The sequence below is a fragment of the Homalodisca vitripennis genome, chromosome 5 (genome assembly GCF_021130785.1).
Source record: "Homalodisca vitripennis isolate AUS2020 chromosome 5, UT_GWSS_2.1, whole genome shotgun sequence".
Lineage (NCBI taxonomy): Eukaryota > Metazoa > Arthropoda > Insecta > Hemiptera > Cicadellidae > Homalodisca > Homalodisca vitripennis.
Window position 1 is genome coordinate 181,140,991 of NC_060211.1, and position 72,089 is coordinate 181,213,079.

Genomic DNA, 72,089 nt, shown 5'->3' on the forward strand with positions numbered 1-72,089 from the left:
GTCTCAGCTTTACTCGCCGCCACTCCATGTCCGAGAGGCTGCATTACGTTCTTCTCTAACTAACGTTTATAATTTCAAACACTTTTTAAAATGCCACCATTGTGATCTTATAAACTACACAACTGACAGCAAACATTATATGGGAAAGCTTTCCTTGTTTCTGGGGAAATTAAAAAAGTATATATTTAAAATTATTAAAACTGCCACCATTCTCCAATATAGTGGTGGAGTTGGTTTTTTCTTGTGAAACACCGTGCATTTCATTATTATTTTATATAGGAAATGAAATGTTAACACTCTAAGTTTTATCACTTCCTTATGGGTGTTCCACATTGATCGCGAAGATCATAGTAGTGGGCCATTTGAAAAAGACACTCTGTATATCTTTTTAAGTATTAAAAAAATCACTCTTTTCATTAAAATACTAACTAATTTGTAAAATTTTAATCAATGTGGAAACTGCCGAGACCTAGGGCACCCTAGGGGGGACTCTGGAAGTCATCACTAACCCAACGACTGCCTGAATCCCACCTGATCACATCCTATTTAAATCCTCTCTCCAAACAAATATTCGAAGGAATATGTCTTCCTCACCTGCCCTACTGCACTAAAGCTCCTTGTGAGCTAGGAGTATCTGTTCTGCAGCCATTGGAATTATTTTCTTGAAACTGTCTAAAGAGTGGATTAACATACCCTTTGACCTGTCTGGAGTCTGGAGTAAATAAATAATTTGTAAAAAATAAACAAAAATAATTTGATCAGAATGAAGTGTATCAGGGAAAAGAATGTGAGGGAACGCCACTAGAGCAGCCCGCACGAAAACAGTCAAATTATTGGTGTTGTGTTTTAATCCTCCCTTCATCCTGCGCCCAACACTGTTGACAGTTTTACGTGCAAAATATAATTACTGACCCATCTCGAAATCTGTTGCAAGAAACAAACATACGTGCGTTTGATTTCATTAATCTGTTTTTCGTACCACATATAGATCAAACAGGAAGTAGTGACCATAGACACGTCATAGCGGGAACAATTAGTCGTCAGCAGCGATATGGCAACACCGCCTCTATTTTGGTGCAGGATACTGTAGTAGTTTACAAAATGGCACGGCCAATAAATAGCTCCATAACGTGGAAAAAGCCTAATTTTCCGAATAAAATATAATGTGGTAATATGATCACTTTTATTCGTGTAATTTAAAAAGTCTAAAATTGCATACTCCAAAACAGTAACTTGTTGCCATTTTGTATAAAAATTTGGATAGGATCACAAATTTCAAAGTTATGATGTTACAGTTTTGTCGGTAAGCGCCAAATACCAAACCTTTTTCGTTTTTACTGGCATAAAAACTTGAAGGGGGCCGGTATGGTAACTCACAACCACTTTGCAGAATAAAACGTTGTACTGTAAATTTAAATAAATTTAAGTCCAAATTATTTACTCGTGTTGATTTACTTTTCATCGCCCTATATGATATCGGGCTACTTTCCAATACAGCTGAGATCTAAGAAAGTCTTCGTAGCTGTCAGCTGATTTTCCCTTTCCCAAACACTACTTTCCTTATGTAAACAATTCTTACTCTACAGAAACATATCTTTCCGTGTAAAAATAATTCCCAGTGTTAAAAGTCCTATGATCAAACGGCTGATTTGAAAACCAAAATTAATCATAAAATAGTTATACGTGTCCTTACAGGAAGAAGAATTACTAGACTATAAAATTTTAGAAAATATTTTAAAAGACTCCGAGTGATTTTATGTATCGTGATGAAAATATCGGTCAATACTCGTCTCGAAATATATATTGCAGGGCTCGAGAACATTTTTCAATCTCGATACCCCACAACAGGCCACTTTTGGGACTACTAATTAAATTTAATATTGCTTTATCAGTTGAACACAACGTAGGAATTTAGTTAAGCAAATCTTACATTACTTAAACAAGGTGGTAATAATCTCGATTTATAACGTGAAAGTAATGTCTTAATATACCAGACTAAGAAGCCCTCTCTAACACTTAACCTGGGGATCAACGGCTTAAAGGTGACTTCCGAACCATCACCAATGGCCGGGTAGGCGGGCTGCTTGCAAGGACAGGATCGCCCAGCGATCCATCCAAGCAGCAGCCACGTTGCTTGATCTGGTTATCTTGCGATAACCGTCGTACCCGCTACACTGTGCCATTGGCAAAAATAATGTATCCCAAAAATGGACATAGTGTACTTTAAACTTTAATGCACTTTTTAATGTTTTTTAGTAAATAACAAAGACAAACAAACTAACAGTGGAGTAAGATTGGTAATTCAGATCCGGTACGAGTGTTATAGTGGAACCGACAGTGCAGTTTACAACAACGCGTTATTTTACAACAATTGATGACACGGCAGTTAGATGGACAAACAGATTGCGTACACCAGACAGGCATGAGGGAGGCATGATAAACTCTTGCGGAGGGGACGCGAATAGCTCTGGGGGTGTTAACACTAACACTAACAGCACTGAACTGTAGCAGCACTGCCCGCACTGAGTCAGTTCTGGCAGTTTTACGGCACCTACTGCAGCAGCACCGTGAAATATATTCCAGACCGTCTTCCACGCATTATTCCGACCATTGTTACTTTTTCTGGGCTCATGAATCATCCATCGTCTCGCTCCTGAACTTCAATCTTGTTTTCGAAGAAAGGACGGTTTGGGGAACGCAATTCCACGGTGCATTGTAAATCTAAGTGGGGAATATGCATTTGAGCTCTACAAAACGTATGGGACTCAAAAGGTCAAACTTTGATTTAGCTTTTTACAGATTAATGAGAATTTCGCACTTCGTTGGGAGTGTAAACAAATTAATCGCTTGTTGATAAAACTGCTTGTTGGCTGAGCGTAAGTGAAACCTGCAACTCGAGGGGCTGGAATAGTTTCTATTCTGTCTGCCTGTCTGTCCACAGTATCTCCAGAAGGAACTGATCAATAAACTGCATGAAGCATCTTTTCTATGTAACCAACATAGAGTTCGTTAACAGAGTATGTCACTCCATGTGATTTGGCTGAGTGTTAGTGAATACCTTACGGGTAACCATGATGGCAGTATAAATAAATTTTTAAGCAAACTGAGTACAGTCGTACGGCATTTTGACAGGTGGCATATTAATGAAATGAGCAATGGACTTGAAACTTTAGCGAAGCCTGTGAAGCTACTTGTTGTTGATATTTCAGAAACTTACTGGATGTTCGGTACACCTAAACTTACCAAGTGATCTGGGATAGCTTGAAATGCTAGAGGTCTGTTTTGTCATAGCATATTGTTAGGATTTATATAGGAATATTAAGAAGGTTGTATGTCTTCGGTAGTAAATTAAAATACATAATTTTGTATTTATGATTTTAAATATATTTGCAACATTTTAGAAATCTTTGTTTAAAATTTATTATGGACAAAGTTAAAGCATTTCAGACATTTGCCATCCATCATTATATGTTAGGTTTTTAAGCTCTTTAGTTATTAAAAAACAATAACCATTTCTTTTACTTTTGAAAGTTCATCACCATTACTGATTTGTGCTTGCTTAACGCTGTTAATATAGTTTTTGACACTTGAAAAAGACGATGGATTTATCGAAATGTAGTTTTTCTATTCTTGTAGTACATAACTATGGCAAGGGTCCGAAATCCTATTATCATATTCAAACTTGCGCACTTCTGTTAACGAATTTATAGACCGATGGATTATATAATGCTTCAATATACAAGACTATTAACAATATGCAAAATTTCAAAGCGTAAAAATCTAGTATCTCAGATTTTAAGAAAGTGAACGAAATGATTTTAAATAGCCTAATTACTACATTAGTAGGGTTTGACGTTAACAGTTTTATATCTCTTAGGACGGGTTTATTGACAATATCCAGTATACAAGGGTTAAAAATGAACAACATATTAGCTATATATATGGGTTGACTCGATATTTGGTCAACCCCAAACCAATCTTAAACAGAAAACTGCATTCATAAGCTCATGAAAATTCTCTAATAGCTTTTCTTCGCTTCTTGAATTAATCCGTTTTACTTACAATTTAAGATTTTAGGGTCATAACTACACTGGTCACATGCTTAACAATATCCATAAATTTTCGGGAACTCTACATGTCGTATTTAGAAAATGGTCTATTTTATGTATCTTCATACTTTTGAGATTACACTTACAAATTTAATACATTATATTTTACTTGCGGCTGCACCGGATGGGTGACAGCTCATCATGGTTTACAGTACTTTTCCCGTTCAAAAATAATTCACATTGTCATAAAAAAGGCAATGGCACAGTGTAGCGGGGGTACGGCGGTATCACAAGATAACCGAGTCAAGCAAAGTTGAGCGTGGCTGCTGCTTGGATGAGTGACCGCTGAGCGATCCTGTCCTTGCAAGCAGCCCGCCTGCCCGGCCATTAGTGGTGGTTCGGAAGTCACCTTTAAGACGTTGGTTCCCAGGTTGCGTTAGAGAGAGCTTTTTAGCCCAAAATTCGCGTGGTAAAATAAGACATTCCTTGATTTTCACTTTAAAATCATTAAAATAAATTCAAATTTTATATCTGAATCTATCGTTTTCGTCCGGTATAAAATAATAATATGTATGACTCAGCATGCAAAAGACTTGCCATGCCAACACATGGGAATGAACAAAACAAAGTGAAAGGAACAAAAACTGTACGTTAAGAAAGATTACTTTCTAAAGCGAATCCAGAATCGGAAAAAACAAAATAAAGATTACAATAAAATGCAGATGTATGGCAGAAAACATGATACGTGCACCGAATCGGCCAAGGAATGAATAGCTACTTTTTAAAAGGTCTGGACAGGATTTGACGCCTAAAGAAGAGGGTGGATATCAGTTTTCGAAACGCTGTAAAACTTTACACTCGTACACCCCTTTAAATTGCCCGTAGCCAATAGTACACTCAACAAACTCTCTCCACCCACCATTAAGGTCACCTTTGACATTACAAGCTCCAATGCTTCCTCCCAGTCTGAAGACCTGTCACGAACAATTAAAGCTCGTGCTGAGAAGCGTAAAAATATTTCCAAGCGCATTTATCAGTGAGATGGATCATAACGGCATCAAAGGGTTCATGAATGGAGTCCCGTTCCCCTCCAGTTCCAGCTCCTGGACAATCCTGGAGCCCGTGGGACAGGAAGACACGGGCTGGCAGGTGTTGCAGGATATGCCTGCAGGAGATGAATAGCCTCATTTACTCCTGGACCAGTGCCCGGACGCTGACGTGGATCCCGTGGCAGTCGGCCCACAACTCCACTCCCTGATACACTCGGTTGCTCCATTTTAATGACCTTGGCGTTGCCAACTCCATTCATCATTTTCGAAACAATTTATTCTTTTTACGTGTTTTCTAATGACTACATAAGACCTGTGATTGTGCAGCAGCTGTTTTCCTTATTTTTCACTTGTCATAACCTTCCATCTGGTCACAATGAAAAATTAACTCAGAAGAGTCCATTATTTTTCAGACAGACAGTTCAATAAAGTCACTATGTCTAAATTGAACTCAGTATAATATTCGCAAATTGGCTCAGAAAAATTATTGCTATTTATTTGAAACCTAGTATAACTTATAAAGCAAATATTACTACACTAGCTTTGGTGCAGTTATATGTTTTACTTTCGAAAATTAATTTTGAGTAGAACATACACGTATCTTTTTTCTTTTAACACATTTTGCTGTCTCTTAAAATCATCCTAAAGTTTTAATAACCGATATTAAGGTCAATTATTGTATAATATTTTTAATAAGTAAACACACAACAAAGATGCTTTCCAAATTCTAGAGTAACGTGTTCGATACTATGAAAAGCTTCCTGTTGTTTAAGGTTTTCCACATTAAAAATAAAAAAAGTTATTTCGATTCAGTTAAATAGGCCTAGCTATAGCCTATAACCAAAGTAATTTGGTGCTGTAATATAATTAATACAATTTATATTCAGATTTTCCACCTTCACTCAAATAATCATAAGAGTAGAATATTGAAGTTGATTCACCTTAGGAAGAAATGATGTACGGTCGAGTACGGCAAAATCTACTTATGCCAAGAATGTGTTGCTGTTCAAATATTGAGAAAATGTGTAAAAAATTATCAATTAGGGTAACGCTTTTGTGTTTATTCAAATCATCAGTAGACTGGAACAACGTAGTTAAATCATCATAAGAAGAAATTAAATGTATAGTATACCCAAGTCTAACTAGTAATAAGATGCCGCAGAATCGGTTGAACAATGTAAAGGTTTTACCAGTCTGAACTGAACGTCACAGGCAAACGTCTCTATCGTTGTCATTGATTTCCAATTCCATTCAACTGATAATAAGAATTGAATAACAAAGGAACAGCTTTATATAATCAAAAACATCTGGGTGGTATTCTCAATAAACTGACACTGATATTATCCTTTTACTGCTGCTTGGTTTACCAATATGGTTGTACGTTTTATTTATCAAACCATCATCGGAAAGTAATATCGAGTTCAGTATGACTTCACTGTTGCCTGTAGATCATCTAGATTAGGATCTTATTTTTAGTCAAGGATTAAGAGATATTTCTAATTCTAGGGATACAATTAATGAGAATCCAAGCGCTTTTTGGTATTTTCGATATTTACAGGTTTACAAAAACTCCAGTATTTTTTGTACTTCATAGTTTGAATATTCAAAAAGTGTACACTTTAAAAAAACCACCAACACAGGTTTAGATGCGTACTAATTATTTCTTTAAAATAAGATGCCACACATCTTCCATAATGCTGCGATTTCTTAGAAGGACCTAAAATCGATATATTTAAAAGTGCACGAAGTTTAACACTGTTTTTTTTGTGGGGGGGGGGAAGGAACTCAGTTTGTTCCACTTCAACCGGCACTTAAGTGAGGGATCGGTTATAATCCCGGAGAGGTCCAAGAAGGTTGCTAACGGGTTAGACCATTTCCCTTGAAACATTTACAATATCTGATTAAAATGTCACTAGCGTAGAAATAATCCTCTTGAAAAGCCGACTTAAGATGTCCGTAGTATTGTTACGCCATTGTCGCTTGAATGTAAAGGCTTTACGTACAGACTTGCCAATGGCGCAGTGTAGCGGGTACAACGGTTATCGCAAGATAACCAGATCAAGCAACACCGAGTGTGGCTGCTGCTTGGATGGGTGATTGACGAGTGATCATGTATGTCCTTGTAAGCAGCCCGCCTGCCCGGCCATTGGTGGTGGGTCGGGAGTCATCTTTAAGCCGTTGGTTCCTAGGTTCTGTTAGAGAGGGCTTCTTATTCCTAACTTCGCCTTGTAAAATAAGACATATTTACTTTTCTTTACTTTACTTACTTTAATTTACTTACTTTACTTACCTTACTTACTTAACTTGCTTTACTTATTTTACTTACTTTACTTACCTTACTTTACTTACTTTAATTTACTTACCTTACTTACTGCACTTCACTTACTTTATTTACATTACTTATTTTACTTACTTTACTTACCTTACTTTACTTACTTTAATTTACTTACTTTACTTACTTACCTTACTTACTTCACTTACTTTACTTATTTTACTTGCTTTACTTACCTTACTTACTTTAATTTACTTACTTTACTTATTTTACTTACCTGCCTTACTTATCTTACTTACTTTACTTACCTTAATTTACTTTACTTTACTTACCTTACTTACTTCACTTACTTATTTCACTTACTTCACTTACTTTACTTACTTTACCTTGCTTACTCCGTTACTATTGTTATCTCCACTCGAATTATCATCAGAGTAGAATAAAACAACTCCATGAAGCGTGTTTAAGAACAAACCCACCAGACTAGAGTAACACAAGGAAGTGGAGTGGCGGGTACAACAATACAATAGCAAGTCACAGATGAAAGCGCGATATGCCTATAATTCGACACGTGTACAGCAGACCCACAGTTCGAGGCCTGGCTTTGTCTGATGGCACTGGTTAGATCTGCCGAGGAGCAACAGAAGAGGGCGGTCCGGCCGTGGATTAATCACGGGACTCGGCTTTCTACAGATTTATTGGCCAGATTTATGGTACCAGAGGTGAAGTGCCGAGGCCGGTTCTTTCGGTTTCTGTCAGCAGAGCTGCGCTCTAGCGGGCTCTAAACTAACTATCACAGTAGGATCTGTAAAGAAGTAATTTGCATGAGTAGGCTAATTTATAGTTGACTGAATGTTCACAAAAATTATTTACTAGGAAATCCTTAGAGTCTAGAAAACGAAGTGGAAGCTGCAAGAGCTGTAATGACAGTGTATACTACACGTACTTCAACAGTACAGTATATACAATAGGGTATATTCTTGATCAGTTCATTACATCCAACATTTATATAAAATAAGTACTAAAAAATTGTAGTATTTTTATTGCACTCAAAATAACAACAAATCAAAGTCAAAAACGAAATTTCCAAAGTAAAGTTTTGAAAAAATATAATTGTATATATTTTATTTTGTTTTAAAAATATAAAATATGCGCGAAAAAAAGTTTTTATGCAAAGTAATAAATTCTACTTTTACGAAAACTGTTTTTATTTTAGAAAATAGTAAAATACTGTTCGTGACCAGAAGATAAATCAAAGTTTATATAGCAGCTTTATACTCAGCGTGTGTATTATGCATTACAATAATTCAGTGTACCATGATTCAAAATAAATTTCAAAACGTCCCAAATAATCTGATACATATGACCCATTTGAATTTCATGTTTGACAGCAAAAATTATATAAAGCAATTGACTGGAAATAATATGTTTACAGGCCATATAGTCGAGTTTTTGTCATGAATAATCATGTGAAATAGTTTATTGAATGAATACAAGCCAAGAGTAGTATAACTAATATTATGAAGTTATAAAGACGTTATTAAAAATATTAATTATGAAACACGCGTATTTTTTTCCCATTATTTATACATTACAAAATTTGTTAAGGGCTATAAACTAATCAGGGGTGTACTCAGGAGGGATAATTTTGGGGATTAAGGACGTATTTATGTTATTACGCGTACGATTGGGCGAATGTCTAGAATGTCTAGTGGTTTTAAGGATTAATTGTTACTTTCAATTTCGGGTGGTGAGGTGAAGGTGAGTTGATTTCCCCTATCTCACCCCTCTAGGTACGTCTTTGAAACTAAAATCCATAGTAGTAGCAAGATTTGTGCTTCAAGTGACACTGTCTCCAGCTACCTTTTTGATGATACACTCTACGCTCTTCCTTTGCTTGCATAACTCAAAGCAAACGTAATTAACAAAGTGGCTTGAGACAAAGTGTGTCTCCAGGCTCGAATTCTTTTGTACGACCGACCTTTGTAGTCTCCTAAGGAGAAATGTAATTTAGTTAGACTTTTTTGCTATTAAATCCATGACTAATTTGTTGTGCTCATAAAAATCGAACTTATAAATTCGAAGATTATTATATCTATCCCATTATTTATACATTACAAAATTTGTTAAGGGCTATAAACTAATCAGGGGTGTACTCAGGAGGGATAATTTTGGAGATTAAGGACGTATTTATGTTATTATGCGTACGATTGGGGGAATGTAAACATATTAAGAATATGTATATGTACGTGTGGTAACATCTGTTTTAGAATGTTAGTGGTTTTAAGGATTAATTGTTACTTTTAATTTCGGGTGGTGAGGTGAAGGTGAGTTGATTTCCCCTATCTCACCCCTCTTTTCGGACTTTTTCGGAGTTTTGGCACTTTTCAATCATAACAAATTCAACAACGCAACGTTTCAGGATATGCAATCTAATCTCTTCCTCATTGTTGATAATTAAGCTAGCTCATAACTACAATCCTGGTTTAAGTAAACAAATAATATCAGAACTTTCACAACAAACATATTACGTTTCAATTCCAAGAATACTATCTCTAAGATAAGTGTTCTGTTTGATAAGATGCTCACGCAGGTTAGTGGCCTGTGAACGTTCAGGAAACATTTAGATTGGCCCTCCTTAAAAATCTGCAAATACAGTATAAACATGGTAAAGGATAGGAGTTACAAGAGCTTGCAAGCAGTGACCAACCACAGACAACTTGGCAATAGTAAAATCATCACAGAAAGTGATATTCTTCCTCCCTAAAAGGTGCATTGGGAGTGTTGAAAAAACTGCATGTATTAGTTATCTGAATCTTCTGCACGAGATGTATATGTTTTGCATGTACTCAACGATTTCCTGAATAAATATTTTTGAACTTGAACAGTAGTCAAAATTACAAAATGGGGTGGACCTTTTTACGGGATCATTCTAGTGGTTTAATAACTTCTTAAAACTACACTGTGATTTCGCATTCCTTAATGAGAAATCTCTATTTTGGTTGATTCTTTACATTTCATCTTAGTTTTCTTTTCCTTATTGGTAGCAAAAGCGGTTTAATTTCTAGTGAAGTTGACTGAGGGGATGGTTCACTTAAATATTTGTGTTCAACAAAAAATGAAACATTGTTTTTGCTTCAACAAAGCTTATGTTCTTCGGAGATTTGAGGAAGATTCCAATTAATAGGTTATCTCTATAAAACTGGAAACGTACCACTCTTAAATTCCACGAAAGGACTAAAACTTCCAAGTGCAAATTCGAAATGACCCAAATATTACTCAGGCAATGGACATAACTTCTAAGACGCTGAGAAGTATGTTCTGTGTACATCACTTAAATCAGGTCTACGGTCACATTGATCATGACACCTTATCCGATGTGACGGCTACAATGTTCACATAGGTAATTGCTCATTAGCATAGCTTCCTAATTAGGTTACAGTCCGCTTGTATTATGTTAATTGCCGCCTTATCTCCATCTAGGCAGTGTACAGTCACGTGCCGCTATGTTGTCTTATCTTATAAGCTATTACCTACAACAAAGCCAGGAGCCTGGCATTCCTTATCGCACCCGAAAATTCCTAAATCACTTAACTCACACAGTTTGTTTTGTTTTTATTTAATTATCCTGCTCTTGTTTTTGTATTCAAAGATAATTACGCTGCCTCTCGGTGACCTTTAGATAAAAAGAACAGGAAGGTCGTATTTTACATAAGTTTTTTAGGTTGCAAATTAATCACAACTGTGCTCTTCTTCTTTTTGACCCACGATATCTGACTGACTCTGGAATGAGTTTTATTGGAAGAAAAATCATACTTTTCATCGGTTATCTGTATTTTACAATGCTTCTCTTCTCGAAAGAGAGTTCTTAGATACGTTTTCCTATAACAATTTGAAAGACCTTCATTAAATAGGTACAGAGTACCTGACTGCTTTGTACCTGTCTGGGCTAACAATTCTAGACATAGTAACAAAATATTCAATCAAGATATTTTCATGTTTATTTTTGTAGCTTTTAATATTAAGAAATCAAATTTTTTGAATCACCGTTTCTCGTCGGTCCGCAAATTTCGCGTCGCATAATGATTAGCGTATTAACCCTTTTCTTCTACTTCAAGGTACCATCAATCAGTTAATATTGCCTTAAATTGTAGGAATGTTAGTAACACATATAAGGTATATTAAGGAGATGTGCTGAGGTTAGTTATGAGGTCCGACGCTAGAGCTGCGCCACATAACTTTTTTACTATTCAAATATTTACTACTTCAGCCTTTCGCTCCACAGATGGCATTCCGAGCGCTTACTTTCTTCGTGCCTAAATTTACAGCATTAGATGAGTCATCTCTTGTGTAACTAACAAAAAAAAATGTATTCCTTCAAAATAGTAGCATATGCAATATATTTTTGGCGTTAAAGTAATGTTTGAACAGCTATTAAGCTAGCTTCTAAAAGTGTACATTTTTGACGTTCTAAAAATGTAATATTGAAATATATTGAATTTACATTTTAATCCCTAAAAAGTTTCTAGAAGGGCATAAAACATGCAAACCCTTCTCGTTCTCCCGCGTAAACCTTAGGCTTGAGAAATCCGAGGAAATTTAGAACCCTCTCTGTTTATTTTGAGAGATGCCTATAGCGCCGTGCTCAGAGCAGAGATGGAATATTTTATGCAAATTCGGCGCCGTGGGAAGCAGCACCTCGGACAGAACAAACACCTAGTAATTCTTCTTTGGCCGTAATTTATGTAAACTTTAATCGCAGGTTTGTGTACTCTTAACAAATTTCAGGATATGATTTAGTTCGTTAACGTCAAAAATGTAAAAAATATAATGTTTATATCATAATTAAATTTCCTTGGAGGTGTAAAAAGGAAATCTGATTAATTCGTCTCTCAGCTCAAAAGCCATGCATGAAGTAAATCTACACAGATTACTAGCTGTTACCCGCGGCTCTACAGACATTTTTGAGCAGTATTATATAAGGGCACTATATTAAACAACAATCCAAATTTTCCAAAGGGGTATTTATTTTATATTTCAGTAGTAATGAGAGGATTTGGGAGATTTGCCATACTCATTAGTCAAATGATACAAACATTTTAATGAACGTTTCGAGAACTGGAATCCGCCCTCCTCTTCAGTTGCCCAGGATAGAAGACAGATATTCTTGAGGCGTAATATTCTTTTTTTTTACTATATAACAATTGTAAATATCCAAACCTGCTATCCTTTTAAATATTCGTGACGAGCTCCAATGACGCTCAGCCTAATTCTATGGTTGAACATGAACCATCATTAAACTCATTGCTGTCTATGTGGTCTTAAGATTATCTTTATCAAGATATCTTGCCCCATGATGTATTTACATCTTTTCTACATTTAATTAGGTTTCATAGCAGTGTTAAGTAATCAAAGTTCTAATCAGGTAAGGAGAGTACTGCAATTGTACATTATCACTGTTTAAATTGTAGTATAACCCTTTATTTGTAAATATATGTACGTACCATGAGACAAAATATAGATAATGGATTCTGGATAATCTTATAAAAGAAGTACATCAAGTTACAAAATTGTTTCAAACTGGAATGCATGTCAAATAGGAAAAAATGCAAAACTAAGCATAGTTGTAGGATCTTTATTGTAAAAGGTCTTTATGGAACACAATACTATAAACTAAACAAAAGTATTTTTATTAAATAGGATCATTTCAACCATCTAGAACCATAAAAATGTCCATTTCATATTTCAGTACTTTTACTCAAATTCTCACTCAGGGGTGTTCTCGTTAAGGTGAGTCGGGTGTCCCTATCCTTACAATGTTAAATTGACTGTGTTTGATGAACCTTTTTGAAATAATTACAAATACCATAATTCTAATTTTTATTTTAAATGAAAGCCTACTCCTTTCTCTACATGGATGGTTTACTGTTTAAGTTAATATTGGTATTTTTATGATTTTTTTTTAAATTGACTTTTTAATCTTATGTAAATTAGTTTTTTAATTCTCTAAAAAATAAAATAAAATAGCTGCAAAAAAAGAAAAAGTATTCTCCATACAAATTAAAGAGGACAAAATAAAAAAAAATATTCAGATATCTCATGTGGTTCCTGAGAAAAGGTACATTAAAGCTGAAAAATTTTAATTTCCGAAAAACGCAAAAAACGCGTAGGGCTAGAAATACTAGGTTCACAATTAGGTATGCTGGGCCTACGACTAACTTCACAAGTAGAGTTGTTTATACTGTCCTCTACTTCTTCTAGTCTAACTACATGACATTTTGGTGTACAAATAAACACCCTTTTACGCTTCTTGAATACGTTACGGATTGTTGTAGGCGTTTTTGTTGAGCGAAACTTGTTGAGCAAGCGCAACTTCAAAAATGTATAACTAAAAAAGTAATGGTCATAAATGAATGAAGTTTTCAGTAAAATACACAGTAATAATTAAGGAATATTAAAAAAATCTGGAAATTAATTTTTTTTAATTTTTAGTCACCTGACACCTCTTAAAGCTGGGAGACCTTTGGTTATTTTACAATAGAATTTCGAAAAACAAAATACTTAAAAGAACGCTCAAACTGTTACAGGAAGAATGCGCGAACAAATAGCACCAACCAGTTTTAGTGCTGCGCTTATTTCCTTTAGCAATTTTGGTGATTTCACAATAGAATTTCGACCAAAAACAAAAATACTAAAGAGAACGCTCAAACTGTTACGGGAAGAATGCGCAAACAAGAGGCACCAACCAGTTTTAGCACTGTGCTTATTTTCCTGTAGCAATATTATTGTCAGCTTTGAGCTATCAAAGCTGTTCGTTGCTAAAGAACCAGATAAGAAGGATTATCCTTAAAGAGAGAAAAACAATGAAAAATTTCGACACGGGTCAGGTAAATTATTCCCCGGCGTAGCCTTGAACACCCCCGCAGAGCGCGGCCAGGTGGCTGGGGCCCGGCCTCGCATCTAATCAGCTGATTTATCAACAATGTGGCTCTCGTGCGTGTTCGTGTCAGAGAGGTCAACCGAAACGACGATCCTATCAACAGTGATTCCAAAATGAGCACTATTTTTCATTTAACCTCAAAACTTTCAATCTTATAAAGACGACTGTATACCCATCATTGAATTTAAAATCGTGTAATGAATAACTATGGCCTAACATGTTTTAGGACTGAAAGGATAAAAGGATTTTGGACGTTTACCATCGCATTACGTTACAAACTGCATAGAATAACGTTTCGTGGATAGAAATCTATCCTCTTCATCAAGTGGAATGATAATTAGTACAGTAAAATAGAAAGCAAATGTATGGCCCATTTTCTTTAGCCTTATTCTTTTTATCTTCTACCTTCCCACCTGATGAAGATGGTAAATTTCAACCCTCGAAACTTCGGGTTTTACATTTTGTAATATATAAGGATGGGAAACCAACCAACGCCAGTAACAAACATTAAAACAAGTTTTGGGACTGTTAAAAACAATATTTATAGCTTTCTAGTATTAAATAATAAACAATAAAAAAACAGTTACATAATAAAACCACTTTTAAAATTCTATTTGTATTTTAATCAACAAAAATCTGTGAGGAATGAAAAAACAAAACCAATAATTCTAAAAAAAAAAACGAAATCTTAATAATTTGTTACTAACCAGTTACAGATTTTAATAAAACAAGAAATATACCACGTATACATTTTAGCTGTGCAACTAAATAGAATAATAAAATACTAATGCTCTAAACAAAAAACAAAGAAATAAGGATTTGAGTTTCAAAGATTTTTTTGAATAAGTCTGTTTATAAGAACAGTTTATAAATACACTGATATTATGATATTTATAATTGAGATATATATTTAAATACATTCGTGAAAAAGAAGATATTATAAATCAGTTACGAAATTATTGAGTAAATTATTCAGGAAACGACTTTTTAATTGCTTATTTTTTTATTACTTGTCCTTTAATATATATTTCGGTTAATAATAATCTGGAAACGCTAACAAAAGTCTAATTAAAAGTTTAATAGTGATCAAAAATACTAAATAGGAATACGGGTTTATTTTTTATACACAAGTAATTTGAAAGTAGCACATATCGCTACAATTTTGATTTTCTTACTAAACATACAACAATACATTTATGCATTCTGTTTACAACATAGTGATGTTTTCAAAAAGTATGGACTATGTTTCTTTATTAATACTAAACTTTAAAGTTCGATACAACTGTAAGTATAAGTAAACTTACTTAAACGAGTTTGAAACTTCCCAATTTTTTATTCCATCCATACATAACACGATATAATTGTTCTCATTTACTGGAAATGTGGAAATGTTGATGGTAGTTCACCATTATAGAATGGTTTTTAGGAGTATAAAATGCTTTTTTAATTTTACTGAATCGATTTCCATCTTTATGAACAATTTAAAATTCTAATAAGTAATTTCATACAATTTGCTACCGTACAGTTTTGGTTAGTTACTTATTTTAATTCCGAGAAGGAAATATCATTATTATTTTGAGGTTAGCGCGGCCACTTTTTAAAACAGCAACCTCGTATACGTTCGGCCATCATCGGGTGCACTCGTGCGTGAGGTCAGCTGAGTTGCGGTCAGCTGATTATAACAATAAGAGGTCGGGCGAGTTCGGCCGCCTTCGGCTACGTTCGTTTCGCCGTACATCTGCCAAGGTGACCTACATCCAGCCGCAGCCACAACCGCCGGAGACTGGAGCTGGAGGCCGCAATTACGCCGCCCGGACAACCTCTCATTACAGACTCTGAGGCTGCTGGAAATTTCCAGCGACCGACCAATGACAGCGGCGGCTCCAGAGGTGTGTCTCACGTAGTGAGCAGCGTGTTACCATTCAAGATTGGTGTTATTAGCAAATCGTTTTATACTCGGCTATCATTTACCAGGCAACACGTATTACTCCTATCTCGGCTGACATGTCGAATTAGGCGAGGGCCTAAGTGTAATTTAACGATGCAGTAGTACAGATGCAGTATCAGCAATGTTTGAACACTTGGCAGTTAGCGATGAAATTATCCGCCTTAAGAGGAATTGTCAAAAATCGCTTTTTGGTGACTAGTATGGGGGACCCATCTGTCTGGACTTTAAGTCCACCTGTCTGTAAAACCAATACATGACATATTTTCTATGAGAAAACTGGTAAACGAGTTTACCAAAGAACAAGAAGTGACATACTCATGAGATCGAAGGTAAATCAGTCAATTTTCAAAAAAATCTTTTCTTACCCAAATACCCAAAAGTCCAACTTTTTAATATATTTTGCCTTTTTAAAATAAAAAATTGTAAAAATAGGAAACAATTTGAGAATAAATTGAAAAATTGGCTTTTAATTTTGTTAATATTGATAACTTTTTTCAAATTTAGTTTAGGAATTTGTACAGTTTTACATTAAAAGTTTTTAATTTGTAAATTTATAAATAAAAAAATGTTATGTTTAAAATAACTGTTAACTATGGGGTGTACACACTGCGGATTAACCGCATGATTTACTTGTTAAAATTCGTCTGAACACTATACGTACAACTTTCAGTTGAGCTAGCCACGCTTACTGGATAGCCTACTGTGGCTAGTAACTCCTACTAGTACTGATGCCAATGTGTGTTACTCTATATTTTGTGGAATAAAGTATATTCTATATTGTATATTAAAAGTTAAACAGAAGTCGAGGTGATATTAGGAAAGTCTTGATAAAATCAATACAAAATTAGGCACAAAACTGGATACCTCTCTTTCCATACGAATTTTTACAGCCTTAATTTATACCTCAGATTTGTAAAACAGCATTGTAAACATTTTACATTTTAAACTCATACAATACAAAAATAATTTGACATAAATTATAACTATTAATACACAGATATAAAACTGTCAAGTTTATATATATATATATATATAATATATATATATATATAATATTATATATATAAAAAATATATATATATATATAATATATATATACATATATTGCCATAATACCTATTTAAATTACTATACATAACCTTTTGTATTTTTAACTATTATATATATATATATATATCTGCAGTTAACACCTTCACTGAGACACGGGTCATGTAGGTACCGACGTTAGGACAGTTTGGATTAGTAGTTAGGTGCATTCACCGCATTAAAGTGTTAAATTCTCACAAAATAAAGCTCTTTATTGTGAAAACACAATAAATTAAACAAAACATTATCTAATTAACATCTTACATAACATGAACTCGTTATTAGCTGTGTACATTATTATTTTCTTGTTATACATAAGCACAGTTTGGTAAATCATTATGTATTCAAAGAGTGCATTTTACCAGGACTTTCGAGTATTGGTTTGATATCAAAACCTGTGGAATTCGAGAGCATAACCTGAGACAATCGTAATGTTAGATTTACGACCAGAGATCACATAAAGGGGGATATAGTAATAGATAAGAAAATCATGGAAGAAACGTGCGGCCTTGAGCAGGATTAACATTTATGTATGACCTATTAAGAAGGGTCACTATTACGACCTTTCCACCCATGTAAAGCCGTATATTACGGCTTTTCTGTAGATTAAATCCGTCTCCCAGAAGAAGGCCGTCGGATCAGGAGATATCTCGATTGACGTGATAGATTCTGCTAGTGGGAGATAAGGCAGTAGTTGTGCAAGCGTCCACCAGAGCCGCTACTGTCGCATGATGAGCTGGTCTTACATAAACGGCCCAGGGTATAGAGGGACGGACCAGCGATTTCCCCGACTTTCACCCGTACACTGTACACGCGTGAACAACGCTGCTTCACGACAAATCGGGAAACGGCCTCCGGAACTGATCTGCATCTGCTGGACAGAAAAAGTCACATTTCTTTGGAAGGAAAGAAGTTTTAGCAGGACGTTTTATAAGGTACGTTCCAAGGTGAAAATTCATTATCAAACTCACCTGATTTGGAACATCTCTTGCATCCTTTACTCGACCTCGTGTCCGGTACTCTAACGAAGTGATGATCGCATTTTAACAGGGATTGGAGCTATGTAAGATGCATTAGGGTCTTTGGAACAACTCTTGCTTTCTTTACTTGACCTCGGGTCCGGTACCCTAACAAAGTGATGATCGCATTTTGACAAGGATTGGAGCTATGTAAGATGCATTAGGGTCTTTGGAACAACTCTTGCTTTCTTTACTTGACCTCGGGTCCGGTACCCTAACAAAGTGATGATCGCATTTTGACAAGGATTGGAGCTATGTAAGATGCATTAGGGTCTTTGGAACAACTCTTGCTTTCTTTACTTGACCTCGGGTCCGGTACCCTAACAAAGTGATGATCGCATTTTGACAAGGATTGGAGCTATGTAAGATGCATTAGGGTCTTTGGAACAACTCTTGCTTTCTTTACTTGACCTCGGGTCCGGTACCCTAACAAAGTGATGATCGCATTTTGACAAGGATTGGAGCTATGTAAGATGCATTAGGGTCTTTGGAACAACTATTGCTTTCTTTACTTGACCTCGGGTCCGGTACCCTAACGAAGTGATGATCGCATTTTGACAAGGATTGGAGCTATGTAAGATGCATTAGGGTTTTTGGAACGACTTTTGCTTTCTTTACTTGACCTCGGGTCCGGTACTCTAACAAAGTGATGATCACATTTTGACAAGGATTGGAGCTATGTAAGATGCATTAGGGTCTTTGGAACAACTATTGGTTTCTTTACTTGACCTCGGGTCCGGTACCCTAACGAAGTGATGATCGCATTTTGACAAGGATTGGAGCTATGTAAGATGCATTAGGGTTTTTGGAACGACTTTTGCTTTCTTTACTTGACCTCGGGTCCGGTACTCTAACGAAGTGATGATCGCATTTTGACAAGGATTGGAGCTATGTAAGATGCATTAGGGTTTTTGGAACGACTCTTGCTTTCTTTACTTGACCTTGGGTCCGGTACTCTAACGAAGTGATGATCGCATTTTGACAAGGATTGGAGCTATGTAAGATGCATTAGGGTTTTTGGAACGACTCTTGCTTTCTTTACTTGACCTCGGGTCCGGTACTCTAACGAAGTGATGATCGCATTTTGACAAGGATTGGAGCTATGCAAGATGCATTAGGGTTTTTGGAACGACTCTTGCTTTCTTTACTTGACCTGGGGTCCGGTACTCTAACGAAGTGATGATCGCATTTTGACAAGGATTGGAGCTATGCAAGATGCATTAGGGTTTTTGGAACAACTCTTGCTTTCTTTACTTGACCTCGGGTCCGGTACTCTAACGAAGTGATGATCGCATTTTGACAAGGATTGGAGCTATGTAAGATGCATTAGGTTTTTTGGAACACCTCTTGCTTTCTTTACTTGACCTCGGGTCCGGTACTCTAACGAAGTGATGATCGCATTTTGACAAGGATTGGAGCTATGTAAGATGCATTAGGGTTTTTGGAACACCTCTTGCTTTCTTTACTTGACCTCGGGTCCGGTACTCTAACGAAGTGATGATCGCATTTTAACAAGGATTGGAGCTATGTAAGATTCATTAGGGTTTACTGAATCCAACTGAATCCATCCCATTTTTATAACTAAATGGGGAGTTATAGTATTGAACTTTTCTGAAAAATATCAGATTGGTTTCGGGACCCAATTAATGTTTTTCTTGAATTCGATAGAGAAGTTTTTCCTAGGAATATAATCAATTGTCAACTACGCTAACTTAGGTGGAGGTTAAAATAGGATCGTATCAAAAAATATGAAACTATCCTTTTTCTTAGATTATATGTTTTACCTTGATACATTAAAACTTTCCTTTAGACACGTAAATAATATTTACATGTCAGACAAGTAGATATGTAGTTTGAATGTTGCCCTTTGAGGGTTTTTATGTGATTAGCTGACCCTGATTTAACATCTATTTACGTAACATACGTAGGGTGGGAAGGGTTGATTCAATATGAAAGTTGTGTTTAGCTCCAGTCTGAAATCTGACAGTCACAAATTTGACTCCTGGAATCTGGAGTCATGTTAGCATAATGAGATCCAAAAAGGTTGGCGACGATGTTGCTGACTATGAACTTTTTACATCGCTTTAACATCTGAGACACCTAGAATACACTATATTTTGGACATATTCTCATAGTCTTATCAGGTGCACCCTCGTCAGATTCCAAAAGCTGCACCAAGAGGAAGGTGAACTGGAGCTAAACCTAAATTTCACATCGGTTTACGTTTCTTACAGTTGTTTTAAGCGTCTCAAGCTAAGAAAAATATAATTTCATATTTTTAACCATTTTTACACCCCGTCTTACAACTTCCATCAAGTTTAGCATGGCTGACGACTGATTTCTTTCTTTGGAAACATTTCTCTACTATCTATTTAAAGAACACCGTGCTGTGTGCTTGTACAATGCAATTTGTCTCTCGGCTCCTGGTAACTAATTAACTAATAGTCTACATGGAAATGTAAGTGAACCTTATTTAAACACCTCTTAAGTCCAATCAAGAATGTCACGACGAGCACCGTAACTATCTATAACTAACTAACTAACTAACGATACCGTTCGTTATCCTGTGATCCAACCTTTCCAAATGTTTTATTAGGTTATATACCAGTTTGAAAGCTTAGGAAACATTTACTCACAATATGTTGTGTCCAATTATTAATAAAATACTCGGTTTTTACGGAAACTATAATAACCTTCAATTTTCAAAATAATGTTCGATTCTGAAATTGGTTCGAGGAATCAACGATTACATTGACAACACAAAGCGTTTAACACAACGTTTCGAGGATTGAAATGTATCCTCTTCGTCAGGTGGAAAGAACCTGACGAAGAGGGTAGATTTCAATGCTCGAAACGTCGTGTTATACATTTTTTACAAGTAACGATGACAAATGTTCTAAGTTCTGTATCCTTTCAAACCCTCCATCGTCAATAGAAAAAAAATTAAAAAAGTTTAAACAATTCTTAATACCTGTCTAGAAACTCGAAGAGAACATATAAAATGTTTGAAGCATCGCGAATAATATCTTGGTATAAATTACTATTCGATACTGGAAATTCTATCGCGTAAGTCTTCTTTACAGTTTGTGTTCTGAAATGCAAATGTTCCCTAAGCAGGCTCCAGGATAAGATATGGGCAAGAGGCGAGCAGGCGGATCCCCACCTGGGGCAGTATTTATTGGCGGTTTATACTCGACCGGATTAGAAATTCGGTGTGGGGAGACGAGGTTCTCGGTCCAGGTCCGCGGCCTCAGTTTATGGCCTCGGAGACCTTCTGGTGTCTGGTGTCCTCATTCCGTCCTCGGTTACAGCCGCGGCTCTAAAACTTCTTGGCAATGGGTTCCGTTAATCTTTTGGTGGTAATGGATAAAAAAAGTTAAAAAAAGAATAATAAAAAATCCCATATTCGTTTTACTACAAAATAAGCAGCACATTGAAATAATGACGGATCTCGGATATTTTTCATATTTCGTGTTCCAAGCATAATACACTTGATGTGAAAGATTCGAACCATGCTCTTTATCAAGTGTGCATAAAGAATCATTAAAATATGATGATTAACTCGTCACAGTCAAACCAAAACACGTACTTGTAAATAATGTACTTGTTTTGTGTTTCCTCGACACCTGATGACGGGGATAGATTCCAATCCTCGAAACGTCGTGTTCTATATATGTAACATTATCGGTGGTGAATGTCCGAAAACTTTCAAATCGTTCATCGCCAATGGCAGTCATACTAAGAATGTAGACTATTTTATTAAAGTCAATTACCTGTGTCTGTTAGATCTACTCGATTATTTTTGCATCAATATCTAGCATAAATAAACATAATTTATCTGATAAATTTAATTTAAGACATTGAACTGTCAAAAAATTTCCCATATACTGGTATCGCATACATCCGGTTTACAATATAAAAATTAGCAGTTCTACAAACTAAGCCTAGTTTGTGTCGGGTTGCGCGTGTGACGGTGTGTGCGCGTCAGGGCATGAACAGGGGCATAATCTTAACTCTCTTGAGGTTCCGGACAAACTATAGTGTAGAAAATATTGCAGAGATACGTATATTAGTATACTGGAATCCTTTATTTATTATTATGTTTATATAGTTGTTGTTAATGAATTACTTTCAACATAGTCGGGGGGGGGAGGGGTAGTTAAGGATGCAGCTCTCCACTCAACGGTTCGGATAATGTGGAGTCAATAAAGTTTTTCACATGGTTTGGACCGTTTTCTTTTAAAAATGTTTTGTGCCTAAAGAGAAGCTTCCTAAAAGGCGATCGAGAAATTTCCATAGCGAATATTAACTTCCTAATAAAACTTAGGAGGAGAAAAGCTAACACTACTTTGCTATCAAAAACTTTACTCTGCCTCCAAACGGACAAATTTTGTTGACGCCAAAAATCCTGCGAGACGTGGGAGAAATAATCACAAAATACTGTTTATTGCCACATCCATGTAAGGAGCCAACACAATGGAGCCTTTCCGTATTTTACATTTAGCGGATTACACGGACCGAGGAGCCCATTGGGGATTGAATTGCAACCAATAATTTTGTTGACGACACCAATTTGTGATGACACGCTTTCACCCTGCGGGTTGATTCACAAACCTGCTCACGCACACGGCCATTGTGCTGCCGTGACTTGTCCACGTGACCCTTGACACGATGTTTTGACAACCCCCCTCTCCCCCCCACTGGGGCAGCTGATAGAGTCAACGACCTGCTCCGTAATTAGGACAGATCTCAATCAAACAGACCACTCCAAATGTGCGGTTGGGTTTCTTCTTCCTCTGAGCCGTTGTGTAGGCAGAGTTGTTTGGCAGTTCTGTCTCTGACTTTACACGAGAAAACATTACATAGGCAATGGTTCTAATAAATAATATCATATATAAGTTTGGGCATATTCCTTTTGCATAGAGTAGATAACTGGGTAACAGAATTAGCACAAATATGTCAGAGCACATTTCTTTTTCACTGAGCAGGTAACAGGATAACAGAATTGGCGGTATAAGTCTGAGCATATTCGTTTTGCATAGAGCAGGTAACAGGATGACAGAATTGACACGTATAGGTTTGAGCATATCCCTTTTCAATAGAACAAGTAACAGGGTAACAGAATTGACACTTTTAGGTTTGAGCATATCCCTTTTCAATAGAACAAATAATAGGAGTACAGAATTGACACGTTTAAGTTTGAGCATTTCTTTTTGCATAGTGCAGGTAACAGGGTAACAGAATTGGCACGTGTAAGTCTGAGCATATTCCTTTTGCATAGAACAGGTAACAGGATAACAGAATCATGGATTTTAGTGTACTACAGTTCAGGGGATTGGAAAGACACCTTAAGGAAAACAGTACAGAGTTGAGCATAAGCAAACAGCTTCGACATGCTGACGCCAAAAAAACAAGCATCCAAATGGACACCCAAGAAACAGACTGAATCAACCTCAGTGATGTCGACTTCGTCCAGAGCAACAACGCCCTTAGAAACTGTCTGAGATCGAAAGTAAAAAATGAAGGTGTCAACGTTTTATATAGTTTAATTGAGTACGTTAAGTTTAATCCTGTTTAAGGGTCTGCATGATTATAGAAGTACATCATCACGACAGATTGAACCAATAATTCCTGTGTACAAGTTACACGACCTGCAGAACTTGCCATTTGCGTCAGTCGCGAGCCGGAAATATCCTCATCTCGGGCACTTAGTGATGGGTCACTGGCAAGTTGCGGTGTTGTTGCCAAGTTTCATAAAAAACCCTTCGACTGCGATTTGCGCGGACGTCATCCGGAAGATTGTGATTGGCTGCGAGCCAAGGCTACTTGAATTATCTTCCAAAAGAGATAGATCTTTCTGAAGATAATTATGAATCTTGGGGTTATTGCGAACGATTTTACTAAAACAGCAAAAAGTATGGGCTTTAATTTAATTAAATGTTTTAATGATTTTTTTGAAATTTGGAATCTCTCAAATTCTGTATTTTGTTTTTCCACTCTTACAGAAATCCAAAGCCGGATTGTGCTACAGACAATGGATTGCTTTAAATGGTTTTGCAAATAAAAATTTAGTTGATTATTTCAAGATCCATTGCCAACACTAACCTCCGAATTGGATCCATGTTTTTACTTATTAATTTTTCCTCTATGACAAGATAGTGGTTTATTACTTGTAATTATATATGAGCTGTGTATATAATTGTGCAAAATCGTGCCCGATTGTGAGCACATTCAATATCACAATTTATAACTCATTCTAAAATATTTATTGTCATAGTCTTTATGGTGCGGCGAGGGTTATCAGTCAAGACCATTCCATTCCTCTCATGTTTAAGGACGTGGTCGTTAAAATGTATCCAGAATTTCATCTCTGCTATTAAAATTAACACCAACAGAATTTGTTTGTACAGTTGTCATGACAGTTACAAGTTGTCGGTATTGCACAATTCTTTGGTTTTTCCAAAAGAACCATACTAATCTTAATCTTTTATCTATAATACTACTGACCTTAATCTTTTCTCTATAATACTCGGTCACAGAGTTTGCCCATTGTCTCATTTGCAAGAGTTGAAATTTAAAAGAAAATGTTTATTTTTTCATAACAGGGTGTTTTAATTAAAAAACATTATAGAAACATTTAGCAGCATCGTACATTCAAAGATAAAAAAGCAAACTAGTTTTAGCTTAAGCCGGCTGTTATTGATATAAAAAGTTTAGAGCCACACATGAAATCTACCTTCCTTCTGATTGTGCCATAAGAGGTATTTAATCTTAAATTTTTAAGCTGTTGTTAACGTCACAAACCATATTTACTCAAAATTTGACTTATGTACCCAAAATTTGAGTTCTGAGGTTAGTCCTAACGCTTACACGGGCATAACTAATGTCTACATTTCGGTTCACACCACTTCAAAGCATTGCTTACACAATTAAATTATTGACATATTTCGGTTCTGCTTCAGTGAACACATATAAAACAGAAACTGCCAAAGGTACACATCCGCCAATACAGATAGGTGGTGCGGTATCGTGATTGGTTAAAGCGTAACCAACCAAAGTTCAATATCACCAAAACACCAATTAAATGTTTCTCTTATTAGTCATGTCTTTCTCAGTAGAGAATATTTACAACAAAGCAAAAATGCTTTCAACAATTTAATACCTAAGGATAATAACATAGACCTCGAAATTGTTAAGAAAAAAAATAACTTCAACGAAGAGGACAGCACCAAATAATCGAAAAGTTGGCAGCCAATCACGATATGGTTTCACCCTATTAAACTCACCTGTATTGGTGGATGTTTACTATTGGAATTTTTGTTTAACATCCGTTGACTGAGAACCTGTTGGCTCTCCTCAGTAAGGCTGCAATGGTAAGACGCCGTTCAAACTTCTATACTTAGTAGTTAATCTTTGAGCTTAGTTTAAAAGTTAATTTACATTTCCATGCTCATGTCAAAGTATTTTGATAAGTAGGAACGGTGATAAAGAGTTTTTGACACCTGTATTTAAACATACAGCTGTCCGTCCATTCACGTCCGTCACATAAGGTACGACCTTTATTTTAAGTTATGCTGTTTGAACTCACAAAACAATTAATAAATCTAGATAATATTTATTTGACTACAGTACTCTCATAAGTTCAAAGTTATTTCAATATGGTTCCTATTGCTACTTAAGGAATTCTTAAAACAATCGTCCTTTTATGCTGTTTGAACTCACAAAACAATTCATTAATCTAGATAATATTTAATTGACTACAGTACTCTCATAAGTTCAAAGTTATTTCAATATGTTCCTATTGCTACTTAAGGAATTCTTAAAACAAACGTCCTTTTATGCTGTTTGAACTCACAAGACAATTCATTAATCTTGATAATATTTATTTGACTACAGTACTCTCATAAGTTCAAAGTTATTTCAATATGTTCCTATTGCTACTTAAGGAATTCTTAAAACAAACGTCCTTAGGAAGCCAATATTATCCTGGTACAGCTGAATAAAAATTGTAACAGCGATATAATATGGTGCGCTGGAGCCTGAGGATAAGAACACGGAAGACCTTGAAAAAACTAAAAACCCCATTATAATGCAGCTGTGGTGGGAAGGGTTGATTCGATGTGAGTGTTGGATTTAGCCTCAGTTCACGTTCCTTATACGTGCAGCATTTGAAACCTAATGCTGTTGCAGACTTGACTCCTGAAATCTGGAATCATGTTCATCTGAACATATTATCACCGACCACTTTTGGAGCCCTTCAAATGAACATGACTCCTGATCTCAGGAGTCAAGTCTGCAACAGCATCAGACTTCAGATGCTGCACGGATGAGGAAGGGTAACTGGAGCAAAATTCGACATTCATATAAAAACCAAAAATTTAGACTGACTTTTAATTCTTTATCCTTATACAACGTCAGGTATGCCATTGAGTTATTGAGGCAGCCGAGGCCGACACACAGTTACGTATTTTGAGGCAAATTTGATCAAGGATGTGTTTAAGAAGCGAAATTACTGGTTCATGGTTTATTAGCAAAAGTAATTAATTAATAAACGAACAATGACAACCGAAGGGTTTGCACAGTTTACGTAAATTAAGATTCACGGGAATTCCAATCCGGATCAAACGTCTATTCTTAGGATCCCGAGATCGAGTTGACTCAAATGCCATATTTTCAACCTCCCAGGGAAAGTCGTTGCATAGAGATGAAACACACATGTCTCACTTGAACAACTTAGTACAACGCGATCTGATGGGCAGACCTAGTACTACCACTGACGGGACCTAACGTACACTAGCGTAGGCTAAGCTTTACGTTTACCTTTGGATTGTCTTTGGCTGATTTTTGTTCAGAAAATTCAGATAAACACATATTAATTTAATAATAACCAACCAATGTTTATATACACATATTTGTTTCTGTTTGTGTCACTTACTCGTGATGAAATCGCGAAACCAAAAGCGTTTCTTTATTCGGACTGGAGATTTACTAACAGTTTATCATCCGTATCAGGTCCTGGTACCAAAATAACGTTGACCTACAGCCTCCTGCCCAGCTGAAACTGCATTCATTGTGCCCGGCTAAATGCAGAAAATGTCACGGCTTGTGGCAGTGGCGTATGCAGGAGGCAGCGTTGGAGGGCCGGGGCCCCTTCAAACCGTCTTAAACATTAATATAATGCGCTGACAGTCCTTCTAATGATTAAAACGTTCAGCACTAAATCAAAATGTACATTGTATAGCTTTTAATATTAAAAACTCAAATTAAAATTTAACTACAGATTTAGTAACGATATACTTGCATTAGCGAATTCCAAAAAACATGTTTATGATACCGTATGAATGTGCTTTACAAAATTGACATATAGGTAGGCGACCCTTCATTTGATACGATTAGAAAGTTTATTACAATCTGCCTCGGAGGTGTTCCTTGAAAAGACCGACTTGAATGTCGGAGGTATTCTCGGACACCATCAGGTAAATTTTTCTGCATTAGATGATCTGGAACAAGACTCTCTGTTAGGGCTCCATACACAAATCCTAGTTACGCCTATGGGTTGTAAAGACTAGAGAGAGCGCGTGCGGCGGCTGAAGGAGGAAGATCAGAGTATTCTCGGATATTACCCGGTGGCTATTTGTCCACTAGATGGTCTGGCAGTAGACCCTCTGTTGAGGCCCCCAAACACAAATCCTAGCTACGCCAATGGCTTGTAAAGACTACAGAGGCGCGCGCGGCGGCTGAATGAGGAAGCTCACAGTATTCTCGGATATTACCCGGTGACTACTTGTCCACGAGATGGTCTGGCACAAGATCATCTGTTAAGGCCCCGAAACACAAATCCTAGTTACGCCCATGGCGTGTAAAGACTAGAGAGAGCGCGCGCGGCGGCCCAATGAGGAAGCTCACAGTATTCTCGGATATTACCCGGCGGCTATTTGCCCATTAGATGGTCTGGCACAAGACCCTCTGTTAAGGCCCCCAAACACAAATCTTAGATACGCCCATGGCGTGTAAAGACTAGAGAGAGCGCGCGCGGCGGCTGAAGGAGGAAGCTCACAGTATTCTCAGATATTACCCGGTGGCTACTTGTCCACTAGATGGTCTGGCATAAGACCCTCTGTAGGCCCCCAAACACAAATCTTAGATACGCCCATGGCGTGTAAAGACTAGAGGGAGCGCGCGCGGCGGCTGCATGAGGAAGCTCACAGTATTCTCGGATATTACCCGGCGGCTATTTGTCCACTAGATGGTCTGGCACAAGACCCTCTGTAGGCCCCCAAACAGATATCCTAGATACGCCCATGGCGTGTAAAGACTAGAGAGAGCGCGCGCGGCGGCTGAATGAGGAAGCTCACAGTATTCTCGGATATTACCCGGTGACTATTTGTCCACTAGGGCAAACTGCCACTGCAATGTCAAGATCCCGCAGTTCTCGGAAGGCCGGTTATGATCTGGCAGAGGAGGCTCTGTTTAGGAGACAGAACGTCTCTGTGCCCGCGCCAACTATCCCTGGCACCGCGGGAAATTTGAACACCTTTATAATAACTGGATGCTTTTTTCAACACTTGTCAGAGCTCTATTTAGAACTTCTCTGAAGCGGTTTGTCTTTCTTTTCTTTTTCCTCGCCAGCTCAATACTCCGGGAGAGTTTTACTCTCTCTTCCTGATTGTTGGTTGGAATGGCTTGTATTGTATCAAAGTTACAACAAACGTATCCGAAATTACGTTTAAGTAAAGAATTTATAAAAGATAACATTTTTCATTGGATGGATATTTTGAAACTGAACTTAAAGTAAGTTTTAAAATGAATTGCTTATTAAATAATTTTTAACAAATATTCTTTTAAGGACATGTTTTACTAAAAATAGTAAATTTGTATTCTTGTAATTTTTACAATTAAATTTATTTTACATAAACGTTATAATTCATTTAGTATACTTTTCAGTCCTATTTGACGTTTTCTTTAAGCGGTCCAGGATTACAAACGTGCTCTTTTGGCACTTATGTCCGTAACATGTTATAGATTACATATGTATAATATGCTGTGTATTGATATGTAAAATTAAAGATATGTGAAATGCCTTAACGTCATAAAAATCAGTATATTGTTGCATATTTGTAATCTGTACCAGTTGAATCAGTAGTCTTTATGCCAGAAGTTTATAACTGTTGTGTTTGTTGCAGTTAGATATTTTGTTGGTTAAGTTAGTGCTAAAATGTTGTTGGGATACAAAATTTGATTTTCCAAAAGAACGAATTAAGATTAAATGAAAGATGCTTCATTCACAGGCTCCAGGTCTCAAGTCAGCAGAAAATACATCGTCACTTTGAGAAGAATACTCTCAATGAGAACGTGTACAGTGCCTTTGAGAAGAATACTCTCATTGAGAACGTCTACAGTGCCTCTGAGAAGAATACTCTCATTGAGAACGTCTACAGTGCCTTTCAGAAGAATACTCTCATTGAGAACGTCAACAGTGCCTTTGAGAAGAATACTCTCATTGTGAACGTCTACAGTGCCTTTGAGAAGAATACTCTCATTGAGAACGTCTACAGTGACTTTGAGAAGAATACTCTCATTGAGAACGTCTACAGTGACTTTGAGAAGAATACTCTCATTGAGATCGTCTGCAGTGACTTAGAGAAGAATAATCTTATTGAGAACGTCTACAGTGCCTTTGAGAAGAATACTCTCATTGTGAACGTCTACAGTGACTTTGAGAAGAATACTCTCATTGAGAACGTCTACAGTGACTTTGAGAAGAATACTCTCATTGAGAACGTCTACAGTGCCTTTGAGAAGAATACTCTCATTGTGAACGTCTACAGTGACTTTGATAAGAATACTCTCATTGAGAACGTCTACAGTGACTTTGAGAAGAATATTCTCTTTGAGAACGTCTACAGTGCCTTTGAGAAGAATACTCTCATTGAGAACGTCTACAGTGACTTTGAGAAGAATACTCTCATTGAGAACGTCTACAGTGCCTTTGAGAAGAATACTCTCATTGTGAACGTCTACAGTGACTTTGAGAAGAATACTCTCATTGAGAACGTCTACAGTGACTTTGAGAGGAATATTCTCTTTGAGAACGTCTACAGTGCCTTTGAGAAGAATACTCTCATTGTGAACGTCTACAGTGACTTTGAGAAGAATACTCTCATTGAGAACGTCTACAGTGACTTTGAGAAGAATACTCACATTGTGAACGTCTACAGTGACTTTGAGAAGAATACTCTCATTGAGAACGTCTACAGTGACTTTGAGAAGAATATTCTCTTTGAGAACGTCTACAGTGCCTTTGAGAAGAATACTCTCATTGAGAACGTCTACAGTGACTTTGAGAAGAATACTCTCATTGAGAACGTCTACAGTGTCTTTGAGAAGAATACTCTCATTGTGAACGTCTACAGTAACTTTGAGAAGAATACTCTCATTGAGAACGTCTACAGTGCCTTTGAGAAGAATACTCACATTGTGAACGTCTACAGTGACTTTGAGAAGAATATTCTCATCGAGAACGTCTACAGTGCCTTTGAGAAGAATATTTTCTTTGAGAAGAATACTCTCATTGAGAACGTCTACAGTGCCTTTGAGAAGAATACTCACATTGTGAACGTCTACAGTGACTTTGAGAAGAATATTCTCATCGAGAACGTCTACAGTGCCTTTGAGAAGAATATTTTCTTTGAGAAGAATACTCTCATTGAGAACGTCTACAGTGCCTTTGAGAAGAATACTCACATTGTGAACGTCTACAGTGACTTTGAGAAGAATATTCTCATTGAGAACGTCTACAGTGCCTTTGAGAAGAATACTCTCATTGAGAACGTCTACAGTGCCTTTGAGAAGAATACTCTCATTGAGAACGTCTACAGTGCCTTTGAGAAGAATACTCTCATTGAGAACGTCTACAGTGACTTTGAGAAGAATACTCTCATTGAGAACGTCTACAGTGCCTTTGAGAAGAATACTCTCATTGAGAACGTCTACAGTGACTTTGAGAAGAATACTCTCATTGAGAACGTCTACAGTGCCTTTGAGAAGAATACTCTCATTGAGAACGTCTACAGTGACTTTGAGAAGAATACTCTCATTGAGAACGTCTACAGTGACTTTGAGAAGAATACTCTCATTGAGAACGTCTACAGTGACTTTGAGAAGAATACTCTCATTGAGAACGTCTACAGTGCCTTTGAGAAGAATACTCTCATTGAGAACGTCTACAGTGCCTTTGAGAAGAATACTCTCATTGTGAACGTCTACAGTGACTTTGAGAAGAATACTCTCATTGAGAACGTCTACAGTGACTTTGAGAAGAATACTCTCATTGAGAACGTCTACAGTGCCTTTGAGAAGAATACTCTCATTGAGAACGTCTACAGTGACTTTGAGAAGAATACTCTCATTGAGAACGTCTACAGTGACTTTGAGAAGAATACTCTCATTGAGAACGTCTACAGTGCCTTTGAGAAGAATACTCTCATTGAGAACGTCTACAGTGACTTTGAGAAGAATACTCTCATTGAGAACGTCTACAGTGACTTTGAGAAGAATACTCTCATTGAGAACGTCTACAGTGCCTTTGAGAAGAATACTCTCATTGAGAACGTCTACAGTGACTTTGAGAAGAATACTCTCATTGAGAACGTCTACAGTGACTTTGAGAAGAATACTCACATTGTGAACGTCTACAGTGACTTTGAGAAGAATACTCTCATTGAGAACGTCTACAGTGACTTTGAGAAGAATATTCTCTTTGAGAACGTCTACAGTGCCTTTGAGAAGAATACTCTCATTGAGAACGTCTACAGTGACTTTGAGAAGAATACTCTCATTGAGAACGTCTACAGTGTCTTTGAGAAGAATACTCTCATTGTGAACGTCTACAGTGACTTTGAGAAGAATACTCTCATTGAGAACGTCTACAGTGCCTTTGAGAAGAATACTCACATTGTGAACGTCTACAGTGACTTTGAGAAGAATATTCTCATTCGAGAACGTCTACAGTGCCTTTGAGAAGAATATTTTCTTTGAGAAGAATACTCTCATTGAGAACGTCTACAGTGCCTTTGAGAAGAATACTCACATTGTGAACGTCTACAGTGACTTTGAGAAGAATATTCTCATTGAGAACGTCTACAGTGCCTTTGAGAAGAATATTTTCTCTGAGAAGAATACTCTCATTGAGAACGTCTACAGTGCCTTTGAGAAGAATACTCACATTGTGAACGTCTACAGTGACTTTGAGAAGAATATTCTCATTGAGAACGTCTACAGTGCCTTTGAGAAGAATACTCTCGTTGAGAACGTCTACAGTGACTTTGAGAAGAATATTCTCATTGAGAACGTCTACAGTGCCTTTGAGAAGAATACTCTCGTTGAGAACGTCTACAGTGCCATTGAGAAGAATACTCTCATTGAGAACGTCTTCAGTGCTTTTGAGAAGAATACTCTCATTGAGAACGTCTACAGTGACTTTGAGAAGAATACTCTCATTGAGAACGTCTACAGTGCCTTTGAGAAGAATTCTCTAGTTGAGAACGTCTACAGTGCCTTTGAGAAGAATACTCTCATTGAGAACGTCTTCAGTGCTTTTGAGAAGAATACTCTCATTGAGAACGTCTACAGTGACTTTGAGAAGAATATTCTCATTGAGAACGTCTACAGTGCCTTTGAGAAGAATACTCTCGTTAAGAACGTCTACAGTGCCTTTGAGAAGAATACTCTCATTGAGAACGTCTTCAGTGCTTTTGAGAAGAATACTCTCATTGAGAACGTCTACAGTGACTTTGAGAAGAATATTCTCATTGAGAACGTCTACAGTGCCTTTGAGAAGAATATTTTCTTTGAGAAGAATACTCTCATTGAGAACGTCTACAGTGCCTTTGAGAAGAATACTCACATTGTGAACGTCTACAGTGACTTTGAGAAGAATATTCTCATTGAGAACGTCTACAGTGCCTTTGAGAAGAATACTCTCGTTGAGAACGTCTACAGTGACTTTGAGAAGAATATTCTCATTGAGAACGTCTACAGTGCCTTTGAGAAGAATACTCTCGTTGAGAACGTCTACAGTGCCATTGAGAAGAATACTCTCATTGAGAACGTCTTCAGTGCTTTTGAGAAGAATACTCTCATTGAGAACGTCTACAGTGACTTTGAGAAGAATACTCTCATTGAGAACGTCTACAGTGCCTTTGAGAAGAATACTCTCATTGTGAACGTCTACAGTGACTTTGATAAGAATACTCTCATTGAGAACGTCTACAGTGACTTTGAGAAGAATAATCTCATTGAGAACGTCTACAGTGCCTTTGAGAAGAATACTCTCATTGAGAACGTCTACAGTGACTTTGAGAAGAATACTCTCATTGAGAACGTCTACAGTGCCTTTGAGAAGAATACTCTCATTGTGAACGTCTACAGTGCCTTTGAGAAGAATACTCTCATTGAGAACGTCTTCAGTGCTTTTGAGAAGAATACTCTCATTGAGAACGTCTACAGTGACTTTGAGAAGAATATTCTCATTGAGAACGTCTACAGTGCCTTTGAGAAGAATACTCTCGTTGAGAACGTCTACAGTGCCTTTGAGAAGAATACTCTCATTGAGAACGTCTTCAGTGTTTTTGAGAAGAATACTCTCATTGAGAACGTCTACAGTGACTTTGAGAAGAATACTCTCATTGAGAACGTATACAGTGACTTTGAGAAGAATATTCTCATTGAGAACGTCTACAGTGCCTTTGAGAAGAATACTCTCATTGAGTACGTCTACAGTGACTTTGAGAAGAATACTATCATTGAGAACGTTATCGAGCTCCACTGTGGAATGATCAGAGAGAATATTGTGACAGGGAAATTTTAGTATCATACACTCACCAACCTTCAAAAGATCCCCAGAATAAAGGTACATTTCTGGTTTGATTACACATTCCAGTTGAACCTACACTGGGTAAAGTAAATCCTATGGAGGCACATCACTAACCGCAAATGGCGAGATTCTGGGATGCAAGGATAATTCGATAGGTTTGGTCTACCGCGAAGGATGGCTGTTGAAGTGGGTGAAGCTCAGTTTTGAAGGCTGTTGCTAGCCAAGACGTGAAGGGGTGACGTCACGCCCGCTATGCGTGGAGAGGCTGGAGAGAGCCTCTCCTTAATCGTCCATGACAGAGATTAAATCATAAAAAATTCAAAAAAAAGCCTGTAGCTCCTACTTCAAACAGTACTCATCCTGAAAATCCTGGCACTCCAGAAGCATGCTCGAAGATCCTTTTAGGACCAATTGCAATGAGAGGATTCTTACCTTCTTGTCCCAAGTGAATACAAAACTTTTAATATATTGCTCTGGAGTGATTCACAAACAGTAGGGAAATTAATAGCGCAGAGAACCTTCACATTACCTGCAAACATCAAACGGTTAACATTTAACCGTAGGAATTCTTTCCAAATTAAACCCTAGAGAGTCGTGCAAAGATACCTTTAGGGAGCTTGGATTGCTGACCCTGCCCTGTCTCTATATTCTCCAGGTAGTCCTGTACTGCCGACTTAAATGTGAGTTTGTACGGGACAGGGATGTCCATCAATACGGGACTAGAGGCAAGGATAAATTTCGAGTCGAAAAGCATAGAACGGCAGCTTTCGAACACTTGCCATCACAAGTTGGAGTCGGACTAGTCAATAGGCTCCCTGAGGGCATCAGCCTAATGAAACAAAAAAAAATTAAAAACTCTACTAAAACATTCTCTTATGTCAACGGCATTTTACTCGACTGACGAGTTCATAATGGGCCGCTGGGATGAAAGTTTTGAAATTAACGACAACCACGAAACCCCCGGTTCTGATACATACAAGAATTGTATTGCATTGTATGTATTTACCTTGACCAACATCATTTATCTGATGTAGTTATGTACGTTGACCCATGCCATGCAATATTGTAATTGTTTCACGCAATAAAGAATATTATTATTATTCTTATTTACAAGTCATTAACCTCCATTCATTAACGACACGATATCACTCGGCGGTGATTCTCAAGCGAAACGCAACACTGCTACTTACAAGTCGGTGTGTAGTGTTACACAATAGTGTGTAACAATGTTGCGTGTCCTACTGCGTGGAAACGGTTTCATATTAAAGAGTCTAAACAGATGCAACAGTCGGCCGACATCGTGTCTAACAGATTCACAAGAGAAATCCAATGCCATAGAAACCGAATCCGGGGACGGCCATTGTATAATGAGATAAACCTTTCAGGAAAGGGCGGTGACAGTTTCAATTATTTCAGTAAATTTTTCGTGTAATGTTAAAAAAGTATGCGGTGTTTATTACAAACTAGTATGCAAGAGCAAATAAACACTGAATACGCAAGACCTGAGTTTCTCTTGAAATTGATAGAAAATTAGGTACTTACGTATTATATCGACCACACTATTATTATTTTAAAACATCAATATATTTGGTAATTTAGAAGCAAGGTAACTGCCCACAATAGACGTCAGGTGTTATCTTATCGCAATACCTGTCCCTTCCCCCCTGGTCAAGGTTCAGCGACCGACCGCTCCAGCGATAACGATAATAGAGGTATTCATGATTTATTAAGTTTTTTACACGGTACATAATTGCCTTTCCATTACAATTCAATTTATATTTCTGATCAGCCCCTCTAGAATTTGATATTTTACTGATAGGTACTATCTCGAGGGATGTTTTTCTTTCGTTGACATCAGCGCGGGGCAGCACCTTCGGTTTTGGGTTGCGGAGTGTGATCAAGAATACAAACAAGTTTTGTGTGTTTTTTTCAATAAAGAGTTTAGTTTTGGTTTGGTAATGTTTGTTTTTGTTGAATTTTTGTGTTTGGAGAAATGTATTTGTGAGGTCGATATAATACGTTAGTACCGAAAATTATGACCTAAGAAAGAAAACGATCGTCAGCCGAGATAGTTTTAATGGTGGCCGAAAAGGTGGGTATCAAAAGGGTTACAAAAAGGTAAATATATTTTTTTAACAGATTATGTTCTTTTTTTGCTTGGAACGCTTAAAACTGACCGTCAGAGAACTAGATAAAGAGAATGGAAGTCTCCACTTTCAAGGCGCTGCTCCACATTCACTTACGCATCTAACAGTTGCAATTTTGCTCTCGGCTCAATTAGGTATTATAATATTTAGTAATCTTAATAATTGAATGGATGATAAATATAGAGTGTCTCATGAAGAGGTTTAAACGTTTGATTTTATATTACTTACCCATTAATGCACCGAACATTTTCAAACTCTACAAAATTATTAAAGTAGGTTTTAAAAATATGCTAATATTAAAACTAAAGCTCCCTAACAATTATAGAAAAAATGGTGACATATTGAAAATTTTTACTATTTTGCTTCATATAAAAATTCATTTCTTGAATTATCTGATTTGGTTACTGCGTTGCAGTTTTTCATTTCAGACAGTACAATGACTAGGAATAGGTGTGAACAGGTTTTAAATTGCCTCATTTTACGGTTCCAGAAATGGATCAAGCAATCTTCCAACAAGATGGTGCTCCTCCTCATTTCGTCAAATCCTGTCAAGCGATTACTAAATAGGCAATCACGGCCGTTGGATTGGCCGTGGAAGTGTATTTTTAGATTGGTCGCCTTGATCCCCAGATTTAACTGTGTGTGATTTCTTTCTACGGATTTACTTAAAAGAACAAGTTTATACTCGTAGCTTATTAAAACAATCGATTGAAGAGGAACTTCTTCTTCCGGATACCGCAGAATTTCTTTGTAAGAGCTTACGATTAATTTGTTATATATATAAGCGCTGTTATCAGTGTGTCACTCTGGATGGATTGCAGTTCGAATAATGTTGGACTGTAATTGTAAGCTTTTTAATAGGCTATGTTTTAATTTTCGGAGTGAAATCCTTTATTTCTCTGGAATATAACAATAAATAATTTTACAAAATCAAAAATACTGTTTTTAAAGTATAGTTTCTTTAAAATGCTACGTTTTTGTTTCAACAATTGCTAAAGAGTTGAAATTTTAACAGAATACTTTTAAAACCTATTTAATGAATTGTGTAGAGTTTGAAAATGTTCGGTGCATACAATGAGCAAGTAATATAAAATAAACCGTGTAAATCTCTTCGTGGGACACCCTGTATGTTTCTATAAAAGAAAACTCGTATAAATAGTTTCCTATGCTAATGTATCCGTGTATTTATTCATCCGCACTCAAAACCTCTCAAACGAGTGAGAAGCGCAGATTCCCGCACCGCACCAGCTCAAAGCGGTATATATTGCAGCTTGATTGTAGCAAGTGATCCAAGCGGCGGGAAAATTACCCTCGTTATTGCCCTTTGAAGCAACGACCTCAAAGTGGTTGAGGCCACTTCGCATTATTAGACATGAACTCATCGAGTGAATAATCCTCACTCAATGTGCGTCGGCTCGCGCTTTGAGGGTCAAAGCTTTGTTTCAGTTTGGTACATTACAATTTAAGGAAGTGAAGGGAGAGCGGTCAAAATATTGGTTATTTCATTAAGGTTTTAAGAAAGAATTATAACACTTACTCGTAAAATTACTTAAAGGTTATTACGATTTCAGAAATGTTACAAAAACATACAACACTACAATTCGATAGTTGAAATATATCCTCTTCTTCATGTTTCAAAAAGCCCCTACAGAATACTTGCGGCAATGAATTACTTCTAAAATCTCAAGTAAAACTGACTGACTGTACACCAGCAGCATGACAATCACACTGATGAAATAAACCTATGCGGTTTTACTGCACAGAGCCACTAAACAATACATCATATGCACCAGTGAATGTGGAAGACTGAAGAGAAAATCAATATCGGCACTTCCTGTGGTTCGCGGCGAGTCATCCGAGTAATTAAGAGAGTAGGGAGGTGATAATCGGGTTTAATAGGGTAGCCGCCTTTAGCCTTTTGTTTTGGTCATGAAACTTAATGTCATTGTTTCTGTATGGATTGTAAGGATTGGATAAGAATTGCTTCTCTACTGTCTGGTTGGCTCCTTTAACAATCCTTGTTAATTTGCTTTAAGCTGTATAGGCATAGATGGAACTCTAATGAGTAAAGGCAAAACCAGAGAGGTAGTGAGGGGGGGTTATGAGTAATGGGGTAATGGTGGGTATGAGTTATGGTTCTTAATATTGGCAGGAAGATCATTTGGAGGACTTAGTCGAAGTTGCTAATGACATCCATGGTTACCCGACGGCTTGCTGACGTCTTCAATCAGGGCAACATCAGCCCATTTGTCCAAGAGTTAGATATGAATTTTATGTCCATTGGTCTCTAATATCCTTCAATGGAAATGTACTTAACACATTTTATCAGTCTATCTAAGGAACTTCCAAAAATTAGGTCACCTCTTATAAATGCTGAAAGGTATTAAATAGGAGAATCTTGTTAGAAGCTCAATACTCAAGAAGTGCACCTTAGTAAGTGCAGCTCGCACAATTTATAGTAAATGATCACCCTTTCCTAGAATAGTGCACAAAACATACTTCTATTAAATGTAAGGTTGCATGGCCTAGATCTAGATTTTGGACTGCAATTTGATTTTCTTTCCCCGAAGTGCTTATAAGTTAAAAATCCTCCACAACGTTTATCATGAAACCCAAATATGAATGAACTTTTTTTTTATTAATGTAGCATCTTTAGTTATTTAATCACATTGTAGACCACGATGTCATATTCGCGGAACACAATTTTCATCTGAAGCAAAAACTACACTATAGGGCCTTTCACTTTTTATATATTGTAGATATGAACAATTTGTAACGAATTACCTGTGGACAAAAAATGTGTTATTACAGTGAGAAACATTATTTCACTGCCACACCAACTCAGTATCAGATGTTATTAAATACTACAATAACATTGTTTGTTTAATATCAAATCGGAGTTTATTCAATTAAAATGTTGAGTAAGTATGGGATTGTGTATGCAAGACTGTAGGATAACTGTAAACCTACATAAACTTGTGTTTATACTATTATTAACTGTCCTAATGTAAGTGGATTTTTAACTAACTGTACTGTCGCATGCAAATTAAAAAATAAATATAAAAATAAAATAAAAAATGATTTAAAAAAGATTCGTGTAGTGGAAACAGGAAGCATAAATACTAGTTTCCTAATAGTAGTAAATTAAAATATTGTTAAATAACAAATTAAATACTAAAATGATTAATTTTGTATATATTTACTACGCAAGAAAACGGATTTCAAGCTTTCTCTTTGTGATGTATTATGGGAAACACCTCGTTATAAAGTGTAGATAATTCCTTCTCTAACTAGAAACTAGTTCTAGACTAATTAATGTCGTGTGACGTTAGGTCATAACCTATTGTCTCCAGATCTCGTTAGGCGAACCTTTCCGTTAAAACTGAAATCCGTAAGAAATCTCCTGTAAAAATTCATAAACTATACATAAGCGTTCAAAAATGTATTTAAATTAATAATCTATTTTAATACCTTAGATATTAGAATACCAAAGAATTTTGGGAATCAATTACGAATCAAATATATCACTTAACCATTGTAGAAATCAATATGGTGTAGAGATCACTGTTCATAATATACCTGAAATAAACTTTAATATTATTTTAAAATATAATAATAATAATATTAGTATAGTAATAAACTAAACCGCTTTTCTACTTCTATTATACTATTACATATAAAGATAACCCTATAATGGAGATAATAATAATGTTATTATGTTAGCTATTCGTAAATTGTATGGCAGTCACAATTTTAAATTTCTTCTTCCGTCTAAATCTCTTTTGGACATGTATTCATCTCGGTTATTCGAATGCTTCCACTCTGGTACCCGGTCTTTTGCGCATGGAATAAACCTTTCCCACCACAGCAACTATATGGTTAGAAAACTCGGTTGCTCCACCGTGCTTAGATATCGTGTCTATCACATCGTAGTGCACTCAATTGTGTACCTGAATGAGAATACCTCTTAACCTATATTACAATATTTGTTGTGGTCTACGTGTCTCTCATGTTGAAACGATGTGACGAGTTCATTTTGAACTTATTCGTCGCCGTCATTTTTTGGATCTCTTCAGACGAACATGACTCCAGAATCAAGTCTGCAAATGCGTCAGATCCCAGACGCTGCACTAAGAGGAAGTTGAAAGAGCTTAACTGAACATTCCCCCGGTCTGTCTTCCAATTTGATAGTCTTCCAGTAGTGACTAAACTTGTGTGCAATGTAAAATGCATTTGCAATTCAATTGTTTTCAGATGAATTTTGAATGACTCTAACATTGGGACTCTCTTTTCATCAAATTTTGCAATCTGTTGACAAATTGAATTCCTGCCTGTGATGGCCAACGTCTTCTGACTTATAGTTAGGTAGTTCTCCCTAACAACATCGCATTTCGTTTAGGAATAGAGACATGTCTCTAAAAGACAGAGGCATTGTAGTGTCAACAGTTAGAACTTTTTTGAACGGCCTATATGACTATATTTATTGCAGTTTTGCAATTGTTTGAACTAATTATTTTAAGAATGTAAACTCTTAAAGCCAAATTGTGCTGAACATTTATTTCAAATTGTATACGCCGTTACAAAGGTGTTATCGAAGGAACCGACAGAGAATAGCGAAATCCTTACCAAGTAATCCAATTTAATTTTGACCTTTTAACCCAACATCAACAGAGTTCTTCCTTCGATAAAGTTTCAATCCTCTAGGTCCTTTGTATGAAGAGTTATCGCACAAACGGATTGACATAAGTACATACAGACAACGATACCATTTAAAGAACGACCTAGTGGGACCTATTTCAAAGTGACAGTCCAAATTTTCTTGTGCTAAAGTTTTGTTTGGCAAGTTATGGGTACTACAGACCTACAATTCTAAAGGTTCTGAGAAGCCCAATTGGTCTAATCTTATATTAGGACCATACAATTGCATTACATCAATTTACATGTTTTAAAGGATTCTTGTTTCATTACCCTTCCTCTTAAAAACATTGATTCACCCTCCTCACCAAAGAACAAAGCATTTCACTTAGATGCTATATGGGTAAGGGTTACATGCTTGATGGAACCTAAGAACTAAATATTAATAAACATTGTATAAAATCTACATTTTTGTCTTATCTAGTACATTATCTAGTAAAACCAAAATTATGGTGAAAAGATATAAATGTATAAGCACATCATCGCTAATGATCAAGACCCTTCTGTAAATGAAGGAATGCCCATTCAACAAAGCCATTCATAGATTTAATTATGTGCGGACGGACCTAGTTAGGTTTTAATGCGAACTTAGTTTTATTTGATACAGCATGTTTTGTTGCAAACAAAAAATTTATTATTTTAAACACTGGTTATACTGGTTAGCATCAGTTCTAGAGTTCTTATAAATTACAAAGCAGTTTTGTTATGCTATTTGGGCGTAACAGTTCCCTATAGACTACATCACCCTTGATTTCTTGACTCTAGGTTCGACGCACAAAACTTGTAAGCACGAAGCATTACTCAAACCGTATAACCTAATCAGTAAAATACTTAATATGTTATGTTTGTAGTTTGGTTAGTACAGTTTGTCAAAATTTAAACCCCTTCCCCACAAATCCCCAACTGTAGTGTTCAATATAACTCTCCAAGAGCGTCTAAACGCCGTGTTCTATAATTTCCTCTTTGAGAAATAGCCAGGAGAGCAGATCACTAATATATATTAGGAGATTGCTTTACTATAGCACTTTTCATGATTAACAATACTTTCTGGTGAAATTGAAGGCCATGCGTAAACATGTAGGCCTATCTCTCTATCGAAATAACCAATAAATTAAATTATCTATTAAAACTGAGAAATATTTAGGCTCATTTGGTTATGTTGCAAAAATTACAGATTCAAAACTTTCACCCCACAGAAAGAGTTTTTGTTCACAGTCTGTGATAATTTCTGAACTTGATAAGTATTTTTTTTATAGTTATGAATTCTTCACTGAAACATTTTTGACTTTCAGACTGAGGGAAAGAGGCAATTGAATTGAATTCAAATTTATTTTGACAATTTATTGGAAGTGTCAAATTCCCAATCTTCACTCTACAGAAAGATTTTATAGATTGTCTGCAATTATTTCTGAACTTTATTAGGATTACTTTATTGTTATGAATTCTTGATCAAAAATTTTGATAACTGCAAAATAAAAAAAAAGGCAACTCAAATTTTACAGTATTATGGTCCAGCAATAACCCATTAATGTTTTAAACTGATTGAAATGTGTTTAAATACATTTCATATAGTTTCAAATATCGTGGTGACAATACAATTTGTATAGAAAACGTCGTGTTACAATAAGATACTACTAAAATTTGGACTTCTGCACCACAATTCTCTCACACAGACACACGTGTTGTTCGTTCCCATTCATTCATCGCCAAATAATACTCCCACTTCAATACGAGATCATTCTAATGATTATATAGTCTCCCAGTTTATTGCCAAAAACCCGACCACTTTATAAAATGCGTAGGACGCTAAGAACAGCGTTTCAAACGAGTTTTATATGCCTTGGGCGGTGGAGCATTTTTTATACCATTTGGTAATCTGTTGATCAAATGAACTCCATCCTTCGAGGACAAGCGTTCATCAACCACCGTCCTGTGTCTCGCAATCCAGTAGTCTGGAACTAGTGTATGTCTCGGCCATCAGTCAATGCAGATTTTGAAATACGATATAGTGATATTTCCAAAATGTAGAGGCTTGGCAGATCCAACAGTTGCAAACTTTTGAAAGCTAATCTGCACAATTCTGTGAACTTCAACTTTCAGGAGTAAAGATCATCCTCGCGTATGGTCAATGAAACTTTTGCAGATCGACATTCTCTTTAACACTTTAAGGCGGTTTTGGAAGATATTATGCATTAGGTGTTTGGTGCTTCTCGAATATTGGAATAGCAGTGGATGATTTTGGAATAGGAACCTACTCACGCAGGAACGTAGCCAGGAAAAAATGGGGGGGGGTTCAGAAAACTGATATTTTCCCGTAGTGCTCAAAAAGAGTAAGGCCCCATTTTGTTCCTTAAAAATGTTCTTGACGAGTTTCTTTATTGGGAACGATCTTCCAGCAGTACATGTCAGTAAGACTTAATTATTTAAATAATAAAAATCTTTTACTAAAAAAGTTATTGAAAAATTCAAAATTTGGGGGAGTCCGGACCCCTTGGACCCCCTCGCTGGCTACGTCCTTGTACTCACGTAATTTAATCAGTTTTCAATAACTAATACAACTAAGAGTAATGGCTAAATTCGTTCGGTGACCGTACATTCTTACTGTCGCATTATAAATATAAATACATATTTGCTAAAACTCATTTATCCGTGCAGATTAAGTTGATATGCAATATTATTAAACGAGATCCTTGTTATTTTTATAATCAGCAATAATTATCAGCTTGTTAGTGTCAGTTCTGATACGGTTATCACTTGGTGATTTTAGTCATACTAATCTGTTGCTGTGTTATCAAAGTGGCCGATAATAAATGGTTCACATATTTTCCTTTAATAACCTGTGATGCTGTTGATGCCTGTTGTATGCTATACAGCCTGTATTTATGATACATTTATTTGTCTCATTACTGTAGTTGTTGTATTGTATACCTAGCACTGTATTTGTGAGGTTTACTTCATAGCTGTACCTGAGGTATTCTGTAATTTCAGGTGTATGAGACGTTATAATTACAAAAAATAGTATTGAGAACAATATATAATAGCCTACCAATCGATAATAAGTTTCAAAATGTCAATGCCGTCACTCATATTTAAAAAATAAAAAGAACATTTTCAAGACAATCAGTGGATTTGTGCTGCATTACTTCATATATAATTCATTGTATTTCTCATGATTATGAATTATATCATTTGCACATCATATTGGAGTGTATATTAAAACCGAACTAGGTTACAGAAACTGAATCATTGTCCCTTTAACCTGAATTTTCTTTTCGCTAACTAAACCGCTTAGAAATTAGTCAAACCAAATCACCAACAAAGAAGCCAATCTCGATGTCTTTTTTATCAAAGTAGACTCGTCGTGTCCGGTTTTCACACCCAAGTGCCGCAACGTCCAGGAAGAAAATGGTGTAATACACTTCGCTGATTGGTTATGTCCAGCCTAAATTATGAGCAGTCGAGATTAGGCCGGTCACGAAGTGCCTATAGGGGTCAAAATTTCGGTATTCCTCCCACCTTTTGCGCCCTCTGACCCTCGCCTCGTGAGCGAGATAATAGTAGTGTTTATGGTGCACCGAACCGGAGCCCAAAACAAACACATAAACCATCACGGCTTTCCATCAAGGACGCGAGCGCGGGCGGGACGGGTATAATTTTTAACAGCCATAAATAAAAACTACACCTCTATTCGGGTGATTTGGGCTGGGGCGCGGAGAAAATTGCCCTTTCGGAGAGCCCACTGCTCATCTAGCTCCATTATTTTACCCGGAGAACAAGTTTTTGAGCGACCCGAAAATGACTAATCATTGCCATAAATGACCAGTTAATCTAGCTTGTCTTCCGAGGTCAATTAGATGACTCGAGAGCCCGCTGTGTGCAGTCATTGTAGCTTCGGACCGGTTTTAGAAGAAAGTTTTGATTTACGGGGCTTATCCGGTTATAGGTTTTCCTTCCTTCCTGATTTCCTTACATTCGCAACATGTGTTCTGCCGTTTGCATAAACGTGGTGTATAGAACAGTTTTTGTTCGGTCTCCTGTTTTTTTAGTTTTAGTTTTTGTTTTCAATTACAAAACTTGTAATTCATAAGAATTAGGGTCAACTGATGTATTTATATCCTTTTTGTAACTGGCATTTATTCAATAAATGTCCTATTTTAAACATTCATCCGATATATTTTTAAAAATTAAGAAACTTGGTAAACTTTTCCATTTTTCGTAAAAATCTAATCGCAAGGGGAGGTTTAAGAAAGGCATTGTATTAGTCCTCTCAACTAAAACTAATTTCAATTTTGAAATGTATTTCAATTCCCTCCTGCTTTCTAAAACGTAAAATCTTTAAAAACAAGTATATATTTTTTAAATGCGTGAAAATTTCTAAGAACATTATAATATTTTACCAAAATTATAATGTCAACAAATGTTTTTACATAAAACATCGTAAGGTTGAGGTTGAGCATTTAATTTGCTTTGGCCCCTGCAACCGTTGTATAAAAAATAAAATTATAAACATTAAGCCTCAAGGTTATTTGCATGAAGACGAAGCCCTAAAATCGTTATTATCAAAAAATTATGACATTTATCATAACAATATACAAGACACCGAAGCCTTCTATCAGACATTATTATGTAGAACCACGGGCTAAACTTATCTCAACAGAGACAACATCTGTGGATAAAGCTGTTGATAAATAAACAGTTCCAAATATCGACACAAATTGAGAGATTCGTATTCGTCGTCGTCGCTATGGCTTGGTCGGTGCCTGCCTATCAGGGGACTATGATAATCAGCCACGTCAGAAGAATTTAAACAGCTGATAATGAATACGTTTACCAAACACCTGTTTATACTGTGCGGTTTTCCTGCCACCTGTTGAGAATGATAAGCTGACTTATAGAAGTTTATCTTGCAGTCGCTCTCTTTCCAGCTGATATTTCAGTTAGCCAGCCACCTGTGGTGCAGATGTTGACAACGATGCACATGTGAGTTCGTTGCCCTGAATAAAGTCAGCTCCGACCACAGCTGAGATGTGACCCACAGAAAACATTGATGAATGCTTTTTATAGTCCACGCCTTGCAAAATATAACTACGCATTCACTTTCACAGATGTGTTCCAGTTTAGTTCACGTGTTTTGCATTTCTTGTTTATGTTTGTTGAAATAGTTGTAGAATCAACATTTTTTGTTATATTCCAGCTAATTTATGGAAATATTTACACCGAATTTAGTATTATATATATATGGTCAGGGGGTCTCCCCAGGGATCTATCCTTGGACCTATACTGTTCTTGGTTTATGTGAACGATCTTGGACTATGAATTCAGAATGGAAAGGCATGAACGACTCTTAGAATAATAAACTGCAAGCATTTTATCTTTATTTATCGACATTTGCAAATAAAATGTAAAAGAGTTTGAAAGCAATATAAATATGATTGATTGGTCTTGCCTAGATTTAAATTTTTAAGGGTATTTATTATTTATTTTTAAATCTAATGACGCAATCCATCCAGTTTATCTGTAGTGTACAAGTAATCAAGTAATTGTTGCCTCCAAAAGAGCTCATGCCTACTTGGGTGACGAAATATCTCCCAGCAGTCCTGTAGTTAATGATTGTACTAGGGAGAAAGGGTCGTCTCCCGTTCATGCCTGGGAGGCATTTCTTGTAAGCTACCTGAGCTTGAGGGAGAACATCCAGTTCTCATCTTATTGCACCCACCATTAACGGTACGCCCTGTAATTACGATGTTGGTCTATCAAGCAAAACGCTCCATTAAGGCAGTGTATATCTGAACACCCTCATCAATATCACATGTCTGTATCCAACACTCCCTATTCAATGTAGTCAAGTAATCATACCTCTCGCTCACTCCCACAAACAACTACAAGTAGGATTGTACGTTCTACATCTACGAGGGATGGTATTCTCCTGACTCGTTTATCCATAACCCGGACATAGCAACTGCTTGATCAAAAATAAACGAAATAACACAAACATACCCGTAAACTTAACAATGTTTGTATTATTAGTCATTACTTTAACGTGTTTATAACTATTTCTTAATTGCTAGTTGTATTCGCCCTTAACTTTTGTTTTAGGATGTGTCACCTGAAAAAGAGAGTAGATACTTGGTTTCGAAACGTCGTTTTTTCCTAAAAGCACCGATGGAAATGTTCTTAGTCTAACATCAATAATGATTTGTTGAATCATTGAGTATTTTTAAACGACAGAATATAGTATAGCAATTAATTATAAATGTCAAATTTGGAGTTAAACCTTCAAAATATTAATTTTTTTCCAAAATATATTTATTTATTAGAATACAATGAAGTTAATCGTATAATTATTTAATACTAGTGATGTCTATCCAAATGACTAATTGATTAAAAACCTTATTTAGGCAAACAAATTGATTGATTATGTGTTGTATCTTGCAGAGGGATAATAAAATATGAAATAAAATAAAACAGGTCATAAAATTCTAAATTTAATACCTACATTAATGAACAAGCACAAAATTTGATACAAATATAGGCTATTAATTTTTTTGCTGGTTGCCGATTTACGTTAGTACTCGTATATTAGGAGTTGATAAGACCAACATTTCGAAATGTAACATTCTTGACGATAATTGGCATACATCAGTTTAGACATATCGCTAAAAAATGTTACGAAACATTTATCATTCACAAAAATGTTAATGTTCATCACGTGTACTGTTTTGGCAAAAGTAATTTATTGTTTTTCAAAAAATAACCAAATCCATATGTTTGGATTTGATAAGATAAGAATAGAAATACACACTTTATCTTTTGACCGCATAAAGACCATCACAACATCGGACAGGCGAATGGAATACGCGGACTATGACACCACATTAGAAAGTTTATTCTGAAAGTAACAAATTGTGGTCCGTGAACTTCTTATCATTTCAGGTCAAGCTATTTATGAATAAGCTACGTACGGGTGTGTTTACATGTGAGACAGGCGTCTGCACGACCTGGCTGTGGAACCAGTTTCTGTTGTTTGTCACGGCTCTGCTTGTTGTTGTCTTGGCAAATGTCACAGGTTCGCCTTGAAGTGGACTCATAGTGTTTTGGCGGGAGTATTCTACACTCGCTAGTCACTAGTGTCGCACTTGGTCTTGCTTGATCCACTGTTTGTGGGTGATTTACACTAGAGTAGATCATGTTTGCATTATCCGGAGTGTTTGTCACTCGCTAGTGTCGCACTTGGTCTTGCTTGATCCACTGTTTGTGGGGATTTACACTAGAGTAGATCATGTTTGCATTATCCGGAGTGTTTGTCACTCACTAGTATCGCACTTGATCTTGCTTGAATCCACTGTTTGTGGGGTGATTTACACTAGAGTAGATCATGTTTGCATTATCCGGAGTGTTTGTCACTCACTAGTATCGCACTTGGTCTTGCTTGATCCACTGTTTGTGGGTGATTTACACTAGAGTAGATCATGTTTGCATTATCCGGAGTGTTTGTCACTCCACTAGTTATCGCACTTGGTCTTGCTTGATCCACTGTTGTGGGGGATTTACACTAGAGTAGATCATGTTTGCATTATCCGGAGTGTTTTGTCACTCACCTAGTATCGCACTTGGTCTTGCTTGATCCACTGTTTCTGGGTGATTTTACACTAGAGTAGATCATGTTTTGCATTATCCGGAGTGTTTGTCACTCACTAGTATCGCACTTGGTCTTGCTTGATCCACTGTTTGTGGGTGATTTATACTAGAGTAGATCATGTTTGCATTATCCGAGTGTTTGTCACTCGCTAGTGTCGCACTTGGTCTGCTTGATCCACTGTTTGTGGGTGATTTACACTAGAGTAGATCATGTTTGCATTATCCGGAGTGTTTGTCACTGGCTAGTATCGCACTTGGTCTTGCTTGATCCACTGTTTGTGGGTGATTTACACTGGAGTGGATCATGTTTGCATTATCCGAAGTGTTTGTCACTCGCTAGTATCGCAACTTGGTCTTGCTTGATCCACTGTTTGTGGGTGATTTACACTAGAGAAGATCATGTTTGCATTATCCGGAGTGTTTGTCACTCACTAGTATCACACTTGGTCTTGCTTGATCCACTGTTTGTGGGTGATTTACACTAGAGAAGATCATGTTTGCATTATCCGGAGTGTTTGTCACTAGCTAGTGTCGCACTTGGTCTTGCTTGATCCACTGTTTGTGGGTGATTTACACTAGAGTAGATCATGTTTGCATTATCCGGAGTGTTTGTCATTCGCTAGTATCGCACTTGGTCTTGCTTGATCCACTGTTTGTGGTGTGATTTACACTGGAGTAGATCATGTTTGCATTATCCGGAGTGTTTGTCACTCACTAGTATCACACTTGGTCTTGCTTGATCCACTGTTGTGGGTGATTTACACTAGAGTAGATCATGTTTACATTATCCGGAGGTTTGTCATTCGCTAGTATCGCACTTGGTCTTGCTTGATCCACTGTTTGTGGGTGATTTACACTGGAGTAGATCATGTTTGCATTATCCGGAGTGTATTTGTCACTCACTAGTATCACACTTGGTCTTGCTTGATCCACTGTTTGTGGGTGATTTACACTAGAGTAGATCATGTTTGCATTATCCGGAGTGTTTTGTCATTCGCTAGTATCGCACTTGGTCTTGCTTGATCCACTGTTTGTGGGTGATTTACACTGGAGTAGATCATGTTTGCATTATCCGGAGTGTTTGTCACTCACTAGTATCGCACTTGGTCTTGCTTGATCCACTGTTTGTGGGTGATTTACACTGAGTAGATCATGTTTGCATTATCCGGAGTGTTTGTCACTCACTAGTATCGCACTTGGTCTTGCATGATCCACTGTTTGTGGGTGATTTACACTGGAGTTAGATCATGTTTACATTATCCGGAGTGTTTGTCACTCGCCAGTGTCGCACTTGGTCTTGTTCGATCAACTGTTTGTGGGTTATTTACACTGGAGTAGATCATGTTTGCATAATCCGGAGTATTTGTCACTCCCTAGTATCGCACTTGGTCTTGCTTGATCCACTGTTTGTGGGTGATTTACACCAGAGTAGATCATGTTTGCATTATCCGGAGTGTTTGTCACTCGCTAGTATCACACTTGGTCTTGCTTGATCCACTGTTTGTGGGTGATTTACACTAGAGTAGATCATGTTTGCATTATCCGGAGTGTTTGTCACTCGCTAGTGTCGCACTTGGTCTTGCTTGATCCACTGTTTGTGGGTGATTTACACTAGAGTAGATCATGTTTGCATTATCCGGAGTGTTTGTCACTCGCTAGTGTCGCACTTGGTCTTGCTTGATCCCACTGTTTGTGGGTGATTTACACTAGAGAAGATCATGTTTGCATTATCCGGAGTGTTTGTCACTCGCTAGTATCGCACTTGGTCTTTGCTTGATCCACTGTTTGTGGGTGATTTACACTAGAGTAGATCATGTTTGCATTATCCGGAGTGTTTGTCACTCGCTAGTTATCGCACTTGGTCTTGCTTGATCCACTGTTTGTGGGTGATTTTACACTGGAGTGGATCATGTTTGCATTATCCGGAGTGTTTGTCACTCGCTAGTATCACACTTGGTCTTGCTTGATCCACTGTTTGTGGGTGGTTTACACTAGAGTAGATCATGTTTGCATTATCCGGAGTGTTTTGTCACTCGCTAGTGTCGCACTTGGTCTTGCTTGATGCACTGTTTGTGGGTGATTTACACTAGAGAAGATCATGTTTGCATTATCCGGAGTGTTTGTCACTCGCTAGTATCGCACTTGGTCTTGCTTGATCCACTGTTTGTGGGTGATGTACACTAGAGTAGATCATGTTTGTATTATCCGGGGTGTTTGTCACTCGCTAGTGTCGCACTTGGTCTTGCTTGATCCACTGTTTGTGGGTGATTTACACTGGAGTAGATCATGTTTGCATTATCCGGAGTGTTTGTCACTCGCTAGTATCGCACTTGGTCTTGCTTGATCCACTGTTTGTGTGGTTGATTTACACTGGAGTGGATCATGTTTGCATTATCCGGAGTGTTTGTCACTGGCTAGTATCGCACTTGGTCTTGCTTGATCCACTGTTTGTGGGTGATTTACACTGGAGTGGATCATGTTTGCATTATCCGAAGTGTTTGTCACTCGCTAGTATCGCACTTTGGTCTTGCTTGATCCACTGTTTGTGGGTGGATTTACACTAGAGTATATCATTTTTGGATTATCCGGAGTGTTTGTCACTCGCTAGTATCGCACTTGGTCTTGCTTGATCCACTGTTTGTGGGTGATTTACACTAGAGTATATCATTTTTGCATTATCCGGAGTATTTGTCTCTCGAACCTAGCAACTGATTGCAGCATCCGGAATCTTACGGAGGGATAGCATGATTGTAGGACTGAAGGTCCACGCTTAGTTTTGACGAGGGTGGCTGACTTCACGTTTCCGCATTATAGGACAGTTACTTCAAGCTGACACAACACTGGAACTTTTACCTTACAAACATAAATACTACTGAAACATTGTAAATTTAAACTTTGTATATAATTTGGATTTTGTAATAAGCAGAACTAGTATTCAAAATAAATCAGATATACTTTCAATGTCTGTTGAAGATAAATGCAACGAATTTTGCAAGGGGTAGGGTACGATAAGCGGGCCCGGTCATCGGTACCTAATATTCACATCTAAAATCCTAGACTATCAATCGATATAAAAGTACCTATAGTCCTCAATAACAATCATATGTTTTAAATTAAAATATGAATTTAATATTTACAGTGATCAAACAAATTATTATCACCAAAATTAGGAAAACTGAAGACGACCATATTTACTCCTCTCACAGTTACAGTTGTTTCTTTCCCACAATTTCACATAATGGGTTTTTCGTTACGAGTCCAACATGTTGAAGCCACGAAAAAGCAACATCGTGTAGTTTTCTAAAATTTACTGCCATTTTTAATAATCAGAATTACTTATGTAAAATTGAAATATTATCCTACGTGTATTATTTTAGAGTGTGTACAGCTGTTGATATAGATGATTTAAGTTAATAGTTAAAAATTATTAATCAGTATCGAATGATTATATCGATGGTTATGAGTAATATCGTTTGCAAATTTCGATATAAAAAACCGGGTCCGTTTATCGTACCCTACCCTTTGCATGGAGTGGGGTGTTTATTAACTATTGGGGTAAAAGATGTGTAATATTCCTGTACAGTAATCAATGTGACATTGTTATAACAGGCATTTATTTTCTCTTACAGCTCTAGATCTAGAAATGCCAGTCTAGTACAGCAGTGTGAGTATGATCCCTTGTGAACCCTCGTCGAAAGAAACCCGTGAGACGGACAGTGGATCCCAGACCGGTATCGTGGACCCAATGTCCGCCCCTTAAGAAGTAAGTAAGAAATGACCACGATAGTGGACCTACAGTCCGCTTACCGGATGGCATGTCTCCACCGTAAAGAACACAACTCATTTGACAGCGTATACCTTTTGGCTGAGTGTTAGCCAACGATATCACTCAAGGAACTAGAAAAATGTCTCTTATGTCATTTCTCAGTACATCTGTAGACAGAATCGAGCTATAGAATTGACATTTTGCATACTTGGATGGGCTAGCAAAATTCGTCTTCTGTCACTCTTCAATGAGATGAGTCGAGAACGACTTGAGCTACAGATTTGAAACTTTGTACTTCATTTCCATATGGGCAAGATCGAGTTCTATGATGGTGCATGGCTTTCCATACGAGTTTGCTGAGCATTAGTGAAGCCTCTCATTTTGGGAGATGTCTTGAGAACGAATTGAACTATAAGTAAGTTTTGAATAAAACTTCTTCTCTACAAAGGCAGGATGGAGTTGGACGATAGTGCACGTTTCTCCTTGGGATATTCTTATCCTATCCTAAGCGAAGCCTGTTACGTGGCCTTGGTGTGGTGTACTCCTGCCTCGTACAAATGCCTTTATTACTAAACATACTTTGCATTTCATGCAATTTAATTATCACATAGCGTGTCAGATCATGATACGGGAGTAATAAGAGTAGGGACATAGGAACTACATTATGGTACGAATAATGTAGTCTTGTGCCTTCATTCTCTCAGAAATTCCTTTCCTGTTGTTGTTAAAATGTTTTTTAGAACGTTATATACGTCAAATTACATTACAATAAATAAATAAACTGTATCCTAGAACTGCTCCCTCGAAAACTCAAACCCAGTATGAGTCACTGAGGACAGTAACTGTTTCGGAGACATTTTTCGCTTACTACTTAAGCTATCCGTTAGAAAATAACACCACCCAAGAAAAGCGTAAGGGCTGGCTTATAGAGCTATTAATTTAGGATCAGTCAGGGGTAGGGTACGATAAGCGGACCCGGTTTTTTATATCGAAATTGGCAAACTATATCATAACCATCGATATACGATATAATCAATCGATACTGATTAATTATTTTGAATTATTAACTTAAATAGTCTATACCAACAGCTGTAAATACTTTAAAATAATAGTAAGGTAATTTTTCAATTTTACATAAGTAATTTTTATTATTAAAAATGGCAGTCAATTTTAGAAAAATACACGACATTGCTTTGAAAGATGGTAAGACATAAATAAGATATATTTTTTTTGTGGCTTCAACATGTTGGACTCGTACCGAAAACCCCATTACGTGAAATTTGTGGGAAAGAAACAACTGTAACTGTGAGAGGAGCAAATATGGTCGCCTTTAGTTTTCCTAATTTTTGTTATAATAACTTGTTTCATAACTGTAAATTTTAAATGCATATTTTAATTTAAAACATATTATGATTGTTATTGAGGACTATAGATACTTTTATATCGATTGATAGTCTAGGATTTTGGGATGTGAATATTAGGTATCGAAGACTACATTCTTCGATATAAAAAACCGGGTCCGCTTATCGTACCCTACCCTCAGTCATTAACAATATAAAGGGTCTTTTTCGATAAGTTCATCTTCCTAGCAAACACTAAAGTTTTAAAAGAATTGATATCATCCTTTTATTTATTTTTTTTATTAGTACCACTATTTTCATCGTAAAAAACCCACATGTGAGAGAAAGATATCTTAAGTTATGAAATCGTATATTAACAAGGTAGGAGTACGCCAGACCACAAGTCGCGGACCAGGCTTCGATGAAGTTGCACGCAAAGTTTCAAATCTATAGCTCATTTCAATTTCGTGATGTTTTGCAGACATCTTTCCGGCAAACAAAGAAGAAGTGTCAGCCTCCTGAGTGACAGGCTTCAATGATGCTCAGCCAAAATCCAAGTTTGGACATGCATCATCATAGAAAATATTCTTGTCTACGTAGGAATAAATTTTCATGCAGGTTTTAAAGTCTACAGATGAAATGTGTCACGAGATATCTTTCAACATGAAACATGCACATCTTTCTTTGTTTAGATAGGATTCATAGCAGTGTTGAAATAATGAAAGTTTCGGGGAGCTAGGGAAGGTACTACATCGCAAGAGTGCGCTAAAATAAAATAACTTCACAAATTTTAAAATGATTTTCTACTACATTTTATTATTTTCACATTGTGAATAAAAATGCCATATTATTGTATTTCCAGTGTTTTTCACAAATGTATTTACTCTGCTATTTCTCGTTTCTAACATGGTTACCTACTATAAGAATATTTGCATCCCGTGGATATATTTGCTACCCGTGGATATATTTGCATCCCGTGGATATATTTGCATCCCGTGGATATATTTGCATCCCGTGGATATATTTGCATCCCGTGGATATATTTGCATCCCGTGGATATATTTGCATCCCGTGGATATATTTGCATCCCGTGGATATATTTGCATCCCGTGGATATATTTGCATCCCGTGGATATATTTGCATCCCGTGGATATATTTGCATCCCGTGGATATATTTGCATCCCGTGGATATATTTGCATCCGTGGATATATTTGCATCCCGTGGATATATTTGCATCCCGTGGATATATTTGCATCCCGTGGATATATTTGCATCCGTGGATATATTTGCATCCCGTGGATATATTTGCATCCCGTGGATATATTTGCATCCCGTGGATATATTTGCATCCCGTGGATATATTTGCATCCCGTGGATATATTTGCATCCCGTGGATATATTTGCATCCCGTGGATATATTTGCATCCCGTGGATATATTTGCATCCCGTGGATATATTTGCATCCCGTGGATATATTTGCATCCCGTGGATATATTTGCATCCCGTGGATATATTTGCATTCCGTGGATATATTTGCATCCCGTGGATATATTTGCATCCCGTGGATATATTTGCATCCCGTGCTCAGACAAATCCCGAGGAATGTTAACCATATAAAAATAAATCTTCATACGAAACATATCGTGCGGACGGACAGACAAGAATGACATCATTCCGGCCTCTCGAGCGATAAGCTTCGCTATCGCTCAGCCAATTATCTTGTCTCTAACAAAAATGATTCATGGATGCGATTATGCATAAAATGTACATTGCGGTGATACGTTATCTTTGTCAGGCAAAATAGAATGAGACTAAAATTCACCACTCCAACAGTCCATATCGCCAATGCTGATTTAACAATTTTTTATGTGTTGGGCGGTCACTTTCAGGTACACCAAGCTAGATCACACATAATCTGAGAACAAATCAGTAACACTACGTTTCGAGATTTGCAGGTAAATAACTAACCTAACACATAATTACAAACTAGGTTAAAATAAACAAATCATACCAGAGCGTTGTGACACGCCTGTCAGGAATCACAACCACCATGTTGTGTGTCAACTTCACTGACTCTAAAACATGCACTTAATAAAAAACTAAACACAACACTAATTATTATCTGTTTTAATAATCTGTTAATAATCTATTGTTAATAATAATCATCCGTTTTAATAATTAGTGTTGTGTTTAGTTTCTTATTAAGTGCATGTTTTAGAGTTAGTGAAGTTGAATATACATGGTAGTCGTGATACCTGATTGGTATGATTTGGTTATTTTAACCTAGTTTTTAATTATGTGTTAGATTAGTTATTTACCTGAAGAAGAGATCAGATTGCAGATCTCGAAACGTAGTGTTATGGTTTTTTGTTTCACTGAACGATGGCAAACGTCCGGAAAAATCCTATTTCCTTCACAATCTTTCCAACGTCAAAATTAAACTTCAATTAAAGTACTGAGAAAAAATTATAGTTTCATATGTTTAACCCTTTTAATGCTTTCTCATTTTGACCTCCACCAAAACTGGTTTGGCTGACAATAGATATCTTTTTTTACGAAAACATTCCTGTATTGTTTTCAGGAGAAACAAATTATGTTCTTAAAAAATGCAAACTGGCTTTCAGATCTTAGACTATAGGTTTCGGCTGGGATGAGAAATGCCTAAGGTACCATTAAGGCAAAGATAAATGAGTTGAAATGATCAATGCCAAACAATAAAGATACCACAGTGCTCTGATTTTCAACGGATGTCACCCATTGTCGACTGGAACAGATATCTTATCAAAGCGAAATGTCATCTGTTGTAAGTTTTGTTTACAGCTGTTTATCAGTGTTATCTAATCTCCAGCCCGCGCCCAACTCAAGGTACAGCATTCACTTGAGGCCTTCAGACCTCGGAGAGGTGGACGATAAATGTCCCAGTACAATCCACACCGCAGTAGTCAAAACAAATCCATAAAGGTGATTTACGACTGTTTACCACATTCTATAGAAACGCCAGTGTCAACAATCCTATCCCAGATGGAGGAAGAAAGTTGATCGATAAACTCGTTCCGGTCTTTGTACCGCTGTTGTTCTGCGCTATTGAAATGTCACGGCCACTGCAGCGCCTTCTTTACGCTTGATTTATGTATTTGTTGTAATGTTACACGGTGTAAAAAGTCACGACTTTACAGTTTATGATGATGAAATAGGTTTTTTGTTTACTTTGTGCGTAACATGTTCTTCTTGAAGATTAAGTGTGAATATTTTATGACTATAAAATTTATGACAATTTGAAAGTGGAACTTTTGGAAAATTTAGTTACCAGGTTCAAGAAAAAACTAATGAAGATGAAATTGTAACATTTGCACTAAGAGAAGGAAGTATGACTTCAAAACAGTTTTGATAATGGTTTGATGAATTTATAAAATAACATGTTTTATTAAATATATTTTTGTTAGCATTTTTAAATAAAACATTAATGAAAAAATTCGGTTTTTTGGGAATAAAATTACATTTGCATTGACTCCTCTTGGTATATAATGTAAATATTTCATATTCTTATCTTTAGAGCGTTTACAAGAATGCTTATTTATAAGATGCCCCCAAATTAAAACTATTTATCCTATTTGCAAAAAAAGATTTTAAAGCACTGTAGCCAAAAATGTTAAAACAATTATCACTGATTATAACTATCTCTGACTTTCTTATCCCTGTAGGAGCATGTTCAAGAGGAATCTTATGTATGATTGGACAAAACTTTTTTTATTTTAAAAGTCTGATGGAAGAAGGAAAACGATATTATCATTAGTCCAGTTCTCTAATAAACAATTTAAACATAATAATAGTACTGATATCAATATAAATATAATTTAGCTGGAATCATCAATTGACTAGAAGGGTAAATATTTCAAATGCCCAATCCTACATTTGCCTGAACGTCTCGGCCACAGACTAAGTTACAGCAGCGCACAGTTGCCATCTGGTAACAAACACCTTGTCTGTGTCCTGGCTACACTTCCACCGGGTGTTTATTACTTGGCAACAAAAACGCCTCAAGAGAAAGTTGACACCATTGAAACGCTTTAGATGGGAGCGTGTTCTGCAAAGGTCGTGTTGGTCTGTAGCGCGCATAAATCACACAGTTCGAGTCGGATCGTGACCGGGAATTAAATGATAACAAATTTGGCGATTTAAGGGGAGGGGTGGGCCGGTCCAGGAGTGACGCCCGGGGGAAAGCTCCCGGCGGTGTTGCCTCAGCGGCAGAGCTTTCACCGCGAACCTTGCAGAGTTCGTTGTACCCTGTCGCAACACCACTGCTACCGCGGGATAGGATCTACCCTTGACTCTCGCGAGTTCATCAACCCGCGGACTTGCGAAACCGCCTACTGAACCTTTCCAGACCGAGATCGTTTACCCCTTGCGGAGCAATCATTACACGTCATTACCAGGCTGCAGCCATCACGGTGAAACTATGACTGGGACCGCCTTACGACAGAACTTCTCTTTTGGTTGTTCGACAGTTAATCCAGGCCTTTATATACAACTTTGAGAAAATGGAAATATAGAACATTTGGTTTCTTATGAATCTAGATTTTTTGTAAATGCACTACCCTCGATCAGGATACACTTTTATTATACCCAAGGCACGTTTATACCCAAGACACTTTTGTACCCAAGTTACTTTTAAACCCAAGGCACGTTTATAACCAAGGCACCTTTTTACCCAAGGAACTGTTATAACTAAGGCACTATTATACCCAAGCACTGTTATACCCAAGGCACTTTTAAACCCAAGGCTCGTTTATACCCATGGAACTTTTATACTCAAGGCACTTTTAAACCCAAGGAACGTTTATACCCAAGGCACTTTTAAACCCAAGGCACGTTTATAACCAAGGCACCTTTTTACCCAAGGAACTTTTATAACCAAGGCACTATTATACCCAAGGCACTGTTATACCCAAGGCACGTTTATACCCAAGGAACTTTTATACCAAGGGCACTTTTATACCCAAGGCTTTTCTATACCCAAGCCACTTTTATATCTAAGGCATTTTTATACTGAAGGCACTTTTAAACCCAAGGCACATTTATACCCAAGACACTTTTATACCCAAGGCACCTTTATAACCAAGGCACCTTTTTACCCAAGGCACGTTTATACCCAAGGCACGTTTATACCCAAGGCACTTCTATACCCAAGGCTTTTCTACACCCAAAGCATTTTTATATCTAAGGCACTTTTATACCCAAGGCACTTTTAAACCCAAGGCACGTTTATACCCAAGGCACTATTAGTACTTTTTCTTTCTTAACGTGAAAACGCGATTTTAACTGTTATCTTTCTTTATAAGATTTTAGTATTGAAGAAAATAATTATCTTTTTAGCCTTTTCCCTCAAAGACCTCAATGATAAAATACTTCATGGCGGATTATCACAGCGTCCTGTACTCCAAAAACGTGGAATTCCGACCAGGGCCGTATTCAGCTTTTGCGGGTCCCGGGAAAGATATTCGGGGGGGCCCCGTCATGGCCTGCCGCCGCGCCGTTCGTCCACACTGGCCCCTCAAATAGAGTTGTGGGGCCCGGCCTGGGCTCCGGTATAATTTTCTGAAAAAAGACTAAAATGGCCGTGGACGTACCTCGGTAACCACGATCTGGTCAACAACCATCACAAATAAAATAAATAATACAGTTTGTACAACCGCGCGTCTATTTTACTAACTAAACACTCCAGTCTAGACGTCTTTCATGTATGTGCTAATTCAACTTCAACTCGAAATCCGACCGATGCGACCATCGGATCTCCAAACCTGACAGACAAACCATCCCCAGTCTAGAAGTCCCAACGGTTTTTCTGAAGACTTTATAAGATTGCTTAATTATTATATTTTAATTAACTTTGGACGGGCTGAACTTAATCAAAATGGCTCGCACCTTCCTGGATGGAGATTTGCCAGACAGGAGATCCTCTTCTTAAATCTTTAGCCGAGGGTCTCTACACTCAAATCTTGACACTAAACTCACTGTTGCCCGTAGCCGCAAGCCGGGAAAGGTTAGAGCGCTCTGTTCGCCAATGCCAACCTTGTCCCGCACTCGCTCGGCGAGTCGTTGTGCAACGCCTTACATCAGAGGTCTTTGACCGGCTCGCGCTTGTCAGAAGTACGTCGCCGCCGCGGGCGTCGTTGTTCATACAGATTAAAGGAGTCTAGTCTGTCGACTAACGGCTGTTCTCCGTTATCTGCCCCGAAATTTAATAAGGTTCCAGGATTTCTATGGTCTGAACTCCACGGAGAGATTGTTGCGAAAACCCATCATATCCTCTGTTGAAAAAGACTTACTAAACTTCGTCTTAAAGATATCGCTTCGTTATGTTCGAGGAAGTCTTAAATGTTGTTCATCACGACAATAGGACATTGTTATAAAATGCTTTATGCACCCTCACTAAATTTTGTGCAGAAAAGACTTAATAAGTAATACTACTGATTGACAGATTACTAAACCTCTAAAACTACAGAATGGATTTACATTTGTAAGAACTTTCTACACCTGTTCGTCTTGCCTCTTAGATGTCTTTGAAAATTTTACTGCCTTACCACGGAAATCCACGAAAACCGCGTTGCTTTAATGGCAACTTTTGGCATACTCAGGATTATTAAATCACTAAAATTACCATTACGGTCCCAGATAAGTCTGTATCCGTGATCAGAACGACTTTTTTTATACCGGATACCAATGTTTGAATTACGAGTTGAAAATGAAAGAGTTTTTTACACGATGAATGTAATGGCGTTCAATAGCATCCATACTTAGACTACAGCCTGGTACAGTGGAAAGAGTTCGGATGATAAAAGGGTGACTTTTAATGACTATCACAGATTTTAGTAATGTTTGGAAATAGGAAATTGGAAATAGGACCAACGTAAAGGTCCTGCAAATTGAAACCTCAACGGGTCTCGAGTAGCATATTGTTTTGTAGTGCGTAATTATGTATATTTAATAAGATATATAAAGTATAAGTACAAAACACTTTAAATGGTTTGACAATTAAGGAAGTTCTAAGTGCCTGTTAGAGGAGTCAAAAGAATTACAATGCGTCAAAGTTGTGCTTAACGTTTTTAACTTTTAAAGGTATCCTTCGCTGAAGGCTTTTTTAACTAAAAAAATGTGTGTGAATTAAACATTATAAATGTGTTTAAGATCTTGAAATTTTTAAAATATTCCTCTGCATTTATGCTGAATGAATAAATCCTGTGTCTCCCAGTTCGGTAGTTGTCCCTGCCTCTAGTCTCTTATGAGTGTATATCACTACCTCTAATCTGATTGCATTTTGATCTGAAAAACAGAGCTTCTCTTGAATGTAGAGGCAGGGTAATATCAACAGTTTAAGATTTCTGAATGCTGGTCTGCGCGACTCTCTCCATTGTAGTTTTTCAATTGTTCGAAAGGCTCTTTTCTGCAGAGTAAAGACTCTAGAGAAATGTGTATTTGCACAACCCTCCCCACAAGACCACTCCGTATAACAGGTGGGGGTATATCAATCCATAATACGCCGTCATCAGTACCTGAGTTGGGCAGTATTCGGATAGCTGCCTCAAAACATAAATGCCTGAGGACAATTTAGAACAAACGTTGTCTACAGGACTATCCCATGTCAACCCTCGATCAAGGTGTATTCCAAGAAATTTAGTCGAGTAGACTTCTTCGATCTCCGTCTCCTCCAACATCACTATAGGACTTTGATCAGAGACGGTCGGCCGCAAACGAAATTAAACAAACACCGATTGTGACGGGTTTGTTTTAAGATTGAGCTCATTGAAATGTTGAATTAAGTTTTTGAGCTCAGTAAATGTTGTCATTTCAAGTTGTGTGTTTGATTTTCCTTTCAAATAGAGAGTGGTGTCATCGGCATACTGGACTATTCGTCCTTGGTGCAAAGATGAGCTAGCGTCGTTGACATACAATAGAAAGAGTAGCGGACTGAGAATGGAGCCCTGAGGAACCCCACAACCCAGCTCACCCCCTTCCGACCGTACATCAGAAATTTTTACGAATTGTGTTCTATTACTGAGATACGATTCAAGCCACAAGAGTGGCACTCCTCGTATCCCGTAATACTCCAGTCTGTGAATTAGGGTGTTGTGATCAACGCAGTCAAATGCTTTTAGATAAGTCAAGAAACACACTAAGTGTGTCCCTATGACTTTCGATTCCAAGAGATGCTGACTGCTATAACGATGGAGGAAAGACATCGATAGACATAGATATCAAACGCACGGAGTTTAAGGGGCGATTATTATATTACATCGTAATATAGATCAATATTTTGTAAGAGATAGAAAAGGGTTACTGACAACTATAACGATTGAGAAAGGAATCCGTTAGACATAGATATCTAACGAATTCTGTGGATTTAGAAACTCGCTTGTGAGCTGCAGGGAAGAAACTTACCGGTAGGACCGCAACGGTGTGCTGGTCTAGCGACGGTGTGCTTCTCACGGTAGAACCGCAGCACAATAGTGTTGTCTTGAGAACAGAAGTCTACCCTGAACCATAGTCGAGGGTTCATCTTGTAAATATGCAGAAACTGAAAATTCACGGTTTGGGCGTTCTTTCAATGAACAATTGCATATATATTCAAATTATTAATAAGTAGGCCTAATTAAAACATTCTATTGCGAAAATTAACATACTGAATAACTTAAGGGTGACATGGAAGTACTTAATTTTAGGAAAGAGAGCAAAGACTTTAAAGTCTTTCTTTACTTAGAAATTATAAGATAAAAATGGGACAGTTTTAATAACTAAACGAATTTAGCTGGGGAAGAAAAGTCAGTTCACAGTTTGACAAGTGTGACGCACGATTGTCGTATAGACAAAGGAAGGAGGTAAAACAAGCACTGGTCACATTTTAGGACTCGAAATTTTGACAATAAAGAAGAAAATGAATTATAAAAAATCTACACTATTTGAACTTCTAAACATCATTAACCAGCTAATATATCGCTGATATAACTCAAAATAATTGAGTTTTGTTAATGTATTATATTCGGGTAAACCCGATTTTGAAAGTTGTAGTTATGCCATTTACACTCATATTACTAAAAATGAGATGGCATTTTGAAATCGGAAAGATTGCTCCAAAACGCATTGGTTTTGGTTTCTTTTCGTAGCTGAGTAACCAACTAAGATAAGACAGAAGCGTTAATGACAGAGAACAAAATAAAGAAACGTGTCTTTGTAGCGACTGCGATGTCGTGCTGGCACGAACGTAACAATATTATCGCCTCACTAATGGTCTGTTTATCGAAATGTGCGTGTGTTTGTGCTGTTTGTGTGCGTGACTTTAAGCACGTCTGCTACGCGTGGCACTCCCCCAGCTGTTAATTGGTTCTAAACAGAGGCCATTTTACGTAAACATTTATGGCCTTGTGTTTTTATTACAGTCAGCGTTTTACGGTATAATATTATTTAATAGCTCTCTGCGGGATTTGGTTTGGAGAAATCTATATAATGTACAACTTTGACAAAGGCATAAGCCCCATTACTAGTTTTATTGAAGTTGGTCTAGAATTCTACATACATTGGATGATAATGTAGTGTGTTTCGAGGGTAATACATAGATTTACAGACGCAATAATATCAAGCATAAAAAAATTATAAATTAGACACACCTCGTAATTTCATAATTATAACTCTTATTACAGCTAGAAATAAAAGAATCTTACTTGTGGCTTAGAAAAACGCACTGAAAGGAGGAAAAAACACTACTTACTCATTTCATTAATATTGCTTCCTCTTGTTTAGCGTATTTCATGAGAAAAATGAAATATAAAAAGTTTTTTTTTTGTTATTTACAGTCTAATTATGGAAGTTAAAATATGAAACATAGAGTAATAAAGAAGGAAAACATCTCCAAAAAAGAATATAGAATCAGATTATCGAAAACATGGCATGCTGTTAGAATGGAGTTATATTTATCGTTGATAGATCAAATTAATCGGTGATTGGATAAGTTTAAGCCAATCGCGATTGAGCTCTGCCTCTTCTCTCACCTGTGGGAGTACATTACTGGTTTTGCCAGTTTCGGTTTAACATCTGTTGACTGAGAATGGCTCTTCACAGCTAGGCCGAAATATTTTAAATTTGAATTGTGTGAGCGATGTTGCGACGTGAGGTGAACCGGAAAAACTAGATTATAGACAGAACATAACACGAGGGTCGTTCAATAAGTCTTAAAAAAATCCAAGAGGTAGTGAGTGCTCATAGCAGAAAATGTTTTTTCGTAAGCAACATTATTGACCAGAAAACTGTTGAAATCTTCAGCTCGATCCACCGACCCCGTAGTTTCGTTGCTATTGATGATTGAAGCGAACAACTTTAGCTTGTTTATAATAATGGGAAAAAGTCAGTTTCAAGCGGTCATAAACATTTTTATTTGAAAGGCTAACTTTGAAAGAAATCAAATCTGAGTTGGATGCAGTTCATGGTACATCTGCTCCTGTGTTTTCAACAGTTTACAATAGGGTAAACGACTTTAAACGTGGCCATTCATCTACAATATATGAACATCAACTGAGACGACCAGTGGAAGTGTGTTCTCCCTCAATGATTGAAAACATTCGGGAAATAACTGTTAATGATAGACGAATTAAAGTGCGCGAAATGTTGAGGCTACAGGATATATATATATATAATAAGGTGCAGCTTCAATTCTTTATGAAAAATTGTTAGTCAAAAATATTTCTGCAAGATGGGTGCTGCGTTTACTAACCAAGAACGATCGTGTGGTCGGAGGCCAAAAGGACTGAATTGAAATTCGAAACGTTGCAACATTCACCAGATTTGGCCCCCAGTGACTTTTTTCTGTTTCCGAATTTGAAAAAATGGCTTCGCGGAGGCTATTGAGCAAACGAATGCTTATTTTGATGAACTTCCGAAATTGTATTTTTGAACGGCTTAAAATATTTGGAAAAAAGTGTTGAAAGGAGGTGAAAGGAGATTATGTTGAGAAACAAAAAATGCTGAAAAACTAGTTTTTTGTCTTGGACATTGAACGACTCTCTTAATGAAAGATATTAACATTCTGCTATATTTTGCAGTACATCTCAGAAAATATTAGTATAACAATTAGACACCAGCTAAATTGTATGACATAGAATAAAACATTTTTCTTTAAAATATGTTGAATCTCTGCTTATTTAAATATAATATCTTTCAATGAGAAAATATTACGCTCTTAGAGGTTCTTGTAATATAGTACTTATGTCATCCAAAATACAAATGTTGTTGTTTCCTTCGCGTATGTGTTTAAAATATAAAAAAATTATATACAATCGGAAAGCTAAACACATGTCAAATGATTATTATCATTTTATAAATGCGCATGAATGCAGTGGTATAATTTAATTTCTATAAACATTGATTTACAAACGGTATTTGCTCTAGCGGGATTTGATAAGCGAGCTTGATTGTTACCAATTAATCACAGGGCCCTGACTTTCTACGATATAGTTGAAGATGACATTTAGAGGTTAGACTTCACGTTTTAAGTTAAGGTTTCCATTTAGTTAGATCTTTAAGTCCAGTAATCTATATATATATATAAAAGAAAGTCGTGTTAGTTACACTATTTATAAGTCAAGAACGGCTGATCCGACTTGGCTGAAAATTGGTAGGGAGGTAGCTAAGAGCTGGGAGAAGGACATAGGATACTTTTTATCCCGTTCCTGTGGTCAGGATTCCGCCCCACTGGTCTCTAAAAGTTACAGAAATACCCGTAAGAAATGCATTGCAGTAAACATATGTTATTAAGTGAAAGGGCCTGTTCAAATTGAATCAGCTGTTCTTTGTAAACATATATAATGCAACAAAAGAAATATATGTTTATATCATTTAATTACCATTTTAAATTTCTTTACATTTATAGTTTTAAAGCATAGAGTAAGCTTAAGAGAAACAGCAAATTTTGTTTCAACTGTTTCTGCAATCACTGTTAAGCATATACTTTACTACCCAGATAATACAAATCAAATTTTAATTTTTTACAATTCAAAGCAGTTATCTCTGCATCTCCAAGTCAGATACGTACATTATTTGCTATCATCATTTCGACATGCTTTCCATCGAACCCATCTAACCTGTGGCACAAATACAAGGATAATATGGCAGAAGATATTTTACATCAAATTCGTGTCAGTTCAATAAATTACGATCTTGAAATGAATGAGGAGATACATAATCGGGCCTTGCTCTTGATCGAAGACATGGGTTATCTCATGTGTGGTAGTTTATTAGTCAGGTTAGGAATGCCAGCGCTAAATCGTAAAATGAATGACGCATTTAATCGAGAATTGGAATGGGAACGTGAATATGATCACCAGGAATTAGATTTAGTAGTTCAAACAAATGTGCCCCTGATGAACCCCCAACAAAAGGAAGTTTATGATACATTAATGAAGGCAATTGATGATGGAAACGGTGGTTTATATTTACATGGTGGAACTGGTAAGACATTCCTCATGTCAGTAGTTTTAGCCACTGTTCGTGCAAGATCCAACATTGCAGTTTCAGTTGCTTCTTCTGGAATAGCAGCCACATTGCTAGAAGGATGTCGTACGGCACATTCTGCATTAAAATTGCCGTTAAATCTTCAATATATTGAAGAACCAACGTGCAACATTACAAAGCGCTCCGCTATGGCGAAAGTTTTATCAGAATCGAAGATCATCATCTGGGACGAATGCACAATAGCGCATAAACGTGCATTGGAAGCAGTTAACCTAACATTGCAAAATCTACGTAATGACTCAAAATGTTTTGGAGGCGCAACTATTTTACTGTCTGGCGATTTCCGCCAAACATTGCCAGTAATTCCCAGATCGACTGCTGCCGACAGAATAAACGCTTGCCTCAAATCATCGAATCTATGGCGCTATGTTAGGAAACTTCAGCTGACAACAAACATGAGAGTTGCATTGCTGAACGATACATCTGCTGAAGATTTCTCTGAGTAATTGTTGACTATCGGTAATGGTCGAGTACCTGTCGACGAATCGAGCGGATTGATTTCATTTCCTCGGAATATCTGTAACTTTGTCTCATCGAAAGACGAACTCATCAACAAAGTATTCCCAAACATCATTACTAACCTCAAAAATAATGAATGGTTGAGTGAGCGAGCAATTTTGGCAGCTAAGAATAAAGATGTAGATGACTTAAACTACATAATTCAGAATGAGATCATTGGTACACTGCATTCTTTCAAATCTGTTGACTGTGTAACAAATGAAGATGATGCAACCAACTATCCAATTGAATGTTTAAACTCCTTGGATGTACCTGGCACAATTTACAACTAAATATTGGTTCTGTAGTAATCATGCTTCGAAACTTATACCAACCAAAACTGTGCAACGGAACAAGTTTGGTGGTAAGTAAATTGATGAACAATTTGATTTACACCACAATACTCAAAGGTGAGGAAATTCTCATTCCGAGGATCCCGATGATCCCACCCGACATGCCATTTGAGTTTAAACGGTTTCAATTTCCGATCCGTCATGACTGTAAATAAGTCACAAGGCCAATCGTTGAAAGTTTGTGGTCTTAATCTCAAACATCCATGTTTTTCCCATGGCCAATTAAATGTGGCATGTCCACGGGTCGGAAGACCATCCGCGTTATTTGTTTTCGCGCCTAATAAAAAAACAAAAAATGTAGTTTATCTCAAGGTGCTACAATAAATGGCAAATAAAGAATCATTGAATAATTATATTTTTTTATTTACAATTATCCTAATTTAAAAAGTAAAATATGTGATCATGTGATATTGCCTTTAAGGCGGGACAAAGTTCGCCGGGTCAGCTAGTATAATCCAATAAAAAAATACATCAGTCGGCATCACAATTTCAAAGTTCTGTTTGTATTCTTGTCCAATTACATCGTAATATTGATTGTATCATAAGATATAGCTACTCTGTTTCGTGGAAGAATGCACTGTAGGAACAGAAGGAGAGGTGACGACTGCACGAGGAATTCTTATCCAATCTCATCGTGATATTGATTATACTATAAGATATAGCTACTCTGTTTCGTGGACGTCTACACAGTATGAACAGAAGGAGAGGTGACGACTGCATGAGGAATTCTTATCTAATCTCATCGTGATATTGATTGTACTATAAGATATAGCTACTCTGTTTCGTGGACGTCTGCACTGTAGGAACAGAAGGAGAGGTGACGACTGCATGAGGAATTCTTATCTAATCTCATCGTGATATTGATTGTACTATAAGATATAGCTACTCTGTTTCGTGGACGTCTGCACTGTAGGAACAGAAGGAGAGGTGACGACTGCATGAGGAATTCTTATCTAATCTCATCGTGATATTGATTGTACTATAAGATATAGCTACTCTGTTTCGTGGACGTCTGCACTGTAGGAACAGAAGGAGAGGTGACGACTGCACGAGGAATAAAAGAATCAATTCAGTGTGCGCCTGCCGACCTGTTTACGTTTACAGAGGTGTAGCCGACAGGCATCATAATGTCAGATACAAAAGGGGGCTCAGTCGGGAGCCCTGCGGCATACCAACAATAGCGCATTCACTGTTGCTGCATTACAAGTAGTCACTGGTGTTGGCTACCGCGCCTGGCAGACATTTACATGGGCAGACCTTGGCAGAAGACCTTAAAAAAGGTCAATGTGTTGGAGAAGATGATCGCAATAAATAGGAAAATGAAGGTTTTAAAACGTGCAGAGGATGAAAACTGAAGATCAATTGGTTTTTTTGAAAATTCTCTAAAAGTTTCAAAGCATATTAAAAGTTAAATCATTGAAAAGTCTTATAATTAACTCCAACATCAGCTTTACTGAAATGTACACAGGTTTAGATAATATTATCTTACGTATCTTTGCGATTACAGTAAGTTGGCCGTGTGATTACTTTGTAGATCTTCCATACACATCCATGGTTTGGTCGGTGGTTGAAAAATATATATTTTATAGAAAGATTTCAAATACCAATTATTTTATTTATTATTGTTAGGAATACTTATTCTCGAGGAATTCAGTTACTTGAAAGAAAAGCATCCTGTTAGTAATAGTCTCAGATCCAAGGATTGAAAGGAAGAAAATATCCACCATCAACATCATTGGTGTCATCATTACGATCTCGGGAGAAATTTAAAGATGATAAATTACCTGGCATGTGTTGCAGAAGACGATTGCAAAAAATATAAAAATGGAGGTCAAGGATTGGTTTTTAAAACGTGCAGAGGATGAAAACTAAAGATTAATTGGTTTTAGAGAATTCTTTTAAGTTTTCAAAGCATACTAAAAGTTAACTATTGAAAGTTTTTAATGAATACGAACCTCAGTTTTTTACTTTTAAATGTCTCTGAACACGTCCATCCATTTCATCCATGTTTTGAACGGTGGAAAAAGAACATTTTTTAAAACAAGAAAATTTTAACTTCCAATTCTTTTATTTATTATTATTAGGAATACTTATTCTAGATTAATTCAGTAACTGTAATACAACTATCCTGTTACTAATACTGAGATGAAAGGATCGAAAGGACGAAAATGTCCACGAACGTCATTGGTGTCTTTATTATGATTTCGGGAGAAACTTTAAAGATGAGAAATTACCTAGCAATAGCTAATGTTACTTATCACGGAACTGCCTAAAAAGAACGAGTTTGAATACATCTGCAGTATTTATTTGCAACGCCAGTTGTTCGGAATTTTCGGCAAGAGAGCTTAATTTATACAATTTCAGAAAATAAAACAAGAGATTCCATTTAGATATTGTGGTCAGAAATGGCTTTAGTTATGTTGTTTTTATGACCTCTTGACCTTACAGTGAGCACAGAAGAGTTACCTCGCCAGCAAGAGTGGTTATGACGTTATGATGTCCTTCTTCCTGGCACCTGTTCAGACCAGGACCTCAGTAGTTTGGTCCTTCCCTTCACTCTCTACTCAAACAGTGATTAGTCCCTGACTTCCTCTCGCCCGCCTCCATCACTCTCAGACCTTTCACCTGGCGCGGACTGTGAATCACCCATCCTTCGAGTCCTTCCAAGGAACAATTTCAGTTCGCGATCCTCTCTAATATTAACAAAGCGAGGTCTATCCTTGGCCTTTATATCCTTTATCCTGAGCATGGGCATTTCTAGATTTTTATCTAAAAAAATTCCGATAATGTATATATTTTCATACCATACTACAACGTTAAAAAGTGTAAAATCTAGTTAACATAACTGCTAATTAAAATATATTCTTTAAGAAAAACCACTGTTTTAATACTTCAAATTATCGTGTGTCATCCCATTTTGCGTATGGCGGCTGGTTAACTAATAACCGTGTAAATAAACATCTGTACAATTTCAATTATATGTATTATATTACACACTTTACGTGTAGTCTACAATACAATACAGTTTAATTATGTATTTGATGGCCTACTGTAAAATGATCCTATTATGTTCTTCAAATTGGTAATACTTTTCATACATTATTCACAATTAGTGCTAACCTTGTATATCGACAAACATTTCTTTACAGTTGTAATATATTTCAATATTCTATAATGGGCTCATTTTTACGCATTAAATTAAAATTTTATTTTTTATTACTGTCCAAGCTTCCCCGACATAACAGTGTAATACGTTTCCGTAACGTACTTATAATCACCGTTTCTTTCGTTCGCCGCAAGATAGCGTGCAACCGCAACGTTTCGAGTGGCAACAGATTTTAGCACTGGGTGCAATATCTTCTCATAGACTGTTACATAATCAACGCTGAAGTACTGCATTGCAATCTCAATCCCATCATAGCTGGTTAAAATCACATTTGGATAAATCTGAACTAATATATCGTTCAGTATAAAATGCGGGAAAGAAAAGAATATGTTGTGGAAAGACCTTGCTGGGTCCACATCCATGTATAAACCACAAATATTTACATCTATTGAATAATTCTCCGTTCTATATGATAACGCAACCGTGCAGCTTTTCTGGCGTTTGTTTATGCATGTAGCCTGAACCAGCCTGTGCCTCGCTAAACCTCGCCCTAACCTCATCTACATTCCGCGCCAGACCCTTCCCCGTCCACCGCTTCTCACTGTTGGCCCTGGGCTGGAATAATTGACACATTCTCTCAGTCACGTTGTGAGATGGGTTTTATTTCGTCCAGTCCATCAGTCAAGGCACTGTCTGTTAACCGTGGTCCAAGGTTAGTGAGTAGTTAAGTAAATAAATGAATGCAAACTTTCCGACGGTTCTGTCTGTAGTAATTTGTGTCAGGATAAATTCCGTTTTGAAAGGGTTAATTTTGAAAACTGTGCTGAAAATCGTTTATGATTAATTTTATTTGTCAAAATTGACCGTGTTTATGGCTGTTTTATGAAATTTGTTGTAAACTTTTTAACGGTTTTGATAATGATAGTTCGTTATGAGTTTAATCAAATCACAAGAACCACGTATACTTAGACAAGTACTGTGATTGTGGGTAAACTGAAATCGAATAGAGGATATCTAGTCTCCGCATGAATGAAATCGAATCTGGATGAAAATCGACGTGAACGCGTGAACCAATGCTACAGCAAGAGAACAGCTACTGAAAAAACGACAAGAGAACGGCTGCTGAACAAACGCTACGGCAAGAGAACGGCTGCTGAACAAACGCTACAGCAAGAGAACGGCTGCTGACCAAACACTACAACAAGAGAACGGCTGCTGAACAAACACTACAGCAAGAGAACGGCTGCTGAACAAACACTACAACAAGAGAACGGCTACTGAACAAACACTACAACAAGAGAACGGCTGCTGAACAAACGCTACAACAAGAGAACGGCTGCTGAACAAACGCTACAGCAAGAGAACGGCTGCTGAACAAACACTACAACAAGAGAACGGCTACTGAACAAACGCTACAACAAGAGAACGGCTGCTGAACAAACGCTACAGCAAGATAACGGCTGCTGAACAAACACTACAACAAGAGAACGGCTGCTGAACAAACGCTACAGCAAGAGAACGGCTGCTGAACAAACGCTACAGCAAGAGAACGGCTACTGAACAAACACTACAACAAGAGAACGGCTGCTGAACAAACGCTACAGCAAGAGAACGGCTGCTGAACAAACGCTACAACAAGAGAACGGCTGCTGAACAAACGCTACGGCAAGAGAACGGCTGCTGAACAAACGCTACGGCAAGAGAACGGCTGCTGAACAAACACTACAACAAGAGAACGGCTGCTGAACAAAC

At 37.0% G+C, this 72,089-nt stretch overlaps 1 protein-coding gene across 1 annotated transcript; it reads left to right on the forward strand.

The window, feature by feature from the left end:
• Positions 1-27,810: 27,810 nt before the first annotated feature.
• On the forward strand, positions 27,811-34,231 carry LOC124363758 (protein PFF0380w-like). The gene is made up of 3 exons (XM_046819020.1): positions 27,811-27,839; positions 29,652-32,372; positions 32,470-34,231. Exons 1-3 carry the CDS (start codon positions 27,811-27,813, stop codon positions 34,229-34,231), a joined length of 4,512 nt encoding a protein of 1,503 aa, XP_046674976.1.
• Positions 34,232-72,089: the final 37,858 nt, after the last annotated feature.

Coding starts and splice junctions, on each gene's coding strand:
- LOC124363758 (XM_046819020.1), top strand. CDS start 27,811: ATGTCGGAGGTATTCTCGGACACCATCAG. Junction 27,840..29,651: donor GTATTCTCGGACACCATCAG/GTAAATTTTTCT, acceptor CTTCATTCACAG/GCTCCAGGTCTCAAGTCAGC. Junction 32,373..32,469: donor CTCATTCGAGAACGTCTACA/GTGCCTTTGAGA, acceptor GAACGTCTACAG/TGACTTTGAGAAGAATATTC.